The sequence below is a fragment of the Bubalus bubalis genome, chromosome 20 (genome assembly GCF_019923935.1).
Source record: "Bubalus bubalis isolate 160015118507 breed Murrah chromosome 20, NDDB_SH_1, whole genome shotgun sequence".
Lineage (NCBI taxonomy): Eukaryota > Metazoa > Chordata > Mammalia > Artiodactyla > Bovidae > Bubalus > Bubalus bubalis.
Window position 1 is genome coordinate 44,504,942 of NC_059176.1, and position 72,089 is coordinate 44,577,030.

A 72,089-nucleotide genomic window follows, 5' to 3' on the forward strand; every position below is an offset into this window, starting at 1 on the left:
GAGTCTCCTGCATTGGCAGACAGATTTCTTTACCACTGAGCCACTGGGGAAGCCCAATGATCGTACTACTAAATGATATAATATGATTTTATGGATCTATCAATATATATCAAAATCATGTAAAATCAAGGAAGATGAGCTGAAAGGATCTGCATCAAACAGAAACTCAGGATGGAGAGAGAATGAGGTTTGCTCAGAGGGGACGTCAGTTTTATCTGGAATGTTTTAATTTTTGCAAAGAAAAAATGTATTCCTATACTGCTTGTGTAATTATGGATTACAAATGTAATTAAGAATTTCATATATAATCACACATTAATTTAAAAATGTAGGCTGCAGTCTACCTTGCCAAGATCATTTATACATCAATTTTCTTTTCTGTTAATAAATCAGCTACCACTTCCTGGAGGACTGTCCCCTCTGTCATTCTGGCTTCTATTTTTACTCTGCCCTGGCACCTCTGGACCTTCTCTTTCAATCTGTAATATTGTGATTTGGAAATTAAATTCAAGTGAGGACAAAAGAAAAGTGCTTCTGAATTTAAGCAGCTCAGGTGTTTGCCTTTTCCTTATTCAAATGTGTGCACAGGAACCTCTTGTCTTAACCCTGTGAGGAAATGGATGAGAAACTTCATGGGTGTCACTGGGGGCAGTCTGCACAGTTGCACATTTCAGCAGCTCTGTTCTTTGGGTACACTGTGCAATAATGATATTTCTCTTCCCAAGTCTGTTGACTAGAAAGTGTGAGTCTCCCATGGGACCACCATCTCCCCAAGAATGGATGTGACACCCTGTATAATTCATGATGGACTTCAAATTTCCTGGAAAATTCTAACATAGACATATTCAATATTCTCATGGAATATAAAAATTTAGAAAGAACTTGATGATTATCAAGTTAAATCATCTTTTTTTTTAAAGTGCAGTTTAAGTGCTTAACATTGTGGTATTCCTTTCTGCTTACAACCAAGTGAATCAGCCATATGTGTACATACACCCCCTCGCTCTTGCTCCTCCCTCCTTCATCCCCTCCCAACCCATCCCTCTAGGTCATCACACAGCACCCAGCTGAGCTTCCTGTGCTATATAGCAGGTTTCCAGACATAGAGAACATACAGACACGTGGACACAGAGAGGGAAGGGGACGGGGGGACAAAGTGGGAGATCAAGTTAAGTCATCTTGAGGATCTTGTTGGTGCTTCTTTGTATGTTTGTTTGTTGTTTTTAATGGAGAAGCTGAGGCCCAGAGGAAGGAGGTGAAATCTCAAGGTCCCAAAACGTCTGGGCACAGTTGAGGGCAGGTCCTATCCCTGATCATCTCTTATAGCATGACCATGGCAAGTGTGTGGCCTTACGTACATGCTCTGTTTTGTAAATTAGATGAGTGAATGATGGAGGAGAGGAAGCTTCCTGTTTTCTTTGTTGTATCTGCCTCATGGGCCATATGCTGTGACATAGTCCAGTTACAGTAGGCATTTCTCCCATGGACATTGCCTGCTTAGGCGAACGGGGGCTGGGGGAGGGTCTAGATTGCCAGTATTGGTGACCTGCATCAGGAAGGGCTGAGGACAGGTGAACCCAGGAAAACCGCCAAGATAAGGCATTATCTTCATTGTCGATGATAAAAATACAAGTTGTATTTTTCTGGTCATCAATCATTTCTACAATTTTCCCCAGTCATTCAGAAACTTGCTCCTCCACCTCACCAAGGAGCCAGGGAGACTCAGAGTGAGGAACTGATGCTCTTCAGTTCTCGTGTACTTGAGCTTGGCTGCTGTACTCCTCATTCTGCAGGACAAAGTGTGCTGATGACCAAACTGTAGGAGCTGGTTCAAGTCTGATATGTTCCACCTTACCATAAAAAACAAAGAAGCCCTATAGCCAGATCCAAAAAGGTAAATATACATTCTCATGTGCTGTGCTTAGTTGCACAGCCATATCTGACTCTTTGCAACTCTGTGGACTGTAGCCTGCCAGGCTCCTCTGTCCATGGGGATTCCTAAGTCAAGAATACTGGAGTGGGTTGCCATGCCACACCATGCCCTCCTCCAGGAGATCTTCTCAACCCAGGGATCGAACTCAGGTCTCCCACATTGCTGGCAGATTCTTTACCATATGAGCCACCAGGAAAGCCCATACACTATCATATGATCATGCAATCCAACTCCTTGTAGGAGAAAAAACATGATCTGAAAAGATATATGCACCCCAGCATTCATTGCAGCACTGTTTACAACAGCCAAGATATGGAAGCAACCTAAGTGTCCATCAAGAGAAGAATGGATAAAGAAGATGTGATACATATAGACAATGGAATATTACTCAGCCATTAAAAAGAATGAAATAATGCCATTTGTAGCACCACGGATGGACCTAGAATGTCCTACTGAGTGAAGTAAGTCAGATAGAGAAAGAAATACCTTATGATATGGCTTATATGTGGAATCTGAAAAAAAAAATACAAATGAACTTATTTACAAAACAGAAACAGACTCATAGATTTAGAGAAAGAACTTACGGTGATCCAAGGGAAAGGATAACTAGGGAGTTTGGGATTTATATGTACACACTACTATATTTAAAATGGATAACACACAAGATCCTATTGTGTACTACAGGGAACTCTGCTCAATATCTTGTAAGAACCTAACTGGGAAAAGAATTTTAAAAAGAATCAGATCATATCAGATCAGTTGCTCAGTCGTCTCCAACTCCCCATGGCCCCATGAATCACAGCACGCCAGGCCTCCCTGTCCATCACCAACTCCCAGAGTTCACTCAGACTTACATCCATCGAGTCAGTGATGCCATCCAGCCATCTCATCCTCTGTCGTCCCCTTCTCCTTCTGCCCCCAATCCCTCCCAGCATCAGAGTCTTTTCCAATGAGTCAACTCTTCGCATGAGGTGGCCAAAGTACTGAAGTTTCAGCTTTAGCATCATTCCTTTCAAAGAACACCCAGGGCTGATCTCCTTCAGGCGCTATCGGGACATTTAACAGGTAAACAAATGATTGGATTCTGAAGGCACCCTCATGGTGTGGAAGTGCAGTGGAGTGTGTGCGAAAAGAGAGAGACCAATGTTCTGACATTTACTGACATAACCTGACATTTACTCACTGATCACCTTTGGTTTTCTCATCTATAGAATGTCAGTAATTACAAGGACATTGTCAATCCTTAGTAAGTTGAAGAAAAGCGATGAGGACAGGAAGAGGATCAAAAGCCACTATGCAGGTTCCTTTAGGAATCAAGTATGGTGACTTATTTAAAGGACCTACTGTTTCAGATTTTCATTAAATGGTTAAAGCAAGTTATGGTGAAGGGTCCTGTAGAAGCAAATAAGCTTGAAATCAAGTTCCATTTAAGTATTGGATATTTAGCTTTTCATCTGGGTCATTTACTTAGCTGTGTGACCTTCAGCAAATTCCTGCCCCTTTATGAGTTTCCTCATGGGAAAATGAGGATTAAAGACCAATTTTACATGACTGTGTGAGGTCCCATTGCAGCTGTGTTTAAAAGAGACACAGTTCAAAAGAAGAAAGGAAGTCATCTCCAACCCAAGTCCTAACCAAAGAAGTTATGGTGTGTATCTACAATGAAATATTACTCGGCTATGAAAAGGGAATGAAATTGGGTCATTTGTAGTGACATGGATGAACCTAGAGAGTGTCATACTACGTGAAGTCAGAAAGAGAAAAACAAGCATCATGTATTAATGCATATATGTAGAATTTAGAAAAATGGTACAGATGAACCTGTTTGCAGGGTGGGAATAGAAATGCAGACTTAGAAAATGGGCATGTGAACACAGCAGGGGAAAGGGAGGTTGGGAGGAATTGGGAGATTGGGATTGCATATACACTACCATGTGGAGTGTATACACTACCATATACTACCAGATAAAACAGATAGCTGGTGGGAAGCTGCTGTATAGCACAGGGAGCTCAGCTTGGTCTCTGTGATGAGCTAGAGGAGTGGGATGGAGGTGGGGGGACGAGGCTCAGGAGGGAGGGGAGATATGTATACATAAGGCTGATTCACTTTGCTGTACAACATAAATCAACACAACATTGGAAAGCAACTATATTCCAATAAAAAAGAAAATCTACTCTCTCTAATGTACTTTAATCATATTTCCTTAATGCTATTCATCCATTTATTTATCTGATTGATTTTGTTTGAATGTCTTCTAAGTGGTGAGCCCTATTCTGGGTTTGGAGGACAGATCTATTAATAGGAGGTAATCTTGCCTTGAAGGAGGTTTATATTCTAGCAGACAATACAGAAAAGTCAAGGTGATGATAAGACAGCCTACTGGAGTCACATGATCATCTCTTTCACTAGACAGAGGGATGAAGGGCAGGGACCATCTAAGTTTCTTCTCCGTATCTTCAGTCTCTAACCCAGAGTGAGAAAATAGTATCTAATGGTTGAATAGATAAGTTTAGGTAGTTCTGGATTTATGCCGATAATTGGGCCATGTCTTCCTATCTAACTGAATCACTGAGATCTTAAATGAACCCAGATTTTTTGGAACCTAAAGAACCTCAAAGATTAAGGAGTCCAGTCTCTTAGCTATAATCTAAGATATTCTTACAATTGATTTCATGAAGCCAAGTAAGAGTCCCTAGGCATGGGGGTATCATGAGAAAATAAGATGATGTTACTTCTGCTAAATATTAGATGTGGTATAGAGATGGAGATTTAAAAACCACAGGCTCCAAGGAAACCTGCAACCCGTCTCTGGCTGGCATCTATGGGTGCTGCTCTGTTCTTCATTAGTGTAGAGTATGTGACATGCAATTCAGACTCTGCTCTAAGCACTATGACAACCAGAATTTTCGCCTAATGAAACAATTGCTGAACATCGGGCCACAGCCCTCTAATTTCACACACCCATCATCAGTGCAAACTCACATAAAAAAAATTTGGACAGTTCATTGAAGTTCACTGTGATCCTATTTGTCTCGGAATTAAAACCACGTTAAGTGAGGTGTGACAATTCATTTGGGTTCCTTTGTTCTGGCTTCCTGTACAAATCAGGAGTGGACACAAGGGCAGTATTTAACCTTGTTGAACATGAATAAATACGCGAGAACAATGGCCAAGTCCTCTTCAAACCACTTTGGCAACTGTGTGATTGAGAACAAGTAATGAACATGCTCAACACAAATACTTCCATCAGTTCTTTCAAACACTGGCTGGTTTCATGGTGCAGCTACTCAATATCTCCCCCACAGCAGCAGCATCACAGTCGATGAATGTATGTCACACGGTAGAATTTTTTCAAGTCTTTACATTTTCTCACTATCTCCTACTTGGGGGAACACGTGAAGCTTTGCAGTATGAGGACTCAGGGGAGCTTGGGGCAGGCTCTGAGCCTATGGAACCTATGATTCTAATGCCTTGCATGATAAGATGAGTTGTTGGATTCCCATGCATATGGGCAAAGCCAGATGAGAAATTAGGATTGGGGGGATTCAGAGAACAGCAAAACAAACATGCTTATACCTTTGAGAATGAACTTGTGAACATCTGGTAAGGACATGGAATGCATCTTTAGTAGGCAAGGTTAACCTGTTAATTAGACATAAACTTAGGTTCATACTGCAGCTCTGATTCTCACAATCTGTGACCCTGAACCTACAGAACACACCTGATTGCTTCCCTATAAGACCACCTGTAAAAGGGAGGAATATCCAACCTCCCAGGATATGGGAGTTTTGCTGGGAGAAGATGGGGCAATGTGTCCACAGCAGTCAGCTTGGTGCCTGACATGAATGCCTAGTCCCCTCAAGGAACACTTGGGTTTACATGTGTGCATGTAAAGTCTTTGGGAACACTCCATTCAAGCATGCAGTCTGGGGGCCCTTTAAAAGAGAAGCATCCATAGGCGCAGTTATGGGAATGACTGATTAACTAGAACTGCTACAATTCATTATGAAGGCCAGGAGGGAAGATATCACTGTGACAAATGGCTTGGCTTTTTCCCCCTGTCTTTACATGAACACATCTGTCAGCACAAGAGGAGGAGAGGAAAATAAACAAAAGAAGTTCTAATGTCAAAGAGATCTCTTATGGATTCGGTTCTGCATGACTTTCTCGTTTAGAACAAGACAAGATAGACTCTCAGGAGACCCCTTCCCTAGGACAAAATAGCCAGGTGACCTCGGGAGGTGACTCCTGAGTTCGTCCCTCCAGCCCTCAGATTCTGTCCCCTCCTCCTTTTTTTTTAGCAGAGATGATGGAAAGAGAGAAGCAAAGATAAGCAAAAGTAGTATTATGTTTTATCCTTTGACAATGCTTCGAGTGTGTGATGGCTGAGAACTTTATCTTCAAAGTTGAAGAAATCTGGATTCGAATCCAAAATCAAGTTCAAGTTCAAAATTGATAACTGTGTGACTTTACATCTACTGACGAATAGCTCTGAGCCTTAGATTTATTTCTACATCAATAAAATGGGCACAACAGTATCTGCTTCTTTTAGAAAAAAAATATGTATTTATCTATTTGGCTGTGCTGGATATTAGTTGTGGCATATGGGATCTAGTTCCCCAACCAGGGATGGAATCCCAGGCCCCCAGTTTTGGAAGCATGGAGTCTTAGCCACTGGACCACCAGGGAAGTCCCAATACCTGCTTCTAAAGATGAGGTAAATATTAAGTGAGACAAATGTCATTAATTGCCATCCAATATTATATAATCTTTGGCCTCTTTTGTGTATCCCCGCTCAATTTTAATTAGAGTAGGGATATGGTATGTTTTGTTCACCCCTGTATTCTCAGTACCTAGGACTCTGTCCAGCACAGAGATCACACTTTATTAAAATTGATTGGATGAACAAAGCATTTAGCACAGTATCTATCATTATATAGTGAGATCCCAAGGTACAGTGGCCTTCAAAAATTCGGTGAATGAGTAAAGGAATATTTGTATTGAGATTTGAGAGGCCAATTTAGATTTGACTTTGAAAGGCAGCATAGTAGAGTCAATAAGAAAGTGAACCCTGATTCCAGAACACCTAAGTTGAAATTCCAAGTTCCCCATCATCCAACCTCGGGCAAGTTACTTGACCGCTCTGTGCCTCTGTCTCAAGTGAAAATTGGTCTGGCAATTACAGCAGTACCCACTTTAAAGAGTGGTGGTAAACCTGGATGTGATGCTTGGCTCAGTGTAGGAGTCCACTGTTCTTAGCTGCCTAGGGATGGAGTCAGCTGGCACAAGGAAGGGCTAATACACAACTGGAATCATCAAGTCCCAGGGGTCTTGCCAGATAGAGGTCTAAAGGTCACTGCCAACCTGAGTGACGAGATCTGAGACCTGGCCTGGGGGGTGTCAGGCCTGCATGTTACACCCTGGGACAGAGGCCCACTTCAGGTCCATTGCCGTGGTGGGCCTGGGGGAGGAAACTTCCCTGTGGACAAGGCCTCCTTGAAGGCACAAGGTGTCAGGCCAAAGTGAGCACCACGGTGGGCACAAAAAGAATTCTTGCTCCTAGGGAGTGCTTCTTTAAAAGCTTTTGTCACTGAGAACACCACGCCATCCCCAGGGCTAAGTCAGAGCCTTTTATTACCAGATTCTAGGACATGTTCTCCCACATGCTCATGCCACGGGGGTGGTGACTTGCTCCATGTGTGTCTCCGGACAGGTCAAGAGGCTCAGGCTGAGGTCTGACTCTTCCCTGCTCTAGGCCCAGCCATTGGCATCATCCTAGGTGCATCAGATAGCTTCAAGAAACAATCTGTAGAAGGAAGGGAGGGAGGAGGGAAGAGAGAAAGGAAGAAGGAGAGGGAGGAAAGAAAGAAGGAATGAAGTGCATCAGTTTCATAGGCAAACAAGGAAAATCTATGAACACGCAATATGTTTGGTTGAACATACAACATGGCTGTGCCACAAATGTGCTTCTTTGTCTTTCTCAGCCTCTGTCTCTAATTCAATCCTTGCCACTTGCATCTCAGCAATAAAAGCTGAAGGTGTAACCCATGCCCCTGGGGTTTCCCATGTAGACGCAGATCTGCAGGAGGTGGGTACACTTAGGCCAGGATGCCCGCTGAAGAGCCCAGCTGGGAACGGAAGCATCTAGAGACCCTACCCACGGTTGGGGCCCATCTGAAGGTGCCCCCCAGACCTGCACAGAACGTCCTGGTGCCCAGAGGTCACCCTGGGGGGAGATGGAGAGTCAGCTGTGAGCAGTCGGAGCCCGAGCTCAGGAAGCCTGGCACGTAGCGCGCAGCCAGCCCGAGTCACACAGCCAGGGCTGCAGACAGTGATTAATTTCAGAGGCTGTGTTTGCATTCCAGCCGCACAGCCAGGAAGATGGCTCCTCTCCACTGGCCAAGCACATGCGTGCACACCTCCACTCCCATGCGCTTACACCCACCCACACACACATATGTCCGCACACGGAAACCTACCCACAACTTGTGTACACTTTACACAACCACACATATACTCACAGTCACATGTGATTGTCCTGACTAAAGAGAGAGAAGAGAAAACACACAGCAGTGTCCTGATTTTCACCCCACCCTTGCACGTGGGGCCCCCAGGTCCTGCCTGGGGCCTTTTCGATTAGGCAGTCTCCAGTGTTGACCAGGTCAGTCCGGCTTTGGGCATCATGGCCAGGCCTCCCCAGTCTCTGCCAGCAGAAGTCCCCATGGCAGCCCCTTCTGACCTTCCTCCTCACCCCTTTCCTCTTCCCCAGCAGATGAGAGACTCCCAGTACCACCCGACCCTGGGTCTTCCACCTCTCTGGTCTTAGCAGAATATGGATAAGCAAAGCAGTACCTGAAGGAAGGAGGCATACACAGAGGCTTCAGAGTTGTCCACAGAGACAAGTCTGGCTTCCGCCTGCTCACTTACTGTCTGTACAGATTGGGGTGGGTCCCTTAGCCTGTCCTGATGCTGAAAGCACAAGATCCCTGGGATCTGGAATCAGTAAGTAACTGAGCAGGAGAGCCGGAGGGCAGGGAGTGGTACTCCAGCCCTGTCCACTGCTTCACTGTGCTTTCTCTTCCCCAGGTGAGCCTCCACCTGGCCTGGGTTTCTCTCCTACAAGGTACACCACGTATACAAATTTGAAGACATGTCATGCCACCAATCAGAGAAGGCAATGGCACCCCATTCCAGTACTCTTGCCTGGAAAATCCCATGGACGGAGGAGCCTGGTGGGCTGCAGTCCATGGGGTTGCTAAGAGTCAGACACGACTGAGAGACTTCACTTTCACTTTTCACTCTCATGCATTGGAGAAGGAAATGGCAACCCACTCCAGTGTTTTTGCCTGGAGAATCCCAGGGATAGGGGAACCTGGTGGGCTGCCGTCTATGGGGTTGCATAGAGTTGGACACGACTGAAGTGACCTAGCAGTAGCAGCATGCCACCAATGGGCTTCCCCAGTGGCTCAGCAGTAAAGAATCTGCCTGCAATGCAGGAGACCCGGTTCGATACTTGGGTTGGGAAGAGCCCCTGGAGAAGGGCATGGCAACCCACCTCAGTATTCTTGCCTGGAGAATTCCATGGACAGAGGAGCCTAGCGGGCTACAGAGCATAGGGTTGCAAAGAGTCGGACATGACTGAGCAAAGGAGCACACACACAGGTGCCACCAATAACTATGATAATTAAAAATATTTTGGAATACTATCAGTAAATAACTTTGAAAAATTGAAATTTTATGAACTCTGGCTAAGACTATAAAGTATATGTGGATATGGGCAGGAATTTTAAAATTTGGAAAAAATAAACTTCTGAGATGAAAAAAGCAGGAAAGGAAAAAAACCATGAACCCTTCGCTCTCCTTGGGATTCTGCCCCCTGGATCTGTCACCATGCAAGAGTCTCTTGTTTTCTAAAGAAATCCCTCTTGACGATACCCCTCCATCGCCCAGCCCTTCTCTTCATTTACATTATTAATACGATACTTACAATACTGCCCTTCATCTGCTTCTTCCTCTCCCATACATCACAGTGAACTTGCACCTACTCCACCTCCAGTCTCTTTGTTTTTTAATATTTATTTAGTCACACCAGTCTTAGTTACAGCATGTGGGATTTGGTCCCCCAGACCAGGGATGGAACCTGGGCCCCCTACATTGGGAGCACAGTCTTAGCCAATGGACCACCAGGCAAATCCTCCTGCCTCTTTAAATGACACTTGCTCATGGCTCTTGTGGGGTCTTTCATACCCAAGTCAGTTGCACCCGCTTCCAGCCTCCTGGTTCCGCTTCCAGTGTGCTCCCTTCAGTTGAGGGTGGGGTGGAGTGGGGGGTGGCCGGAGCAGAGGCCTGACTTCCAAGCCCAGCTCAGCCCCTCACCAGCCATTCTGCCTTGGGTCATGCACACTTACTTTCCAAACCTCAGTTTCACTATCTGTAAAATAGGGCCTCAAGGAACACCTGCTGTACTGGGCAGTGGCTGTGAGAGCTATACAAGGTGATATGTGCTAGATGTTTGCCAAGTAATAAGTTCTCAATCATCATTATCTCTTTTTATTTATTTGTGCCGTTTGATCCCTAGGTTGGGAATATCCCCTGGAGAAGGAAATGGCAACCCACTCCAGTATTCTCCCCTTACTCTTGAGCCTCCCTTCTCTCAGTCGTTCTTCTTATTCTGACCCTTCAAATCTTCACTCCAGAACCTTGAATCTCCAGCCTCTCCTAGTCCTTCACATCATGTCTTTTTTATTTTTTTTAATCATTTCAACTTTTAATTTGGGAATGTGCTAGCACTATGTCACTTCAGTCATGTCTGACTCTTTGCAACCCCATGGACTATAGCCTACCAGACTCCTCTGTCCATGGGATTCTCCAGGCAAGAATACTGGAGTGGGTTGCCATGCCCTCCTCCAGTATTCCTTATTTGGGAATAAACTCATCCTTAAGGAGAAACCTAGACTTCTAGACTGTATTCCTTTTAGGCCAATTACAAGAATGCTTCAAACCAAGAAAGCAGAATTATATTTCATAACCTAGTGAATTCCACGCTTTACTGCAATCTTCCACAGATAGTATGAGATAATTTCAAGGAAATTTTCCTTTGCTCATGAAACAGATTTTGCTTGGACTTTCTTTGAAGAAACAGACTTCCAGATCCATAAAAATAGTGTAAAAATGCAACTGCTGATTCAGTGAGCCTGGGTTTACATCTGAGGAAACCCAGCACAAGTGGCTGCCAAGATATGACAGTGCACCCAACAATTTCAGATTTAGGTGAAACTGGGGACAAAATAGTTTGCAGAAAGAACACCATTACAGAAATGAGAAGCCCACAGTTAAAGTTCCATCTCTCCTAGGTATGCAACTCTTTGTAAAATAAGAAACTGCAATATCTATTTCTCGTGGATCCTGAGGCTACAGGAAAACACTCAAAATTTAAAAAAAAAATTTTTTTTTGAATGAAGGCAAAAGAAGGGGATGGTAAAGAATGAGATGGTTAGATAGCATCACTGACTCAATGGACATAAATTTGAACAAACTCCAGGGATGGTGAAGGACAGGGAAGCCTGGTGTGCTGCAGTCCATGGGGTTGCAAAGACTCAGACATGACTTATCGACTGAACAAGAACAATATATTCACATGGTTAGAACTTCAAAAAGTACAAAGGATATGTAATGAAAACTCTTCCTTCCACTCTATTTCCCATCTCCAAATCCCATCCCTCTGCAAAGGGTAATCACTGTGATTAGTTACCCTCCTAAAGATGCCTTATGTATACATATAACAATACACTGACATATTCATTTTTGCACCTTTGTTTTTATATAAATAGTTGCATGCTAGACACTATTTTTGCACTCAGCTTTCTTCACTTAATATGAGTGTTAAAACTTGCAAGTGATGCACAAAGGCAAGGAGTTACGATGAGATGGTTAGCTGGCATCACCAACTTGAGGGACATGAGTCTGAGTAAGCTCAGGGAGGCCTGGTGTGCTGCAGTCCATGGGGTCGCAAAGAGTTGGACATGACTGAGCATCTGAACTGAACTGAAAGAGATGGTGCATTGCACCAAAAATCAAGACAGCATTCTATCTATTATTGTTCAGTTGCTAAGTCATGTCCAACTCTTTGCAACCCTATGGACTGCAGCATGCCAGGCTTCCCTGTCAGTCAACAACTCCCAGAGTTTTCTCAAACTCATGTCCATCAAGTTGGTGATGCCATCCAACCATCTCATCCTCTGTGGTCCTCTTCTCCTCCTGCCTTCAATCTTTCCCAGCATCAAGGTCTTTTCCAATGACTCAGCTCTTTGCCATCAGGTGTCCAAAGTATTGGAGCTTCCGCTGCAGCATCAGTCCTTCCAGTGAATATTCAGGCTTGATTTCCTTTAGGATTGACTGGTTCGATCTCCTTGCTGTCCAAGGGACTCTCATGAGTCTTCTCCAGCACCACAGTTCAAAAGCATCAATTCTTTGGGGCTCAGCCTTCTTTATGGTCCAACTCTCACATCCGTACATGACTACTGGAAAAACCATAGCTTTGACTATATGGACCTTTGTCAGCAAAGTGATGTCTCTGCTTCTTATTTCTTCCCCAATGATTTATTCTTTGCTCATCTACACCTCAGGAAATCCATTTCCTACACATACACACATTCATATCTCTTCCTTTGATTTTCTTGCTTTCTTTCTGTCTTTGAAAACTGTGCAATACCAGGAAAATCAATTCTTTTTTTTCTGTTTTAATTTCCGTTACAAACTGACCCCAAGTGTGGTTTAGGCCCTTGAGAGCCAAGCTAGTGTCACATTCAGGTCCCCTGAAAGGAAAGTCATCGGCTTTCAAATGGCATCATACAGAATGAGAAGTGAGTGGAACTTCGTGTCCTCTAAAGGGACCAAAGCCCTTGGCTGCCTCTCCAGCCGAGTGGTTTTCCAGATGACACGTGCACCGGCATTGTTTGAGCGGGCTTGTTATAATTTAGAGTTGGCCTGAGGTGGCATCTCAGGTTGTGTGTATCTCACAGATTCTCAGGTGAGGCTGAAACAGTCAGTGGTGGGTGCTGGGCTGTGTTGCCCTAGACCAGCAGGGAAACCGCAGCCCCCCCTCTGGGTGCTAGAGCATCAGTGTCTGAGGCTTCCAGGTGAGCTGCTCTCTTGGAGTCACTTTCAAGTGATGAAAGGCTTCTCTTCCAAAGACAAACTATTTCCCAAGAGGCATTCATGCCTGCTCAGTGAGAGCCCACGGACTGCAGCCCACCAGGCTCCTCTCTCCATGGGATTCTCCAGGCAAGAATACTGGAGTGGTTAGCCACACCCTCCTCCAGGGGATCTTCCCCACCCAGGGATTGAACCCATGTCTCCTGAGTCTCCTGCATTGGCAGGAGTATTCTTTACCACTGAGTCACCTGGGAAGCCTCCCCAAAGGCAAAATCTCTGAACTCCATCCAGCAGAGGCAGAGACCAGCCCCTTGCTTCAAGGTAGGACACCACCTTCAGAGTCTCCCTTGACTGGCCTCTGCTGCAGCTGACCCATGGTCCGCATCCTCCTCCTGATCAGTTCCCCCTCCTCCAGGCTGCTGACTCTACAGGCACTTCCCAGTCAACCCTGCAAACAAATCTCTGTCCCCTTGTCTGTTTCCTGTGAGCCTAACACAAGACACTTTCTTGAAACTAAAATCTCCGCCTTGAAATACAGAGAAAACTGTTAACAACAGAGTGAAACTGTTTGTAGATTTTGTCATGCTGTGTTTATGGAAAGGACCATTATAATTACTGCATGTATCATTTTAAAAAATCTTATCTTATGCTCATTTCTATTACAAATAGAGGATGTTCCAGCTAATTTACCGAAGTCTAGCCTCAGGATTTTGTAAGTTCACTGAGCATTCCAACCCCACATTAGTAACATCCTTTTCATAGTGGATTCCTTTCTTTTTAAAAAGGCAATTTGTATGATTTTTCATTTTTAATGCAAATGTGAAGAAATCATCCATTCATTCTTTCCAGAAATATTCACTGAATATTCTGGCTTATTCTGAATATTTCTGGGCTTAGCACTGACTGTTTTGGGTGCTTAAACTACAGTGTTTTGGAGATTTCATTCTAGTATTAATTAATTGTATGCATAATAGCAAGCTCTAGCTTTCCAGGTCACTTAGTGGTAAAGAATCCACCTGCCAATTAATGCAGAGACACAAGAGACATTCAATCACTGGGTCAAAAAGATCCCTGGAGGAGGAAATGACAACCCACTCCAGTATTCTTGCCTGGGAAATCCCATGGATAGAGGAGCCTGGTGGGCTACAGTCCATAGGGTCACACAGAGTCAGATGTGACTTAGTGACTAAACAACAACAATGACAAGTTCTACTAATGAACTGAGATAAGTGATGGGTGTAGACAGTGACTTCCAAGAATTTAGATCTTGAAGCCCTTGATCTTATATAAAACACAGTTCTCAAGGGAATTCCCTAGTGGACCAGAGGTTAAGACTTAGCCACCCAATGCAGGGACTGTCAGCTTGATCCCTGGTTGAGGAGCTAAGATCCCACATAACTCATGGCACAAAAACCAAAACATAAAGAAAGAAAGAAACAGAAGCACTATTGTAACAAATTCAATAAGGACTTTAACAATGGTCCACATTAAAAAATCTTCAAAAAAAGAAAGAAAATGGAGGAGGAGGTAAGCAGGTATCAAGCCATTGAATCTCAAGTGTCAAATTTCACCCTGTAGAGACTAGATGGAGAAAATCTCAAACGGAATATGCCGCACACAGAGCCTTAGGTACCATCCCCTACCCCCAAACTGTTCTTCCTAAAGTCTTCTCCAATCAATTCAACAGCACTATCACTTACCCTGCTCCAGGAGCCAAAAATTCAGCAGTTGTCCCGGATCCACTTGTGTCATTCTCTCACCCCCTTATCAGCAAGTCTGGTCGGCTGCATCTACAGACATAAGCTCAGTCCTTTCCACCTCCACTTCTTCACCCTAGAGCAACAGCATCTCCTGACCAGTGTCCTTGTTTCCAGCCTTGCTTCTCTGTGGTCCAGTCTTTATCTTGCAGCCAGAGTGAGCTCTTAAAAAAATATCAATCAGAATATACATTGTTGTTGTTGTTCAGTTGCTAAACCGTGTCTGACTCTTTGAGACCCCATGAACTGCAGCACACCAGGCCTCCCTGTCCTTCACTATCTCCTGGAGTTTGTTCAAACTCATGTCCACTGAGTCAGTGATGCCATCCAACTGTCTCTTCTTCTATTGCCTTCTTCTCTTTCTGCCTTCAACCTTTCCCATGTTCAGGGTCTTTTCCAATGTGTCAGCTGTTTGCATCAGGTGGCCGAAGTATCAGAGCTTCAGCATCAGTCCTTCCAGTGAATATTTGGGGTTGATTTCCTTTAGAATATACATTGCTATTTGTGAAACATATAGCCAATGGGAATTTGCTGTATGATGCAGGGAACCCGAAGCCAGTGCTCTGTGACAACCTAGAGGGGTGGATAGGGTGGGAGGTGGGAGGTAGGTTCAAGAAGGAGGGGACCTATGTATACCAATGGCTGATTCAGGCTGATATATGGCATAAACCATCACAATATTGTAAACTAATTATCCTCTAATTAAACAAAATAAAAGTATATCAGTCAGATTATGGATTAGGTCATCTCTCTGCTTGCAACCTTTCCACGCTCCCCATTATACCGACGATAAAAGCCAAAAGTCCTTACTGTGGCCAATAATCCCTCCACAATCTAGCCTCTGCCTATTTCACTGATCTCTACTTGGACAGAATTCCCTAGTCTATTTCACCAAGTTCAAGCCACCCTGGCTTTCCCCTGCACTGCATGTTCCCTTTATCAGAAATGTTCATCCTAAGTTCTCCACTCACCACATCCTCAGGTACCCTTCCCTGGCTACTCTAACTCAAGCAGCACCTCTGTTCCTCTCTGAGTTGAAAATTCTTTCTTCATTATGCCTATAGCTGTTGGAAATTATTTTATTTGCTCACTTGATTGCTATCTACATATTCATTAGAATGGAAGTTCCATGACATCAGATCTAAAACTTTCATGCACTCATGTGTTCACTCATTGACTCAACAATTACTTATTAAGCATGAAAATAATACATACAAAATACTGTTGCTTCTTGGAACCATGTGCTGTGCTATGTATGCTAAGCTGCTTCAGTTGTGTCCAACTCTTTTTGACCCCACAGACGGTAGCCTGCCAGGTTTCTCTGTCTGTGGGATTTCCCAGGCAAGAATACTAGAGTGGGTTGCCATGCCCTCCTCCAGGGGATCTTCCCAACCCAAGGATCAAACCTGTGTCTCCTACATCTCCTGAATTGCAGGCAGATTCTCTACTGCTGAGCCACCAGGAAAGCCCATGTTTCAGCCATAAGCCACTACCTTGAACATGCAAGTTTCTTAATAGATATCAGTTGACTAAAGAAATAAAAGAATAAACCAAAGGGTAGAAAAAAAATTGAATAAGAAAGAGGTATATAGGTCACATATACATTGCTAATGAGAAAACTGAACTTTAATAATAAAGCAACAAAATGCTAATTTAGACTGGCTGAGACATCCCAGATCAAACAGCATTGGTCCCAGAGAAAGTGAACTGGGAAAGGCTACCTCTTTGGGATTTCTGAAATTATACAAAAATCATTAAAATGTAGAACATGACTGTGAGTAACCAGCATGAAAATACCATCCACAGTTCTTCTATTAGCAGGATAACCACTCAGTAACTTATTAGGAATAATTTATTAAGTGCTTTCCCTGACAAATGAAAGGAAACTGTATTGTAATTAACCACACTTGCACTGCTGATTTCTAACAATAATTTTGTGTCCAGGATTTAATGAATCTTTCAGGAATTTCAGACTGCAACAAGCTGAAGTCAATTTTGAGACAGCAAAGCAACTGTGTTTGCATGGGTTGAAACATAGTGGCTGGTTCCAGCCAGAAACTCCAATGTTTTCCTGCTTTCAGATACTGGTAATTTTTCACATAACATACTATCACTTCTTTTCTTAATTTTATTTTGGCTGCACTGGATCTTCGTGGGGGTGTGCAGGCTCAGTAGTTGAGGCAGGCAGGATTAGTTGCCCTGTGGCATGTGGTATCTTTGTTCCCAGGCCAGGGATTGAACCCATGTCCCCTTGCAATGGAATGTAGATCTTTAACCACTGGACCACCAGGGAAGTCTCCCTTTATTATCACTTCTATGTGAAGTCATATGTACCTTCTCTCCCTTCTTTTCATTACAAAAACTAGTGAGGACATAAAACTAATCCCAGATAGAGCAAGATCTCAGTAATTCAGGCTCATGATGGAGAAAGCCAGTGGGACCCTGTTGCAAAACCTGAGTTCTAAGACTTTCAGATACTGGTGACTTGGCGACTGAACAACAACAGCAGTCACCAAAAGTAGTGTCTGCTTTTTACAGGGCACTCAAAGCCGGTGCTCTGGGACAACCCAAAGGGATGGAGTAGAGAGGGAGGTACGAGGGGGGTTCAGGATGGGGGCACACATGTGCACCCGTGGCTGATTCATGTTGATGTATGGCAAAAGCCACCATAATATTTTAATTAGCCTCCAATTAAAATAAATTAATTAATTTAAAACATTTTAAAAAGACAAAAAAAGAACAGTGCCTGCTTTTTAAAAAGATACATTTGATAGTGTAAAGTAAGTTAACTAAGTATTGACTTCTGCTAGTACTTGCTGGGGAAGACTCTAAATGAATGTCAGATTAAAGACTTACAACAGCGTATTACAATTGATTTGTCCTCTTAGGGAGGGTAAACATTTCCCCCTACAAGATTACTTCTATTATTTTCTTAATTCACTTTTTTAGAACACTTAGCAAAATTCAATCCAGGTCCAGTCTGTCTATATGCAAACTTTGGATTTGTGGATCTTAATTCATATTTTATTGTAAAACTAAAAAAGCACTTATACCCAGCATGGTATAATTACTCTAATATTCTCCAAGATTTCATCAGAGACCTCTTTTGGTGTTTAGGTGTCAAGATATTAATTGCTTCTTCCAATGTGCTGTGACCCAGGTTTAATCAGTTTTCTTTAATGACTCAAGCAGGGAACTCAGTGACATCTGTGAGTGGCTGAAGGAGATGAAAGAAGCTAGGTGAATTATCTCTTCACCATTCTCAATGATATTATATGATTTGGCAAGCTCAGACTTCTGCCAAAGTAAGCTATTATTCATTTACTTCATGGCCAGGAATGCCTAATGTCTCCAGGATGAAAAAAATGATGTTGATGTTGTTACACAAGAACAGATGACTAGATGAATGAAGCAGAATAGAAGGTCCAGAAAACCATATGTGCTTTCAATGGACTAATGTCAAAGGGGAAAGACAATCTTTCTAATAAGTGGCATCAATCAATAGATATACAAATGGGGAGGAAAAAACTTAACTCTTGACCTCATATCAGGTATGAATATCAATTCCAAAGGGAATACATTATTAATAATACCATTTGCAGCACTATGGATGGACCTAGAGATTGTCATACTGACTGAATTAAGTGAGACAGAGAAAGAGAAATATTGTATGATATTGCAATGAACTTATTTTACAAAACAGAAACAGACTCATAGGCTTAGAGAACAAACTCATTGTTATCACAAGGAAGGGATAGTTAGGGAGTTTGGGATGAACATGTACACACTGCTATATTAAATGACCAACAAACACCTATTGCATAGCACAGGGAATTCTGCTCAATATTCTGTAACAACCTAAATGGGAAAAGAATTTGAAAAACAATAGATAGATGTATATGTATAACTGAATCACTTTGCTCTACACCTGAAACTATCAAATTATTGTTAAAACAACTATAATCCAATATAAAATAAAAAATTTTTAAAAAGGAGTACAGATATGACCATGAAATATGAAACAATAAAATTTCTTAAAGAAAGCATACATCATATTCATGACATTGGAGTCTGTAAAGATTTCTCAAACAGAACTCAAATTGCCAATCATAACAGAAGAAAATGATACATTTCTATATTAAAATAAAGAACTTCTATTGATCAAAAAGACACCATTAAGAGAGTAGAAAATGCAGCTCACAGAATGGAAAATCATATTTGTGATGTATATATGACAAATGACTCATTTCCAGAATTTGCAGAGAATGTCTACAAATTGGTAAAAAAAAAAGACAAAAGTAGAGCAAAAACTGGCAAAAATATGGACAGGCACTCCAAAATATGAGATCCAAATGGTCAATAAACACACAAAAAGATAGCAAGTCTTATTAGTGACCATGAAAACACAAACTAAATACACAATGTGATACCACTACACACAGAACAGAATGGCTCAAATGAGAGACAGAAAATATCCATTTTCAGTAGGATGTAAAGTAACTGGAACTCCTATACATATACTGCTGATGGGGCTGTAGGTTGGTAGAACTGTGTTGGAAAACTTTTTGGCAGTGTCTGGCAGTGTTTGGCAGAGCACAAGAACATCTCATGATTCAGCAATTTTACTCCTTGGTATACCAGACCACCTGACCTGCCTCTTGAGAAATCTGTATGCAGATCAGGAAGCAACAGTTAGAAATTGACATGGAACAACAGACTGGTTCCAAATCGGGAAAGGAGTACCTCAAGGCTGTATATTGTCACTCTGCTTATTTAACTTATATGCAGAGTACATCATGAGAAATGCTGGGCTGGATGAAGCACAAGTTGGAATCAAGATTGCAGGAGAAATATCAATAACCTCAGATATGCAGATGACACCACCCTTATGGCAGAAAGTGAAGAACTAAAGAGCCTCTTGATGAAAGTGAAAGAGGAGAGTGAAAAAGTTGGCTTAAAGCTTAACATTCAGAAAACTAAGATCATGGCAACCAGTCCCATCACTTCATGGGAAATAGATGGGGAAACAGTGGAAACAGTGGCTGACTTTATTTTATTGGGCTCCAAAATCACTGAAGATGGTGATGGCCTCTATGAAATTAAAAGACGCTTACTCCTTGGAAGAAAAGTTATGACCAACTTAGATGGCATATTAAAAAGCAGAGACATTACTTTGTCAACAAAGGTCTGTCTAGTCAAGGCTATAGTTTTTCCAGTAGTCATGTTTGGATGTGCAAGTTGGACTACAAAGAAAACTGAGTGCCGAAGAATTGATGCTTTTGAACTGTGGTGTTGGAGAAGATTCTTGAGAGTCCTTTGGACTGCAAGAAGATCCAACCAGTCCATCCTAAAGGAAATCAGTCCTGAATATTCATTGGAAGGACTGATGCTGAAGCTGAAACTCCAATACTTTGGCCACCTGATGTGAAGAACTGGTTCATTTGAAAAGACCCTGATGCTGGGAAAGATTGAAGGCAGGAGGAGAAGGGGGTGACAGAGGATGAGTTGGTTGGATGGCATCACCGACTCAATGGACATGTGTGAGTAAACTCTGGGAGTTGGTGATGGACAGGGAAGCCTGGCGTGCTGCAGTCCATGGGGTCTTGAAGAGTTGGACATGACTTGGCGACTGAACAAGAGCACTCACCAAAAGACACATACAAGCATATTCATAGCCACAAACTGGAAGCTACCCAAATGTCCATCAACAGTAGCATGAATAAATGAACATTATGAGAACTAAGTCGCTTCAGTTGTGTCCAAATCTTTGTGACTCAATGGACTATAGCCTGCAAAGCTTCTCCATCTATGGGATTCTCCAGGCAAGAATACTGCAGTGGGTTTCCATGCCCACCTCTAGTGGATCTTCTCGACCACAGGGACTGAACCTGCATCTCTTACGTGTTCTGCATTGACAAGTGTGTTATTACTAGTGCCACCTGGGAAGTCCAGAATGAATAAATAAGTTGTGCTATGTTTGCAATCAGTTAGTGCAATGAGAAGGAGAAAACTACAAACACACACCATAGCGTGGATGTTTTTTTACAATATTATGTTGAGTGACACAAGAGTACATACTGCATGAATGCATTCACACAAAGCTTGAAAACAAGACAAACTAATATATGCCCTGGAAAAAGTGTGTGTGTGTGTGTGTGTGTATTTGTAAATGAGTGCTCAGTCATATCCAACTCTTTGCAACCCCATGGACTGTAGCCTACCTGGTTTCTCTGTCCAATGGATTTCCCAGGCAAGAATACTGGAGTGGATGGCCATTTCCACTTCCGAGGATCTCCCCACTCAGGGATTGAACCCATATCTCTTGCACTGGCAGGCATACTCTTTACCACTAAGCTACCTGGTAAATAGTATAGATGACCTTATTTGCAAAGCAGAAATAGAGACACAGACATAGAGAACAAATATATGAGTATTAAGGGGAACAGGGGTAGTGGGAGGAATTAGGAGACTGGGATTGACACACATACAATACCGACGTTATGTATAAAATAGATAACCAATGAGAATCTACTGTTTAGCACAGGGAACTCTACTCAATGCTCTGTGATGACCTAAATGGGAAGGAAATGCAAATAAGAGGGGTACATGCATACATATGGGCTTCCCAGGTGGCACTAGTGGTAAAGAACCACCTGCCAATGCAGGATATATAAGAGACACGGGTTCAATCCCTGGGTTGTGAAGATGCCCTGGGAGGAGGGCATGCAACCCACTGTATTCTTCATGTCACAAGGAGTCTGACACGACTGACTCGGCTTGGCCTGCATGCACACATGGATAGCTGAGTCACTGCTGTACAGTAGAACTAACACAACATTGTAAAGCAACTATATTGCCAATAAAAAGTAATTTTAAACAGTCAGGATAGTCATTCTTCTTTGTGAGATTTTTACTGGAAGGGGGCTTGAGGGAGGTTTCTGGGGTGCTGGTATGCCCTGTTTTTTTTTAATCAGGATGCTAATTACATGAATGTGTTCCATTTGTGAAAAAGCATCCAGCCAGTCACGTATGATTTGTGCATGAAATTAACTGCTTATAATTCATGCATATAACAAAACCCCACAGCATGCTACTTCATCATTTCCAGTTTATTCTCGATTATATTTGGAGAGGCAGATTTTACATGATAGCTTCAAACCAACCATTATACGTTAACCAAATTTTACACAAGCCATTTGAAAAAAGATCTAAAAATGTGCTTAGTTATTGGTATTATATAACATTGATCAAGCACCAAGAGTGCGCTGAGAGCTTTACAGAACAAACATAGAAAAGACAGTCCCTGCCTTCGAGGATCCCCACTCCTTTAGACTCTAAAGTTCAGAGTCGTGCACATAAAACTTCACCTAATATTTCATACCCCTTTATTCATAAGGCATAAATAAGGAAGTTTGTTGCATTTCTCCTTATTAATAAATATTGAATACCCCTTTCCCCTGTTATACCAACTATTATTAGCATTGTTGCCTTTAAATACAAATTTCCAAGGTACAATATACAGTATACTCTGATTTGGTATTCACACAATTGAGCACAATCTTCTTGCAGGCTGGTTATAATATGAAACAGGTTGGATTTCAATGTTCACACATTTTTATACCACTTAACAGAATTGTGTATTCTCGGCAGAGCTTTTTTTGTTAAGAAAAAGGAGGTGCCGTGCTCTTAAACTGATAAACTATAAACAAAGACAGCACTGCCTTGATTACAATAAGGGTATCAGAGCTTATGCAGGTTCCACACAGTGACTTTCAGCACATCTATTAAGCCAGCCTTGCAGATACAAACCACATAGCTGCATGCCCTAAAATACTAACAATTTATGATCAGCTAGTAATGGGTGATACAAGTATGATTTACTTTACTGTATTTTCCATTTAAAGAAGGTACTGGCGTAAAATATCTGAAAACTGTGAGCTGGGAAATACTCTTTGCTTCTCTGCAAGGCTGTGTTCAGAGCAAATTCAGACTGAAAATGAGGATGTGATGATTATGACTTTATTTGGATAAAGAGATCTAATTTTAAAATAATCCCTTGATAATGTCCGACGGTTCATTTTTTTAAAATGCAAGAGAACCGAAGTGAATTTTGATAATATAATGATCTTCAGTTTAGGCACAAGAAATGGTACTTCATCAGAATATGCCAGATATGGTGGTAGAGGCTGTTGCCTACTACAGAAGTCAGGCCTGACCCTAGGTCGCCCACAGGGAGCTCATAGCAGCAGGAGATGAGAGGCAAATTTTAGAGGAATGGGTAGATGCTTCATTCCCATCCAGACTCTGGTCTTGACCCTTTCTGCAAACAGAGGGATGGAGGAGCTAGAGTGAGTCTAGAGGTCCAGAGAAAGAAAGTGTAACAAGCTTGGGATCAATGGAGAGAAAGAAGCCAACTATGAACTTCACATTCTCTAGACTCCAAGACTCCAAGCATCCATCAGGCTTCACGCCATGGCAAAAGTGCATAACTTGACACCAGACTCAGAGCTACCAAGCTAAGGATGATCGCTTTCTAGAGGAAACCCCCTTGCCTGGGGGTCATCGTTGTGTGGTCTCCCAGGGGGGTGACCAGGTCTGGATGTTTCCATGATGCAGCAATGAGTGGAGCTGAATTTTAAAGCTATGCTGGACTTAGAGCAAGACTAAATTTCTTTGACTACCTCCCCAGATATGAAAAGTGTAGGAGAAAATTCTTCACTTCTATGCGTTGGGAGGGTGCTTATACTCATGCCCTCCCCAGGGAGCTAGGCACGTGGCCCAAAGAGGGCCCTTTAAGAAGAAACTCACCCAAGGGCAGTGGCCATAGTGGTTTGGTCAATCCAGCATGATCCTACCTGGCAAATGGAGGAGTCCGAATGGGATTTGACAAATTTTTCTTAGCCTGGGTGACTGCATCTCCACTTCTCTGCAAATCACAGGGCAAGAGGTTGGCAACCTACCTACCTCTGCTGTTCTCATGGCTTAACCTGTGATAAAGGGGAGAGCGTCAGGGCTAGGGTGTTTTCTAGAGTGGTATAGATTGGGAGGAGACTTGGGAACCCACAACTCCAGAGGGTATTAATCTAGAATCCCCTTTGGGCTGAAAGAAACAACCTTATTTAATGTGCCCAACCCAAAACAGAGCACCAAAAGACTAAATTCTGACAATAGACAGTAATATATATTAATATATTTTTCATTTTCAATTATAAATCCTCAGGTTTCCATACTAAGGCTTAAATTTCAGTCACCTAGCTGAAAATCTATACATAAACATGAGACTATAAATAGAGAACATGAAGACCTCTAAAAACGAAGGTTTACTACAGATGAGAGCATCCATCCTATACTTATTAACAACACAAAATGTTCTGACTCCCCTCTGGGGGAACAAGGGAATTAGACACAGCAAGCTAAGCAGTATTTGGAAGATTTTAGGATGGATGCTGAATTTCTATTGCTTTAAAATCTGAGATGCTTCCCAAAACTCCCTTTTAGGAATTTATTCTATCATCGGGCTTCCCTGGAGGCTCAGACAGTAAAGAATCTGCCTGCAATGCGGGAGACCTGGGTTCAGTCCCTGGGTCAGGAAGATCCCCTGGAGAAGGAATGGCCACCCACTCCAGTATTCTTGCCTGGAGAATTCCATGGACAGAGGAGCCTGGCAGGCTAGAGTCTATGGGATCCCAGAGTTGGATGTAGCTGAGTGACAAACAATTTCACTTTTCTTTCACTGGAGTGACAGGATTCTTACTACCAACATTTATTTATATTCCACTTTGTTTTCGGAAGAATTAAGGTAGCTAGTTTTTGTCCATTGTTTTTCTTTAACCTATAACAAGACATTAGGATCTGACGCTGAAAAGGATTCTTTCTGTCCATTTATGTCAAAGCACCATTCAACAGGTGGAAACTGAGATCAAATTCTCATGAATGACAACGGCTTCCTTACACGGGAGAAATCTTGCTCTCAAGTTAATTAACAGAGAAGACAATAAACCAAAATCAGGTATTTAGATAGACATATAGATAGATAGATAAACGGTTAAATAGATCATTATTTTTTTGCACTGCTGACAAATATTTGAAACTATGGAGTAGATGCTGGAGTAGTTGAGAACACCTCAGAGCCTTTATCATATTATCAACAAGCTTTCAAAATCTTTTTAAAGCCATTGGAAATGGCTGGTATTATTGGTGCACAGCAACCACGGTTTATAGTTGGAAGGTCAAAGTTCTGCCATTGTCTCTACTCTTCAAGGCACAAGGACAAGTTCCAAAATCAACTCATGGTAAAAGGTGGAGTATCCGTACTACCAGGAGATAGAAGATGGAGGAGATGACCCACACCCCAAGGCAAGGATGGGAGGTCCTTTGGGATACCTTGACTTTCAGGGCAAGGATGGGAGGTCCTTTGGGATACCTTGACTTTCAGGGCAAGGATGGGAGGTCCTTTGGGATACCTTGACTTTCAGATGTTGAGCATACATCACTAGTGAGCAGCCCTCCCATGGCTTGGGGTGGCCACTGGAAGGTCTCCTAGCCTGAAGACCTTGGCCTATTAAGCAGAGAGGTCACTTCATGCCATGGCTGACTTGGCAGTCCAGTACCTTCCTACCCTGGGCACCAGGAAGAAGGTCCGGAATGTTTCCATGAAGATCTGCAACAAAGAGCATCATGATGACAGAAGGGCAAGTATGAAAAGTCAGTAGCCCTTGATTACAGTCAGCAGAGAAGTAAACAGTAACCCCCTATGGAAACATACCCTGTTACTTCACCTGCAATGGTCTAGGAACATTAAAGAAGAGAGAACCCAGGCTTTTCTTTCTCATCTTGCTCTCTCATAGCTTTCCTTTAAAGAAGTATGTATTAACCATCTCCTCTATAGTATATTCTCCACCATGAAATGGAAAGAATCCAACCAATTAATCTTCCTCTTCTTTTTTTTTTTTTTTTTTTGCCTGGAATTCAGTTTGTATCTACTGGTCGTCCATTACATTCTTTCGGTAGGAAAAGATATTGCACTTCTTAAAATTCATCTGTGTCATTAAGTCAAAGCTAATAGGTAGATAGACATCTTTCTAGAATGAATATTTTCTGAAGACCATCATCAGCATTTGCAGAAAAGCCTCCATGATTCCTGTTTCCACAAGTGGTGCCTGACCTGCCACGTGATTTTAGACTACAGGGAAAGATGTCAGAGGTCACAAGCCATTGGCAACATCACCTCCAGCAGCTCATGATTTCATCGTGCAGATGGGCACGACGATCACCAGAATGACTGTGCATGCAGCCGCAGCAATCAGAGCCGCTATCTTGCAGACCTTGGCTCGTCTGAATTCGGCTTCTTTCCGTTTTAGCAATGAGTCGTAGCCCGGAGTATAAATGTCTTCCATCCAGTACTCTAAGTTGTTTGGATTTAAAGATTCTTGAGTCTAAAAGTGAAGAGAAGATGTTAGAAAGATGGTGAATATTTGTAAACAGGTTCATCACCCTTGAAGCATCTCAACTGGTGCTTGAAGCACCTTGAAGCTGTCTGCAGTTGGCAGTGGTGTCCAAGCTGCCCACCAGCTCCTCCTGAGATGGACCACCAAGGACTCAGTGTCCTGCACACCCCAGATTGCACCTGCCCCCTCTTACTACAAAGGTCATGATGGTCTCGACACAGGAAAACCCAGAGGTTTTCTGGGGACAAGCAAAACAGGGCCAAGACAAGCGAGAGTCTACACTTCAAGGGCGCACAGCCAAGAACAGGCTGGCCTCACTGTCGGGGAAGCAGGGAGGGTCACTGACAGATATTCTCCACTTACAGTCCCTAAGAACAGAGCTGTGTGAAGCAAGGCTGTTCTATTACTCTGATTCACTTCCCAGTTCTTCAGAAAAAGCCTCTACTGAAAAATCAAAGGCACCTCCCACAGAAGCAGCTCAAACAAAACATAAAATATTTCCATCTCAAACATCTGTATGAGCAGGTCAGGCCACTGCTCAAAGGCCAGGTCTACAGACTGGCGGCAGACCACCCCCAGGCCAGGTGCGGCATCCCCAGTGGGAGGCCCCTCCCTGACATTTTGTCTCCTGGCCTCCTGAGATTAACGATTGTCTGTGAGAGAAATATTGTATTTAACCTGTGTTGCCCATGAATCCTGTTCTCCGTGGATGGCTATAATCTATTTCCATAAAGAAAAGCAGTGTTCTCATTTTACAGCAAGCATTTAATAATGTGAGTGGCACATAAAAGCGGCAACACATTGCGATTCCAAGTTGAGGTCTCCTAAATCTCTGAAGCACAAGCAAAATATCCATTTTGAAGATGTTCTCAGATTGGTCAATGCTGATAAAGATGGGTGTGTTACAAATTATGTACACACACACACAGAGGATTACAAAACAAATGCTTCCAAAACTTAAAAAAAAAAAAGAAAACCTCAGTGGTTCCAGGTTATTGGAATATTGATGATTTTCTCATCCATGTTAGTCATTCTCCACCTGTCCTTCCAGAGCAGTTCTCTGTTCTTCTCCACCTTGCTCTGGTCCCCCCAGGTCTTGGTCCATATGGACGCATCCCTGGTGGGTCCCCGGTGGCTCAGATGGTAAAGAATCTGCCTGCAATGCAGGAGATGTGGGTTTGATCCCTAGGCCAGGAAGATCCCCAGAGAAGGAAATGGCTACCCACTCCAGTATTCTTGCCTGGAGAATCCCATGGACACAGGAGCCTGGCAGGCTACAGTCCATGGGGCCACAAAGAGTCCAACATGACTGAGTGACTAACACACACACTGGTGAGTTCGGTTGGTGGAGCACCAGTCCTCAGGCTCCATCTCTGATGGACTACATTTCTATCTGGCACCTGCTTTCACAGCTGTGGGTCCTGGTGGGTTTCATAAATAGCTCCCATCTTTGGGCCTTCAGATCCAAGGGCAGCATCAGCCTCTCACTCATGCTGGTCCCTGGGTGCTTGCTGGGCTTTAAACCCCACCTACACTGATGCCAACAGCCCCCTCCTCCCATTCCCATCCTTCCATGAGTCCGCCAGCTGCTTCCTGATGGATGCTGACAGTCCATATGCCGTGGACCCCTCTGGCATCTCTATTGCTCTCCTGCTGCTAATGGCCTTCTAGTACTGGAGCCAGCAGACACCAGCCCAGGAGCTAAATTCAGCCCAACACCTGCCTCTGTACAGCGTACAAGTTAAGAATGGTCCTCACATTTTTTAATCACTGAAAAAAAAAAAAAAGAAAAGAAAAACAACAGTCAGGGATATGTGAAAATCATAGGAAATTCAAATCTCAGCGTCAAAAGAGAATGTTTTATCAAAACACAACCATGTCCAGTCATTTATTTAACACAAATTGTCCATGGCTGCTCAAGACTATATGGGCAGAGCTGAGCAGTTGAAGCCTAGGGTGCTGCAGTCCATGGGGTCGCAAAGAGTCGGACACGACTAAGAGACTGAACTGAACTGAGTAGTTGTGATGATGGAGATTGTAAGGACTTCTGGGTCTTAAGGTAGTTACTCTCTGGCCCTTTAGAGGAGAGTTTGCCAACCTTTGTTCTAGTCTATTCATGTCCCATTCTTTTGTGACCCCATGGACTGTAGCCTGCCAGGCTCCTCTATCCATGGGATTTCCCAGGCAAGAATACTGGAGTAGGTTGCCATTTCCTCTTTCACAGGATTTTCCCAACCCAGGGATAGAACCCATGTCTCCTGCATTGGCAGGCAGATTCTTTATCATTGAGCCAACCGGGAAGCCCCTTCCTGGATAGATATGCTTTATGCACTGCGATTCAGTCAGTGAAATAAACTATCTGTAATCAGTTTTTTCAATAACTGCAAGCTCTCATGACACCCAGTAGCAGAGAGGTGATGCCAAGCTTTCACGGGACCTAGGGAGCATTTTTGATTGACAATTACAGCTGCTGAACACTGGAAATGGAAATGGTATCTTTGATGTATCCTCAAGGTGCCATTGCTGGTGAATTTATATCTCGAAGCCAAGCGACAGCAAGAAGATGGTCCAGATGCTGAGGCTGCCCTAAGACAGTACCTGGGTCTCTGCAAAGTGATGGAAACAAGGAGGGTGGTGCCTTTCTGCTTTTACCAAGTTCCCGATACCTATTCTACTTTGCTGCAAACACCCTCGAAAGGCTATGAACCTCCTTGCTGTCTTATATTTTGTGAGATTAGATACATTATCCTCTGCTTTTTTAAGTGATGTCACCTGAAGCTCTCTAAAGATCTTCAACTTTTTATAATTTCACCGTTAGTGCTTATAAATATTGGCACTTCAAAATCACATATATCTGTAAGAGCAATTCTCTCAGACTCAGCCTTCCAGACGTTAAAAAGATGTTTCTCAATCTATGATTCATTCAGTTAATCTGACCATGTCAAGGTCATCCCATAATACTAGTGAGACACTGATTATTCCTCCAGGTGAGCCATTCATACCTCCAAGTCTTCCCTGATTCGTGGCATCCTAATACTCACAGAGCACAGTGTGGTACCCACAGCAAAGTGTTAGGACCACCTCCAGGAGAAAAGAATCCTATATAGCCTGCTTGCCAGCAGGATTGTGACAGGAGAGGACGTGGCCTGAAGGGTCAAATGATAAGCAGCAGGCATGTGGACATAAGGTGCAGGAGGGGACAGGGCCCACGATATCTCCAGGGTCATCCTGATAGCACCACCCACCTGACTCTCAGGATTTGGCCAGAGATGCTCCTCCCCATAACTGCTGTCAGTTAGGGACCAACATAAACCAATGTCATTGTGGTCACTTTAGTGACACGAAGCCCCACTATACTCTCATCACCAGAAAAATGAAATGGTGACGAGGCAACATAAGATGAAAGAACAGAAGTCTTACTGCTGGAGAGTCCGACAGGAATTCAGACTTGTCGGACCTGCAGCAAGTTCTCGAGTTTCTTGGGCCTGGATTTCCTCATTTACCTGCTTGAGATGAACATCATCACTCCTGCCTGCAGGCCACTGAGAGACTGTGGTAAAAAAGCACCACACAGGGGCTTCCCTGGTGTCTCAGTGGCAAGGAATTCCACCTGCTAATGCAGGAGAAGTGGGTTCAATCCCTGGTTCGGGAAGATCCCATATGTGCAGAGCAACTGAGCCTGTGTGCCACAACTATTGAGCCTGTGCTCTAAAGCCCACGCATCTCAACTACCGAAACCCGCAAACCCTAGACTTGAGGTTCTACAACAAGAAAAGCCACCACAATGAGAAGCCTGTACACCACAACTAGAGAGTAAACCCCGCTCACCACAACTGAAGAAAAGCCTGTGCAGCAACAAGGACCCAGCACAGCCAAAAATATATTTATAAATAATTATATATATTATAAATAATTAAAAAAAAAACACCATATGGAGTTGATTGATTTCAGCATCCTTTCATCAGCCTAAATACCTTTTCAGTCCCTGATTAATGCCAGGTATTTGAAATACATTCTTCTCATGTCTCACAACACCACCACAAATAAGAGATTATCATGGAGAGTTAACAGGTGAGGGGACCACAGCTCAAACAGGTGAATGTTCCAGGCTGCACAGCAAAGTGGATGAGAACCTCCACTGTGGGAAAACACATTCCTTTTCTCACCACCGTACTGCCCCTCCTGCAGACTCTTGGCTTCAGAGAAAGGCAATGTCAAGGGATACCTTGCCATACCAGCCTCCACCAGCATCTCCCCAGCTGCCCTTTAAGTGGTGGGGACATTCAGGGACCTGGACATACGTGACTGGCAGCAATAAGACAGTGAACCTCGCTGCCCACAGATCTAACCAGCAGGTGAAGGCAAGGTGCTTCCCTGCTCCCAAGATGATGCAGACACACAGATAGACGCAGCGTGGATGGAACCACCAAGATGCAAGCATGACCGAAACCCAGCCCTGCCTGTGGTGGAACAGCAAACACACCCTCTAGCCACAACTGCATTCACAGAGTTTCCATGGGTGGCGCTTACCTGGGGCTGCTCAATACGGAAACATAATCCATAGCTTGGCTCCCACAAACATGCTTATCCCACGGGCTACATGTGGAAGGAGAAATCAGGCTTGTGTTCCATTAACCAGTTGGGATCAGGTCTTAGGAGCAAGCATGAGAATCTGCACTTGGTATGGAGTCTTAAATGCAATGTTAGCAAATTGATGGCCAAGGTCAATCCACCAGTGAAGCATTCCTGTTGCTAAATGTTTACAAGCCAATAAGCAACATAGCAATCCCCTGGTTACACATCTCTGCCTTATGATGTATTCATGTTCAGTGTTCCATGGTGGGGACCAAGGGGGCTGAAGGGGAGGGAGTGAGTGGCTAGGGCATCCTTCATCCATTTCTGCATCCACCGGGGTGTGGCCAGGTTTCCCCTACCTCACCCCACCCTGGGCAGAGAGGCTCACCTGCAGGTCCAGGGCTGTCAGCTTGCCCTTGTCACCCGAATTGCGTGCATACTCCTCGATGGTCCAGGAAGGCTGGCCCCGCTTCACCTCTGCCAGCTCTGTGAGCCGCATGTCCGTGTACAGAGGGTTGCTCTTCATGTGGGCCTTGAGAGAGGCGGGGTAGGGGTGAGGGCTGAACACCTGCTCCACCAGGAAGCCGTCCTTGGGCTGCTTGGGCAGGCGGTGCTGCGGGGGGATGTCGTACTGCCTGTCTGCCTGCAGAGGGGCACAGAGAAGTCCGGGAGGCCACACAGATGTGGTCAGATGTCACACTGGGCAGACCCCAGCTTTTCATCACTAAGTGCTGCTCAGGTAGCAACATGCAGTTATTCATGAGCAAATAGGATTGCCTGTACTGGGGGACATTTACTTAGGAAAAGCTTATGACATTAATACTACTCATACGACCCAACATTTCTGTGCCAGAGGAGATGATTTTATCTAATCTTCATGCCATGACTACTACTATTAACACACATTATTCTTGTAAGGAAAAGGAGACCAGAAAGACTCAGTAATTTACCCCAGGGAACACAGCTGCTAATGGCAGGGAGCTGGAATTTAAATTTAGCATCTGGCTTCAGAAAAGCCTTGCTTAACCACTGCACAGTGCCACCCCCTCTTTCTTCCCTTCTTTTTTTCTTATTTCTGCCACACTATGTGGTATGACAAAATCTTAGCTCCCCAACCAGGGATCGAACCCATGCCACTTGCATTGGAAGTGCAGTCTTAACCAGTGGACCACCAGGGAAGTCCCTGCCCCCTCTTTCTATTACCAATTTCTACCTGGTCCTAAGGAGTAAAAGATATGGGTATTTTCCCCAAGGAACGGGCCAAAACCACAGATGACACACTGCTTCTTTGGATGGAGGAAGCCAAGTCGGGAAGGACATGGTGAGAGCCTCCACTGGTTTTCAGGAATATCTGCTCAGCCTTCAGGACAGGGAACGGTCTGGATCGCAGTGTGGAGGCAGGAACCTGCCTGATACCACTGGCATCACTGATGCTCTCAGTCCCTAGTTATGAACCCAGGGCTCTGCTCTCCATGAACCCTGTTATAACCCAGGTCTTCTGATACCTTCTAACTTCAGGCCCTCAGATCTCTGCACACATGTCACTTCCTCCAGGAAGCACTCCCTGACCCACCAAGACCAGGTCAGTGCCCACCTATGAGACCCCTTCAGGCTGTGTATGGAGCTCACAGCCAGCACTGTCCCACTGAACTATAATGGCCTGTCTGTCTGTCTGACTGTCTCCTCCACTGGACTGTGAGTTCCTCAAGGGCAGAGGACTATCCTGATCACTAAGTCACACCACTAAGGAGAAGGTGCTCCAAGCTTTATGAAAGGGATGGATTCAAACACTATGGGGTTTCCTAGGTGGTGCCAGTGGCAAAGAACCTGCCTGCCAATGCAGGAGATGTAAGAAATATGGGTTCAATCCCTGGGTTGGGAAGATTCCCTGGAGAAGGGAATAGGTACCCAGTCCAATATTCTTGCCTGGAGAATCCCATGACAGAGGAGCCTGGTGGGCTACAGTCCAGAGGGTTGCAAAGAGTTGGACACAACTGAGCACATAATGCAAGCAAGCTTTCTGACCTGGAAAGTTACCCACTGCCCACACTTGCCCCCACTGCTCCTACCAAGGAGCTGCTTGTGTTCTAATCTGGCAGTTCATATGTATACCTAAGATAGTTTAAAAATAAAAGCTGGTATCTACTCTGCACAAAGATGACTAAAGGAGGGAAATCAGAGACCAGCAAGAAGCCCCTGGGAAGCTTTCAGAGGCTTTTGAATTAAGAGGCCTTAATTCTGGGGGCTAGCCAACCATCTCATCCTCTGCCACCCCATTATCTTTTTGTCTTCAATCTTTTCCAGTGTCGGGGCTTCCCTGGTGGCATAGAGGTAAAGAATCTACCTGCAATGCCGGAGACCCAGGTTCAATCCCTGGGCCGGGAAGATTCCCTGGAGAAACGAATGGCAACCCACTCCAGTATTCTTGTCTGGAGAATCCTATAGACAGAAGAGCCTGGCAGGCTACAGTCCATGGAGCCAAATAGAATCAGACATGACTGAGCAACTAAACACTGACGAAAACAACAAAGCTGGCACCCAGTTACGTGACCTTAAGTGGGCATTACCTCTTTAGACTTCCGATGCCAGTCTTTACTGTCTCCAGGACCTCGCTCTTTGATCTCCTCCTCACTGATGCCCATGCGGTTGGAGTAAGTGATGGTGCGCCAGTCCCTGGGTGAGTTGGAGATGCTGGCAATCTTGGATTCTGTGGCACTGTTCTCCTCTGTCAGGGACCTGGAAGACGGCCTGGTGAAGAGGCTTTTTTTTAAGGCCTGGACACGAAGGCTTTCGCTGTTGCTCCCACTGGCATCTGAACAGCACCAGTCAGCCGTGTTCTCCAGCTTGGGCCCATGGGCACCCTTGTGGGCACGGAACATCCGGGGCGAGGTGCTCTCATCAGATGGAGCCTCACTGGTCAGAGAATTGAGGTCGATCTGCACGCTCACCTTCTCGGGCTGCTGCATCTTCTGGTCTAGTTTATTGAGCTTGCCCAGGACCTGGGAGATCTCCTCACGCACACCCGACAGTGACTCGAGCTTCCGTTCAATCTCCCCGATCCTGAGCACCAGCTTGCACACGCTGGTCTTCAGCTCCTCTTCTGAGTGGTGGCTGTTTTCTGGCCGGCTGCCCTTCTCCCCTTGGCTGCTGGGGAGCCCATTGGCGATTCTGGTGAGGTGGTGCTCTGGCGAACTGTCACAGTCTGACTTGTGAAGCTGAGATAGGGACCCTGTGCTGTTGTAGCAGGATGACTGCATGACCCCCGTTGAGCCACTGATGCTCATGTCGTCAAGAAACCGGAAGATGTCGCTGATGTCGTCACTGACCACCTCCGAGTCATCATCGGAATGCTTCACTGCATGCCGGTCACTGTACTTGCCCTGCCCAGGAGTGCACAGGTCCTTGCCTTTTTTGGGCTCCAGAACGTGCAGGTCAGTCTGGGTGCCCACGCTGCTGGTGTCTGAGCTCAGCTGCCCACTGGTGCAGCTGATGCTCTTGTCTTTAAACTTTTTGACTGGTTCATGCTTCTCCAGGTCCACAGGGGATGGGATCTCTTTAGATTTGAGCCCATTGGGCTTTGCTGAGTAGCCGACTGGGAGGATGGGCTGTTGATCCTGTGGTGTCAGGTAAGCGGGGCATCTGTCCGGGGTTGGGAAGTTGGGTGTCTGACTGTTGGAATTTGGATAACGGAGCTTCTCCTCGGAGGGGTTTCTGTTGAAAAAGGACCGTTCAAAGTCAGGAACTTCTTCGGTGTTGAGGCTCCAGCTTTTGGCCGGCCAGGGGGTCTGCTTGCCTGTTTTGCCAGGACAGCGCCGGGCCTCCTGGGGCCCCATCACTGGAGTGGGTCCAAAATACGTGGAGGCTTGAAGGTCATCTAAGCTCTCGTGCTTTGCCCGCCTCTTGTCAGGAACCGGGGAGTACTCGGGGTTCAGGTACTGGCTGCTGTAGGGCATCTCAAAGCTGTGATGGGGGAAGGGCGTCTTGTGGGACTCCTTGCGGCCCTGGGATTTCCTGTGCTCACCCTCAGCCTTGTTGGCCGGGCTGGCCAACCCAGGGGACACAGCCATCAGATTGTGAAAGTCCTCTTTGAAGATGTTCCTTTTCTGGACACAGGACTGGACCATGAAGGGCTCGTCGTTGGAGATGAAGGTCTGCTTGATGCCCTGGGGGAGAGGCAGGGAGTCCTGATCAGACATGGACTCACTTTCGAGGTTCATGGGGAAGTAGGTTCTCTGCATCTCGCAGGGCTGAGGGCTGGGCACGGAGTATGGGGCCAGAGCCTGCAGCCTGTCCAGGGAAGCTGCCCGGTTTTTCACATCTTTGCTGACCCCCAGCAGGAAGTCGGGTTCAGAGGCAGGAATGAACTGCGGACAGTCCTTGCAGTCCACCTTTCTGCACTTGGATGACTGGCGGGTGGGGTAGCCCCGGCTGAAAGGCCGGTCACTCAGCTCACAGTTGAGGGGCTCGCACTCGGCCGCACTGCAGATCTCTGTGTCGGAGCGGCACGAGTCAAAAGAGGCATCTTTCTTGCGCATCTTCTGCCGGCCTCCAGGCAGCTTCTCCTTGGCGGCGCCCCCATTCATCTGGATCAGGTTGAATATGGTCACGATGTCCGCGGCCACCATGATTTTCTTGGACTGCTGGTTGTTTACAGCGCATTTCATCTTGTCTTTGAATAACGTGGCTGGGAAGTTGGGGTCAAGACAGGCCGTATAGAAGAGCACGCTTCTCAGTTTGGCGAGCTGGGACAGATCAAAGCGGGCGCACAGGGATTTGCAGAGGTCCTGGTAGGAGACGGTATTTTGCTTGCTGTCTAATTCCTCCAAGATCTTCACCAAGAAGAGGGACGTTTCCTGGTTGGTCTCCATGGCTTAGAATTTTACAGGCTAGCTGGCGACACTGAAAACTTTGAGTCAGTTCTGCAGGACTGATAATATGGAAAAATAGTAGGGAGGGGAAAAGAGGATTAGAAACATCAGTGGAGTTTTAAGTCAAGCTGGTCCTGAACCACATAAAGAAATGCAAGGAAAGACTTTTTAATACTTAGAAATGTTGTAAATGCTTTAAAAATATTTATAAAATACCACATCATAATTCCCTTCCAAGGAACATTGGACCTGGAAACTGGGAAATCTAGATTTTCATCTTAACCTATTGATTAGCACTTAGATGCTGGGCAAAGGCTTTCAACTTTCTGGGGAACTACCTAAATAAATTATGAATGACTAAAGGAATCTACCTAAAGAAATTAAGAATGACTTTGATTTTGCATAAAAATGTTCACTGTGTATATGTGCAACTGATTCACTTTGCTGTACACCTGAAACACAACATTGCAAATCAACTATGCCCTAATAAAATATTCTTTTAAATAGTTACAATCATAAAAAGATGCTCATTATAATGGTAATAATAGTGAAAAATAAAACATCTTAAATATCTGAATATTAGGGTAATGCATAAATAAAGCAGGTTATGATATACAGTGATTTCTTACAAACATTAAAATTACATTAATGTAGGACTTCCCTGGTGGTATAGTGGATAAGAATCCTCCTATCAATGCAGGGGATATGGGTTAGATCCCTGGTACAGGAAGATTCCACATGCTGTGGAGCAACTAAGCCCACACACCACAACTAGTGAGCCCCCATGCCCTAGAGACTGTGCTCAGCAACAAGAGACATTACTGCCATGAGAAGCCAGCGCACCACAATGCAGAATAGACTCTGCTCACTGCAACTAGAGAAAGCCTGTGCACAGCAACAATGACCCAGGGCAGCTCCAAAGTAAATAAATTACATTCATGTATATCCTTACAATGGAATACTGCTGCTGCTACTGCTGCTAAGTCGCTTCAGTCGTGTCCGACTCTGTGCGACCCCATAGACATCAGCCCACCAGGCTCCCCTGTCCCTGGGATTCTCCAGGCAAGAACACTGGAGTGGGTTGCCATGTCCTTCTCCAATGCATGAAAGTGAAAAGTGAACGTGAACTCATCAATAAAAAGGTACAAATTACCAATACATGTAGTAAATGACATGAATGAATCTGAAATGTATAGTGCTTGAATGAAAGAAGCCAGACTCAAAAGGCTACCCAGCATATGGTGATTTTGTCGCTAAGTCATGTTCAACTCTTGTGATTCCATGGTCTGTAGCCTGCCAGGCTCCTCTGTCCATGGGATTTCCCAGGCAAGGATACTGGAGTGGGTTGCCATCTCCTCCTCCAGGGGATCTTCCTGACTCAGGGATTGAACCCGAACCTCCTTCACTACAGGCAGATTCTTTACTGATTGAGCCACCAGGGAAGCCCCTCTTATTATACGGTTCCATTTTTATTATATTCTGAAAAACAGATCCGTGGTTGCCAGACACTGGATGTGAAGCAACGTGTAAGCAAAATGGCAAGGTGTAGACAAAACTCCATTCTGGATGATGGAGCTCTTTCACATCTCAATTGGAGTGGTGGTTACATGTCTCTCTGCATTTGTCAAAACTCACAGAACTGTGTGCTAAAACGTGTGAATTTTACTTATGTAAATTATATCTTAATTATAAAATTACACATTGGAGACTTTTGATGACAAAAGAAAACTGAGGAATGACATTCTGAGTGAAAATGTAAAAATGAATCTGTATCTATAGTAAGGTCTTAATTATATAAAATTATATCTTCTTGGAAATGAAACTGAAAGAAAATAATATACACTAAAATGTTAATGGCTGTTACCTTTGGATTGCAAATATAGATTTTCATTCTGAATTAGTCATCTTTGTTTCTCAATATTTTATTATGCAAATTTTCAAACATACAGGGAAGTTGAAAGAATTTTACAAGTGAACACTCATATAACCACCATCTGGATTCCACCATTAACATTTTACTATATTTGCTTTATCATGTATCTATCCATCTACCCTTCATGAAGCCATCTTATTTTTTTAAATGCACTTCAAAACAAATTGCAAACATTTGTGCACCTCCTCCTAAAGATTTCACTGTGCCTATAATTAACCTAAGTCCAATAATTGTTTACAGTTTCTCTTTTATTAATAAGATTTACATACAATGAAGTGTACAAAATTTGTGTGTATTTGCTGAAGTTGTAACAAATGTGTGTGCCCGTGTTAAAAGCAAAACCTCTGTAAGATCTAGAATGTTCTCATTGCCCCCGAAGTCCCTCATATCCCTTCCCATTCAGTGACAGTTCTTATTTTTTATAGGTAACATTAATATTTTCTTCATAATTTTCCTTCTGTTCCAAAATTCCTACCATGACCACACATTATCTTTTGCCATCACCAAATCAACACAGGAGACGTTAAGAGACGCGGGTTCGATCCCTGGGTCAGGAAGATTCCCTATACGAGGGCATGGCAACCCACCCCAGTATTCTTGCCTGGAAAATCCCATGGACAGAGGAGCCTGGAGAGCTACAGTCCATAGGGTTGCAAAGAGTCAGACATGGCTGAAGCAATTTAGGACACACACATACAAACAATAATTAATCTTATTTTGAAGTGGAAAGAAAAATCTCCATTAATGAACTTGGATGGAAAAATGAAAAACATCAAGCCAAAAGCTTAACAAAGCATTACAAGAGAAACTGAACTTCTCATGGATAAATATGGACCCAATTTCTGAGATTTATAAGGAAATATCAAATTACACATGGGAACCTTGCCAGTCACTACTTAGCAAAGGCATTTTGATGACTGACTTATAGATTGTCAGGTTGACTTGGCCCATACACAGCCACAGAGCTTCCCAAGTGGCGCTAGTGATAAAGAACCCACCTGCCAGTGCAGGAGGGGCAAGAGACGTGGATTCAATCCCTGGGTCAGGAAGATTCCCTGGAGAAGGAAATGGCAACCCACTCCAGTATTCTTGCCTGGGAAATCCCATGGACAGAGGAGCCTGATGGGTTACAGTCCACGGGGCCACAAAGAGTGGGACACAACTGAGAGCACACACACAGAGCCTGTTTTCTAGGGGAACAGTGGTTTTTTTAGGGGTTAACTTTCAGCTGCTCTGGACCACGGGTTCTCTCTCCATCCTGAAGGCAGTGCTCCCAATGAGAATCTATACCCTCTCTCCATGAACGTCTGCAGGGACATGCAGAGATGAGTGGCCTGGATTTTCTTGTATGGAAAAGGCAGTTGAGCCCTGAGAGGCTCTGCTCCTGCCCAGAACAAGTCACAGGGAAACCCCCATCTTCCCACACAGCTCTTCTTCCCTGCCCCATCTGCCCACTTCGTCTGATGAGAGTGCTGCGTGTCAGGATGTTCTGGTTTGTTCCAGGTGGGAACAACCTGCCAAGCTCAATCTTAAAGAAAACAGGCACAGAAACCTGAGCAGAGGACAAATGAATATAAATACTGAGGGAAGAGCAATTACAACTCAGGCACATCAGATTTTATATACAGGGGACACAAAGCACTTTCAGAAATTCTAGAATTATTTCAAAGATTTCTAGAATTCTTGTAACAATCTTAGGAGGCTTCTTTCACTATCAGTTTCTGACAGCCCAGCAAACAAGTTCAGAGCCCTACAAGTAGCAAGCGGGAGCAAGGATCCTCAGAGCTGGACTTGCAGTCCAACCCCATGGGCCTCCCCCAAACTCAAGACCCCACTTTCCTGCGAGACTGTCTCAACTTTCTATTCTACTTTCTGTGGTGAAAATTCTACTAATCCCAGGTCAAATAAGAACTTGGAAAATCAAGCCCCAGCATCTCCTGAAGTGAATAAAGGCAACACAAGTGGGATCTGTCTAAACCTGAGTTGTTTTCTATTAAGACTGAAATTTAGGGGATTATGAACGGCTGGCAGGGTAGGCAGGTGCCCCTGTGCCAATGGACACATGCCTGCTGTGTGCTTAAGACGATTAATCACCACAGAGAAACCCATGTAGATTTTCTACAATGTGCCAATGAATGCCAGAGAGGAATAAGGAGCAGAAGAGAGGCCAATGGAAAAACAATTTCTAGGCTCTGTGACGGTGCAATAGGATCTGGCCTGCAGCACACAGTCCCTGGCAGCTACCTCCTCAGGTCACAAAACAGCTCTGCGGTGTGGAAAGAGTGCTCCCATTTAGCAGATGAGGAAACTCAAGAGAGGGGAGGGAATGTGAGCTGCCTGGGGCCCAAATGGACCACAGCCTGGGCTGAGGATGCTGTGGGCAGAGTAGCAAGCTCTGTCTTGTGCCAGGAGGATGGAAAGCATCACTGCCAAGGGACAGAAGTGAATTGGTGGTGGTGGGGTGCTGAGCAGGACGGGTACTGCAGCCAGACCACCTACTATGTGCCGGGGCTTCACACAGAATGTCCACAGCAGCCTGGAGAGCGCAGCACCACCACTCGGACACCTGTGCGGGAGGATGAGGGAAATGAGGCCAGAGGGAGAAGGAAATGCCAGGTCTGAAGCCAAATTTGCTGAATGCTGGATCTTGGATGCTTCTCTTAGCGATGACAGAGCAAGGAGGAAATATCAGCCCGAGATCTCTGGGGGCTAAGCGAATCTGCCGTGGAAGGTGCACAGGTGCACATGTGTGTGCACACGGAGACATACACACAGTTACACATAGAGACACACACAGACACACTCATACACCCACACACACACTCATACATGTTCACACACAGAGATACACAGACACATTCATACACTCACACACATTCATACAGACACTCTCATACATGTTCACACACAGAGACATATGCTCATAGACACACATTCACACAGACACACCCATATACTCACACACATTCACACAGAGACACACACTCAAGACACTCAACACATATTCATACAGATACATTCATACAATCATACATGTTCACACACAGAGACACACTCATACACTCACATTCACATAGAGACATATACTCACAGACACACTCACATACTCACACATGTTCACACCCAGAGACACACACAGAGACACACTCATACATTCACACACATTCATACATACAAGTCATCTGAGTAATAGTATGTACACTGAGCAAGGGACCACCGTGAGCCCCAGGCCAAGCCCCTCCCCCTTACAGACTGGAAAATAGGGCTGAGCACCATCATTTTTCTGGAGAAGGCAATGGCACCCCACTCCAGTACTCTTGCCTGGAGAATCCCAGGGACGGGGGAGCCTGGTGGGCTGCCGTCTATGGGGTCGCACAGAGTCGGACACGACTGAAGCGACTTAGCAAAACCATTTTTCAAAACTACATGGAGAGCTAGTGGCATAATCAGCCCCAGGTCACAGGGCTCCTGATACCTTGCCATTTTCACAAGTGTCTGTGTAGAAACCGTCAGGCCTCAGAGAAGCAGAAACCAGAGGCTGGGGACCTCGGGAGAGTGAGATGAGTCCCAGCCACTGGGAAAGGCGTTTTGCCAAGGAGGCACCATCGGCAATGGCCTTGAAGACTGGAGAGGGGAGGGTGTGTGATGGTCTGGAGGAAGGAGACAGAGGGAAGATTCCAAGGCAGAGGGCAGAGGCATGAAGGGGTGACGTGGTAGAGCCTGTCTATGTGGTCAGGATAAGCAGGGGAGCATCCAGAGAAGGCAGGGTGCTCAATCTGGGCTAGGTGTCTGGACTTGATTTTGCGGGCAGTGGAAGCTGGGAGCAGCAACAGTGCCAGGAGGGCCGGACCTGCAGCTCAGATGAGCATTTGCCCACGGGATGTACAGACTGGGGCCCACATTCTCTTGTCTGCAACTCCTCCTATATACACACAGCCAGGAGAAGAACTCCAGGCTTTTCCACCTCCAGACACATGGCTATTTCCACTGCACATCTACAGCTTCGGGAAGGGCTGAAACCAGATTCTGGACTTTTCCCCACTCCCTCATGATGCCATGTGTGATTCTCATGTTGTGCTCCAGCTTGACTAATGCAGCTGTCCAGTCTACCAGGCTCAAATGAATGTCCACCTTTTCATAACCTTATGCATTTGTAACTGCTCAAAGTGTTGACATCAGATGTTGATCAAAACGGAGAAGAAGAAAAGGACATGATTTAGGACTATAACTTGCAGAACAGCCGCATGAATCTTTGGACAGAAGACAAGCTCTCTGAATTTCATCTCCACCAACTCCCTTAAAGCTTTCATCTTCCCTTTTGCCAACCACTCCAAAAATCTGATGAGGACAAATGATACAAACCTTGAGCTGGATGAGTGGAACTTGGTTATAAGGTGTTCTTATTTATGTTTTCCCAGATGCAATGATATATTGATCTTTCTAACACTGAAATAGTGTGCCAAGATGCAGTGTGGGCACAGTGTCCTCACTTTACGCTCATGAAAAGCACGACAAAGAGAATTTCTCTGCAGCATCTGGGTATTGGCCTGGCTTGTTGTTTTGGATTTTGGTGTTTTTTTTCCCCAGGATGATGGATGCTACTGTGATTCAGTGAAACTCTGGATTTAATGAAACTATTAAAAGAAGGCATTCATCTAGGAATCTAAAATTTATGGATGGGAATTTCTACCTCCCTTGTGTCACCTGCAATAAATTTCTAACTGAAAGGAGGCCCCTTTCTCCCTTCATGGCAGTTTTCCTCCACAAAACTGCTAAAGAGGGCAAGTAAAAATTACAAATAAGATGACAGAAATGTTTCCAAATACATCATACAGAATAAATGTAAACATGCTAAATTTACTGGTTTTGTTGTTGTTGTTCAGTTGCTAAGTCACTAGGTTGCTTTGTGACCCTAGGGACTGCAAAATGCCAATATTCCCTGTCCTTCACCATCTCCCAGAATTTGCTCAAACTCATTTTCACTAAGTCAGTAATGCCACCTAACCATCTCATCCTCTGTTTTCCCCTTCTCCTCCTGCCCTCAATCTTTCCCAGTGAAACGTGGTCCTTTTCCTGACAAAAAAGTGGTCCACTGGATAAGGGGATGGCAAACCACTTCAGTATTCTTGCCTTGAGAACCCTGTGAACAGTATGAACAGTATGAAAATTTACTGGTCAAAAGACTGTGACTCTCAAAGTGGATTTTTAAAAATTAAAAAAAAAAAAAAACTGCAGTCAAATGCTACCTATAAGGTATACCTACAGGCATACCTAAATGCTGTCACAGGAAGGATGGAAGTATGCCAATGGGATAAGAAAATATCGGTCAAAACCAAATCAGGATATAGTTGGTAGCTTTTACGGGCAGATTGGCATAATAGTTAAATGTCATAGGCTCTGGAGCTCAATTGCTCAAGTTCAAATTAAAGCTCTTCCACTTCTGTGTGACTTGAACAAATTCTCTTTGTCTCAGTTTCCTCGGCTATAAAAGGGGAATGATAATAGTATCTGATCTGAATAGTATCTACCTCTTGTTATATGTATTCAGTTCAATTCAGTTCAGTTCAGTTGCTCAGTCGTGTCCGACTCTTTGCGAGCCCATGAATCGCAGCACGCCAGGCCTCCCTGTCCATCACCAACTCCCGGAGTTCACTCAGACTCACGTCCATCGAGTCAGTGATGCCATCCAGCCATCTCATCCTCTGTCGTCCCCTTCTCCTCCTGCCCCCAATCCCTCCCAGCATCAGAGTCTTTTCCAATGAGTCAACTCTTCGCATGAGGTGGCCAAAGTACTGGAGTTTCAGCTTTAGCATCATTCCTTCCAAAGAAATCCCAGGGCTGATCTCCTTCAGAATGGACTGGTTGGATCTCCTTGCAGTCCAAGGGACTCTCAAGAGTCTTCTCCAACACCACAGTTCAAAAGCATCAATTCTTTGGCCCTCAGCTTTCTTCACAGTCCAACTCTCACATCCATACATGACCACAGGAAAAACTATAGCCTTGACTAGATGGACTTTTTTTGGCAAAGTAACGTCTCTGCTTTTCAATATGCTATCTAGGTTGGTCATAACTTTCCTTCCAAGGAGTAAGCATGTTTTAATTTCACGGCTGCAGTCACCATCTGCAGTGATTTTGGAGCCCCCAAAAATAAAGTCTGACACTGTTTCCACCGTTTCCCCATCTATTTCCCATGAAGTGATGGGACCAGATGCCATGATCTTTGTTTTCTGAATGTTGAGCTTTAAGCCAAATTTTTCACTCTCCTCTTTCACTTTCATCAAGAGGTTATATGTATTAGTGTCTGATGAACATTAAGCAATTTGGCAATAGTGGTAAGGTTCAAGTTAAACAAGGGATTCCCTAGTGGCTCAGACGGTAAAGAATCTGCCTGCAATGCAGGAGACCTGGGTTTAATTCCTGGTCCAGGAAGATCCCATGGAGGAAGGAATGGCAACCCACTCCAGTATTCTTGCCTGGAGAATCCCATGGACAGAGGAGCCTGGTGGGCTACAGTCAATGGGGTCCCTAAAGAGAAGGACATGAAGAGCAACTAACATTTTATATAAAAAGGAAGGTACACAAACGTATATGGAAATGATTCATACCATGTTTAGCAGAGGGTTTCCTTTGGAGAGAAAGAAGGGGAAGGAAAAATGCAGTTTAAGGTCTAAAATTAAATCTCAATGTTAAGAGCTGTCCTGACATCTGGTGATGCCTGGAGGGTCTGTAAGGATCTAGTCACAAGTTCTTCTCCCCACTCTGCTCCCAGATAGGATCCTGGAGCGAGACAACTCTCCTCGTCAAGGGGATTTAGCAGTTTCTACTTTTCCCCAAGCAGCAAGTGTTGGTACCCTGCAAGCCCAGGGATATTCAAATAAGCCAATCACAGCCTCCCATGGAAACCAGGGGTCCCCTCACCCCTTTGTTACTATGAAGCCTGCCCTCAACAGACCATGCGAGTTCACTCTGCTCCTGAGTCAATCCCTGTGTGGCCCAGAATGATGTGCTGCATCCTCCCCCTAGACTATGAACTATGTGGTTAATGAGCTGCTGTTGGTAGAGAACAGACTTATGGACGTGGGTTGGGTAAGGAAGGAAAGGGTGGGATGAATGGAGAGAGTAGAATGGAAATATATACACTGCCATACGTAAAGGGCTTCCCTGGTGGCTCAGATGGTAAAGAATCTGCCTACAATGCAGGAGACCCAGGTTTGATCCCTGGATCAGGAAGATCCCCTGGAGAAGGGAATGGCTACCCACTCCAGTATTCTTGCCTAGAGAATCCCATGGACAGATGAGCCGGTGGGCTACAGTCCACAGGGTCACAAAGAGTTGGACACAACTGAGTAACTAAGCACAGAGGGGTGGGAAGGGGTGGGAGGTAGGAGGGAGGTTCAAGAGGGAGGGGACATATGTGTACCTATGGGTGACTCAGAAACCAAACAATATTGTAAAGCAATTATCCTTCAATTAAAAATAAATTTAAAGAAAAAAATTAAGCTGCTGTCAGAACTTTCATGGGATCATGAAAGCACAGGATTAAGACTCTGTGCTTCTAATGCAAAAGGCATGGATTCAATCCCTCCTAGGGGAACTAAGATCCCACATGTGTGAAGTGTGGCCAAAAATAAATAAATACAAAAAATAAAAAAATAAGCTGCTGTCAATCTTCTCTGTCCAGAGTCAGATGTCAGGTGACCATATCCATAACCCTAGGGAGGGAATCCGCCTTCTCCAGTGGGGTGAATAGCTGGCGATTAAACAAAAGGATGAACAAGTAGATCTTGAACTACCACATATTCTTTAAAAAAAACTAGCACACAAGCAAAGATGACAAAATGTTAATGCCTATTTAATCTCAATGGTACATGGATGTCTCTTGGGTTACTGTCTGTACGTTTCTGCATTTTTAAAAACAGGTACTAATTTAAAAAGAAAGTCAATTTTAAAAACTGGAAAAATAAGTTCCCACTTAGACCTCCTGTCAAAATGGAGCAGAAAATTTCATAAATAAGGCTGTAAAAGGTAACTACTAATTAACCAGTTTTTGTTACTATGTTTTGCTGTTTTTGCATTTTTACAGTGAGAAGTCTGTGTCTTAAAAGGAACACTGCATAGTTACTTGCTTTATTTTAATTAATTAAGAATTCTGGATCTATTTGGATAGACAAATTCTAAAGTTTCCTATAAAGCTCCTATAACCAGATTTGACAGATAAATCAATGGAGCAAGATAAAAAGACAAGAAAGAAACAAAGGGAAGTTGCTCAGTCGTGTCCAACTCTTTGCAACCCCATGGACTGTAGCCCACCAGGCTCCTTGGTCCATGGGATTCTCCAGGCAAGAGTACTGGAATGGGTTGCCATTTCCTTCTCCAGGGGATCTTCCCGACAAGAGGCATACACAAATGTAGCTAAGGATTCATTCCATGATGAAGGTGGCATTTTAAGTCAGTGAGAAAATAATGGTTTATTCAGTAAAACGTGTCAATAGTTAAGTATTACTAAAAACATTGGTTAACCAACTGTAAAAAGTTAAGTTAGCATTCATTCCTTGCCATATACAAAAATAAATAACAGATTAAATGAAAAGAATAAAATCTGAGTCAGGACTCAGGTGAGGTTTGGAAAAGATATTTTCACACAACATTCCAAAACCATGTTAAAAAAGATTGATCAATGTGGATAAATGAAAATGACTTACCATGTCAATAAACATCACAGAAATTAAAAAAAAAATAGAGTGTAAAAATTTTTTGCATATCATAGAAAACTCTAAATATCAGTAAGAAAGAATGAACTGTCCCAGAGACAATATTCAAAGAGAGAAAGGCAAAGGAAAAAATGGGCAACATTATAAGAAACAATTATATAATTTATTACATAATTTATATATATAATTTATGTAAATATAAATTATATATAATTTATATATTATATAAATATATAAAGAATTATAATAAACAAATTCTTTGTGGCTCAGCTGGTAAAGAATCCTCCTGCAATGTGGGAGACCTGAGTTCTATCCCTGGGTTGGGAAGATCCTCCCTGAAGAAGGGAAAGGCTAGCCTCTCCAGTATTCTGGCCTAGAGAATTCCAGGGACTCTATAGTCTACAGGGTCACAAAGAGTTGGACACACCAAGCGACTTTCACTTCATGATAATCAAAGAAAGCAAACTAAAACCACATGGGTTTTCTTTCTAAGGTGGAGAAGCACCAAAACACTATGGCTTTTTTTGTTTTGTTTTGCCTGCTGAACTGGTATGGGTTAAGAAGACTCATACCACTGTTGGGGAGAATGTGGAAAAGTGAGCACTCCTAGGCATTATGAAAGAAAGAGAGATAGGAAATTTGTGTGATCATTACAGGAAGTAATCTGCATAAAACCTGAAGCACACATATCCTTTAAATAAATCAAATCCACACTTCTAAGTACTTATCTCAAGGCAACAGTCAAATACGTGTAAAAAAGAAAGTGCTACAAATACATTCTCTTTAATGTTGCTTATAATAAGAGAAATATCAGCAATAACCTTTGTAGCTAACGATTGGTTATATAAAACTGTAGTGCTTCAACATGATGAAATATCATGCAGCCACTATAAGCCATGTTGAAAAAATAAACATATTGATATGTTTAATTTTTAATGATGTATTCTTAAGCTAAAAAGTGTGCCAGTAAATGGCATACTGTAATATGATATAAAATTGTCTATATGCACACCTTATATACCAAAATGTTATTAAAAATTATCCCTTGGTGCTTTTTTCTTCCCTTTGTTTTAGGTGTGTATTACTTAAATGCTTTGAATATGTGATTTTCTAATAAAAAAATAATGAAACAAGGATTTGCAGGAAATCCCAGCAAGGGGAACCTGGGGAAGTAAATTATTACCTCCAATCTTTGGTGTTCTCACCTAGAAAAGGAACATATCAATTCCTCTTCCTGGGATTTCTAACACGGTCAAAGGAGACATTCATGATTTCATTCAAAAATCTTGTAAGTGGCATGTGTCAGGCATGGTTTTATTTCTATAACTACTGGAAATATAGCAGGCTATTCAAGCAGATTAAAAAAAAAAAATCAAACTACCCTCATGAGCTTATATGCTAGTGAGGAGACATATAATAAGCAAAATAGACAAATAAAATGAATAGTATATTAGATGGTGGAAAATGCTATGGAGGAAAATAGAGGAGGGTTTAGAAAGTAGGGGCTTCCCTGGTGGCTCAGAGGTTTAAAGCGTCTGCCTCCAATGCCGGAGATCCGGGTTCGATCCCTGGGTTGGGAAGATCTCTGGAGAAGGAAATGGTAACCCACTCCAGTATTCTTGCCTGGAGAATCCCATGGACGGAGAAGCCTGGTAGGCTACAGTCCATGGGGTCACAAAGAGTCAGACACAACTGAGCAACTTCACTTCACTTTAGAAAGTAGGGGAGCAGGGGTAGGGACTGCAATTGTTAAAAAGATGTTCAGAGAGGTCCTCAGGGGAAAGATTACATCTAAATGGAGTCCCCAAATAGGTAACAGAGCCAACCACATGCCTAGCTGCCTTTCATGAAGAGGAAGTCAAGCGTCCCAGGCAGAGCAAATAGTGAGTGCAAAGGTCCTGAGGTTGAAGCATGACTGGTGTGTTTGGTTGGCCAGGAAGGCATTTTATACATTATGATGTGCAAATAAACACTATTTACTACTTTACTGTCAATGATACAATATCTATCTCTAAGGTGACTATGATCTTTATCAAAATGTCCCCCCAAAATAGCGCAGACACCTCTCACATTCCATTTTAGAGTGAAATAATAATGAGACCTGGGAGCTCCCTCAATTTCTCCTCTCTCCACCTAAAATCATCCCTCTGTCAGCCTCCCTCCTAACCTTTGACTTCCTAGGAAGAGATGAGGCCCTAGACCAGATGATGACTGTTGGGATGGAGAGGGACAGACAAATATCACTGAGGGGAAATAAAAATGTTTCCTGACAGGAAACAGGATAAGAACCCTCTGGTTTGGGCTTCCCTGTGGTCCAGTGGTGAAGCATCTGCCTGCCAATGCAGGGTACATGGGTTCAATCCCTGGTTTGGGAAGATTCCACATGCCTCAGGGTGACTAAAGGCATGCTGCTGCTGCTGCTGCTGCTAAGTCACTTCAGTCGTGTCCGACTCTGTGCGACCCCATAGACGGCAGCCCACCAGGCTCCCCCGTCCCTGGGATTCTCCAGGCAAGAATACTGGAGTGGGTTGCCATTTCCTTCTCCAATGCATGAAAGTAAAAGTGAAAGTGAAGTCACTCAGTCGTATCCGACTCCTAGCGACCCCATGGACTGCAGCCTACCAGGCTCCTCTGTCCATGGGATTTTCCAGGCAAGAGTACTGGAGTGGGGTGCCATTGCCTTCTCCGGACTAAAGGCATGCACAACTACTAAAGCCCTCATGCTCTAAAGCCCGTAAGCTACCAGAGTGAGAAGCCCAAACACCACAACTAGAGAGTAAACCCTACTCGGTGCAATTAGAGAAAGCCAGAGCACAGCAATGAAGACCCAGTATAGCCAAAAATTAAAAACAAACAAACAAACAACTCTTCTGGTTCACTTCTCATTTAGGAAACTTTCTCCAAACCTCTTTGCATGTATTTTCCTATATATAACATTTGCGGTGGGGTGGGGGGTGGGGAGGGGAATGGTATGTCATTTTTCTGCTTTGTTTTAATTTAACTGTTTGTTTTCATTTCAGTGATAAATGTAAATGCATATTCTAGATCCTGCATGTGGTCACCTCATAACTGGGTATAGCTATGTGGTCTCAGGGACTATACGCACTGTGGGGACAATGTTGAAATTTTATCACTGTGTTTCCAAAACTGCAGTCTTAGAGGAAACTTTGGATTTCATGGATTCATTTTAGAGAGGATAGAGGTTTTTTTTTTTAAATATTTATTTGTTTATTTGGCTGTACCAGGTCTTAGTTGGAACACATGGGATCTAGGTCCCTGACCAGGGATTGAACCCAGGCCTCTTGCTTTGGGAGCACAGAGTCTTAGCCACTGGACCACCAGGGAAATCCCAAGAGGGAAGAGTTTTAGGATTCAAGAAACACTGACCAAGGTGTAGGTCTGATCAGATTGCCCAGAAAGTCCACTGCCACCGGAAGAAGTCAAAGTTATGCCTCTGGGTCTGCAAAATTCTGTTGCCTCTCGACACTTAGGTGGCAAATACTCATCATCTCAGAGGTTGTGCTGTATTATTAATAGTTTCTTATTGCTGTCCTATGTGCTAAATCGCTTCAGTCATATCTGACTCTCTGTGACCCTATGGACTTTAGCCCATCAGGCTCCTCTGTCCATGGATTCTCCAGGCAAGAAGACTAGAGCAGGGAGCCATTGTCTTCTCCAGTGGATCTTCCCAACCCAGGGATCAAACCCATGTCTTTTACATCTCCTGCAATCGATTGCAGGTGGATTCTTTACCACTAGCACCACCTGGGAAGTCCCGTATATGGGATCTTCTTATCGCTGCTATAACAAATACCATAAATATAGTGGCTTAAAACCACACAGATGTACAGTCTTAAAGTCCAAATGGACTTTTTAATCCAGGTATTAGCAAGGGCTGAATTCCTTCCAGAGGCTCCTCTAGGGGACAATCTGTTTCCTTGCATTTTTCAGCTCCGGGAAGCTGCCCACAGTCCCTGACTCATGGCCCCTGCATCCATCTTCAAAGCCAGCAATTACATCATTTTGAGCCCTACTCCAGTGGCCACGCCTCCTTCACTAACTCTTCTGAATCCTCTTCCCCATCTGTAGGCTCTTGTGTTTGCTCTGAACCCCTCGATCATCCAGCATAATCTCCCCATCTCAAGATCTGAACTTAATCACATCTGCAAAGGACAGGTCATATATTCACAGGTTCCTGGGTATTAGGACATGGCCATCCAGGGGGTGGGGTGAAGGCTAAGCTCTTCAGCAAAGGGCCTGAACCCCTGACAACCAGTGCACATGCAGTAAGAAGGATGGTCTGTCCTCTTCACTTTCTCATATTTAGAGTAGACACAGCTGGCAGTCCTTCTTGGAAGACAAATGCTTTGCTCTAGTTGATAAAACAAGATCTGGTTTGCCCAGTCTATCAGGTAGAACCCTCTGTTGACCAGCAGCTGAGGATAAAGATAACTGCTGATGTTGATAAGGACTCTCTTGTACTGTAATCCCAGAATTTATCCTAAAATCCTGGACACGTGGAAGGCCACACTGTCATGTCCCTACCCCGCATTTTTTGAGCTCACAGCAACCCTGACCCATGCCTACCTGGGCACCCGAGACAAGGAACTGGTCCAGCCCAGGTCCTTCAGCCATCCGAGACCTGGCTGCGACTCCCGGAATTCTTCCTGTGGATGGGGATGTGGTCTCTGACTCGGATCTTCCCCTTCCTCTAGCTACTCCAAACAGCACTTGTAAATGTGGAGAATAAACTGGAGCCCAGGCCTCAAGCCCAGACATTCTGATTGGGCAGAGTGGGGCAAAACCTGAAATTTACTTGTATAAAGATCCCCAAGAGCCTCTGGTACCCTCGAGGCACTGACAGTGGCTTGGGAATGCTGGACTAGATGTATCCTAGCAGTGATGACCCTGATACTTTTAATAATCTTCAATCTGCTCATGAGCTCCTCCAGCTAAGCCTCCTTCCACTGAAGTACAGAAAACAGCGGAAGTCCCCTCCTCCTTCCCCATGCCGTCCTTAAGCTGAGCCTCTTTCTGGTGGCCACACCGTAGTGTTGACTCACATGAAGGTGATGGGACACTGAATCATTCCACTCTTCCCTCACGCAGCAGCTCTGGAGCCAGGCTTTCCCAGCCCCACAGAGAGCCTTCTGAATCATCCGAAGTGACACCCAGTCCCTGCTTCACACAACAGCGCTGCTGCACTGCCCAGCTCCATGCCAGCTCCTTGCCGGCCATGGCCAAGACGGGAACAAGATACTGTCCCGCTCCTTCTGGGCTCAGGGATCAGAGGGAAGCGCAGACTAGCACTGGTCTATCACAGCACAGCGCAGAGAGTGTGCCCACGGCTGTCGGACAGAGTGGGAGAGAGCCCACCACCCAGGGTGCTCACTGTCCGTCCCCACTCACTACCCACCCCCATGCACTCCTGCTCACTCACTACCCACCCCACCCCCACCCACTCACTACCCTCCCCATTCACTCCCACCCACTCAATACCTGCTCTCCATCCTGCACCCACAATGATAAACGACTCTGCATTCTCTTCAACCCCAGCTCCAGAAACAGGCCGCATTGCTGAGTCTCAGCTGGCCTCTCACGGCTGCTGTCAACTCTCCAGGCTTCCAGGAGGGTCCAGAGCCCTTCACATTCCCATGAATCCCTACTGACTTTTGGTTTGTTTTCTCAGCTGTTTACTTGAAGTCTCCTTAAGTAACCATAAAACAGGCATGTTTAGCATCCTGCTTAAAATTTTTCTTTCTCAAAATCCCAGTGACGTTGCAGAGGCCACAACGTGGTCATCACAGCACATCAGCCTCTGGGAGTCAGAACTGCTCTCCAGGACCCGAGGGGAGAGGCAGGAAGAAAGATCACAGCAGACAGAGGAACACCAAGGAAGACATGCATAGCAGAGGGGAGGCGGAGGGCTGCAGGCTGGGAGCGTCCGTAGTGCTCTGTTCTCACAGGCCAAGCCAGTCAAAAAGGCTGCCAGGAAAGTTCCCACTTGAGAACACGGGCAACAGAGCCCCAGAAAAATCACACAGTATTCATGCTGGACAAGTCACGTGCTAAGAATGATATTAAATGGTGGGGGGGGGGTGCGGGGGGGAGGGTATCTGTATGTCTTTGTGTATGGAGTGCATTCAGCAAGTAGTTCTCAAACTTGGATAAAGAAGGAAACATCAGGGCTTCCCTGGTGGCTCAGTGGTGAAGAATCCGCCTGCCAATGCAGGAGACATGGTTTCAATCCCTCGTCTGGGAGGATCCCTGCATGTCCCAGCCATAGGACACCAGCCATTCCACCGACTCCCCTACATTTCACTCCAAGCTCACAGAATAGCTTCTAATGGGCATTTCTCCCTGATCAGTGAGCACATTTATCAGATTCACTTTATTCGCACTAAACTATTAAGCCAGCACTTTGTGTGTTATGAATTAGGCCTCTGGTTATCATGCTTTTGCATGTGTGCTCAGTTGTGTCCAGCTCTCTGGGACCCCACTAACTGAGCATGCCAGAATACTGGAGTGGATTTCCATTTCCTCCTGCAGGGATCTTTCTGACCCAGGGATCGAACTCAGGTCTCCTGCATTGGCAGGTGGGTTCTTTACCACTGAGCCACCCGGGAAACCTTGGTTAACCATGGGTCCTTCTCTGAAAGACTGGCCTGGGTATATCAGCAAAGGAACACTCCAACTAGCAAAAATGGCAGCTACACACCTCAATGTGGGAACCACACCAAGGTTCAAATCTTCATGAAGCTCTGTCTCAGCAACCTCTGGCCTTTGAGGATAACACTCGATCCCAATGTGCTCTGATCACACACCAGTGTTGTCTTAAGCTCTTTTATGTGCTGCATCCATCAGGACAGACTAGGTTATGCTGTAGCAAGACTGTCCCTGGATTCCAAGAGCTTAAAACCCCAATGGTTTATCTCTTATCCATGGATGTGACCAGTGTGAGTCAGCCAGGGGTTCTGCTCCTCGCCACCTTCAGCCTAGGACCCAGGCTGAGGGGCAGGCCCTGAAATGTTTGCAGGATCCTAGTTCCTTGACCAGGGGTAGAATCCAGGGCCACAGCAGTGAGAACTCCAAGTCCTAACCACTGGACTTCCAGGGAACTCCCAAGGAGCTTTGTCACTGGAGCAGAAGAAAAGGAAGAACAAAAAGTGAGGCACCTGCCGAAACTCTGAAAGCTCCCAGCCAAACAAGGCATAAGACCTTGGTGACAGGGGAGGAGGAAATGGTAACCCACTCCAATATTCTCACCTGGAGAATTCCATGGACAGAGGAGTCTAGGAGGCTACAGTCCAGGGGTCACAAAGAGTCAGACATGACTGAGCACACACACGCACGGAATCTGAATGGGAACGAAGTCCAAAAGGGACTTCCTTATATATATGTGTATGTATAGCTGATTCATTTTGCTGTACAGCAGAAACTAACATGACATTGTAAAGCAACTACACCCCAATAAAAAATTAATTTAAAAAATAAAATAAATAATAATTTCAGGGAACTGCAATCCACCACTTTCCCAGAAGGAGGGAGAGTGAGAATCTTTATTAGCAGAAGAATAACCATCACACACATGGTTGCTGATGACCTCTTGGAGCAATCATTTCCCAACTTTAACTAATTTAAAGGTTTTTCTTGCAATGAGCCAAAATCTGCCTGTGCCAGGCCATGTTCTAGGCACTGATATACAACCACATTTCCCTGGAGAAGGAAATGGCAACCCACTCTAGTACTCTTGCCTGGAAAATCCCATGGACAGTGGAGCCTGGTAGGCTACCAACCGTGGAGTCACAAAAGAGTTGGACAGGATTTAGTGATTAAACAACAACAACAAATAAACCAAAGTCCCTGTCCTACAACTTACACTGTAGTGGTTCCATCCATTAGCTCCTGTTGAGTCAAAATAACTTTACTCCTTTGTTGTCTCATCCACTCAGTAAGCATTTACTGAGTACCTAATTCCTTGCCAGGTACAGAGCTAGATTTCAGGAGCTTTCAGGCTGAAGAGGACATGGTCTTTCGGGAGTCCATATTGTAGGGGGTTAACTAGACATCAAGGAGGATCAGCTACCAGGATCAGGAAAGGTGGGTGACATGTCAATGACATGGAATTAGGAGGCCAGAAGCTGGGCTTAGAAAAGGCAGAGGAACCAGAGATCAAATTGCCAACATTCACTGGATCATGGAGAAAGCAAAGGAATTCCAGAAAAACATCTACTTCTGCTTCATTGACTACAAGAAAGCCTTTGACTGTGTGGATCACAACAAACTGCGGAAAATTCTCAAAAAGACGGGAATACCACACCACCTTACCTGCTTCCTGAGAAACCTGTATGTAGGTCAAGAAGCAACAGGTAGAACTGGTCATGGAACTATGGACTGGTTCCAAATTGGGAAAGGAGTACATCAAGGATGTATATTGTCTCCCTGCTTACTTCTATGCAACTACCTCATATGAAATACTAGGCTGGATGAGTCACAAGCTGGAATCAAGATTGATGGGAGGAATATGAACCTCAGATATGGAGATGATACCACTCTCATGGCAAAAAGCAAAGAGCAACTAAAGAGACTCTAGATGAGGATAAAAGAGGAAAGTGAAAAATCTAGCTTAAAATTCAACACTGAAAAAACTAAAATGACAACCAGTCCCATCACTACATGGCAAATAGATGGGGAAAAAGTGGAAAAGGTGACAGATTTTATTTTCTTGTCTCCAAAATCACTGTGGACAGTGACTGCAGCTGTGAAATTAAAAGATGCTTGCTCCTTGGAAGGAAAACTATGACAAACCTAGAGAGCATATTAAAAAGCAAAGACATCACTTTACTGACAAAGGTCTGTATGGTCAAAGCTCCAGTTTTCCAGTAGTCATGTACAGATGTGAGAGTTGGACTATAAAGAAGGCTGAGACCAAAGAACTGATGCTTTCAAATTGGGGTGCTGTAGAAGATTCTTGAGGATCCCTTGGACAGCAAGGAAATCAAACCAGTCAATCCTAAAGGAAATCAACCTTGAATATTCATTGAAAGGACTGATGGTAAAGCTTCAGATCAGATCAGATCAGATCAGTCGCTCAGTCATGTCTGACTCTTTGTGACCCCATGAATCGCAGCACACCAGGCCTCCCTGTCCATCACCAACTCCCGGAGTTCACTCAGACTCACGTCCATCGAGTCAGTGATGCCATCCAGCCATCTCATCCTCTGTCGTCCCCTTCTTCTCCTGCCCCCAATCCCTCCCAGCATCAGAGTCTTTTCCAATGAGTCAACTCTTTGCATGAGGTGGCCAAAGTACTGGAGTTTCAGCTTTAGCATCATTCCTTCCAAAGAAATCCCAGGGCTGATCTCCTTCAGAATGGACTGGTTGGATCTCCTTGCAGTCCAAGGGACTCTCAAGAGTCTTCTCCAACACCACAGTTCAAAAGCATCTTAAGCTCCAATATTTGGTCACCTGATGCAAAGAGCCAACTCACTGGAAAAGACCCTGATGCTGGGAAAGATTGAAAACAAAAGGAGAATGGGGCAACAGAGGATGAGATGGTTAGATAGCATCACTGACTCAGTGGACATGAACTTGAGCAAACTCCGATGGTGAAGGACAAGGAAACCTGGTGTGCTGCAGTTCATAGGGTCACAAAAAGTTGGACATGACTGAGCGACTGAACGACAACAACAACAGGGAACCACAGTATTTCATTTCCGACACTCAGAGGGGGGATATGCACATTCTAGAAAGAAGCCTTCTAGGGGTTCTCAAACTGTATTCTTGGAGCTGTTAGGGGTTCCAAGAGAGTGCTTTAGAAATTACCTTGGGAAGTGAACAGGCTGTCATGTCAGTCTTTCATCTATAATCTGTTTCATGTACTTAACTTTCATATAAGATTCAACTTAAAGAGTTCTACTCTTAGAAGAGGGGAAAAAAACTAATGGTCTATGGGACCATTAGCCACTGGTGGTCCAGTGGTTAAGAACCTGCCTTCTGGGGCTTCCCTGGTGGCTCAGTGGTAAAGAATCCACCTGCTAATGCAGGAGAAGCGAGCTTGATCCCTGATCTGGGAAGATCACATATGCTGCAGAGCAACTAAGGCCATGTGTCACAACTACTGAGCCTGTGCTCCAGAGCCCAGGAGCCGCAACTACTGAGATCATGTGCAGCACATATTGAAGCCCACTCACCCTAGAGCCCTTGCTCCACAATAAGAGAAGCCACTGCAATGAGGAGCCTGTGTACTGCACCGAAGAGCAGTCCTTGCTCACCACAACTAAAGAAAGCCAGCGCAGCAGTGAAGACCCAGCACAGTCCAAAAGAAAAATAGATGGTCCAGTCTGATACTCTCTCATTTTATAGAAACACGCAGAAAACTTAAGTAACTTACTGAGGTCATATCATGAGTTAGATGCATGCCAGAGGCTGCCTGCCAACTGCCTCTGCCTGTCTCTAAACTCCATACCCACCCCCACCCCCTTATTTTTCAATTTATACCAAGTCTGCAGCTAAGTTCCCCATGTCAATGGGGAAAGCTAATCAGTGGGCTTTAGTGGCACAGACACAGGGGAACCTGGAATCTTTCCCGGCTACTTTGAGAACACACATCACCACTTGGCAGAAGCAGATAGTAGGGCCTTCCCCTTTCTTCTCCTGGTCATCAAGTCCCAGCTCAGCAGGCACCAAGCCATAGCTGCAACACTGCTGTCTGCTTCACATTTTTCAGGATCTAAGAAAGGACTTATCTGGGGGCTCCTGAATGAGAACCGCTGGCCTGAGACCCGTTCTGTGTGCAGTGGACAGAGAGGACAGACATCTTAACCTCGCAGGAGCGACTGAATGTTCCAGAGAGAGTATCAGAGAGTTAATAAGTGGCAAAGGCTTTTGGAAGCTGGAAAACCACATCAATTTTGCCTCTAGCATTGGCTGGAGTGGCGGGTGGGGGGTGGTGTAGAATATTATATTTGTAAAATTCAAAAAGAACACATCACTGACAAAGAAACCTCTGTCTGTCTTCCAAGTATTAAGTGCTATACAACACTTCCTCACCAAACTCATCAGAAATGCAAATACACTGTTTGATCTATTATTTGCCTGGCAATTTATTTGCACATAGTCTCAGAATTATACAAGCCTCTCAGACAAGTACAGTAAAAATCAGACTCTTTTTACTAGACAGTCAAGGTTTTCCTTCCAGTTAAGAAAATCTCTCAATCTGTTCATTCTGCAAGGTCCCTCCTTCTCTCTCTTGCACCTCCTTCCTCTGATGCCCCTAAAAGGGGAGTGTCCAACTCTCCCTACAGCATCAGAGCATCAGGCACCCCACTCTCTTTAACGTCCTTCTCTTATCTCAACTGTCCTCAAAATACTGCTGTGAGGGTGCCATTCCTACAAATATACTGTGGTCACAGCAGCCTGCCAGTTTCTACCTGCAGAGCATCCCGATCAGGGATGCTGGTGGTCACAGGACTGGGAAAAAAGGGCCATTAACCAAACATCTCCATCTGGGCGAGGCGGTGGTGACAGCTTGAGGTCTTATGCATGGCATCAAGAGTTGCCAGTTGTCTGAGAGCAGCTTATGGACCCGCCCGTCCCCATCACAGCCATGAGGGCAGAAGCATGGACTCTGCTCTCTCTCTGGAAACCACCACTTCCTCAAGAGAAATGGGTTGGAAGCCTCTGAGATAAATCTTTATTGTTTATCGCAGAGACTCTTGATCCCCCAGCTCAGGTCTTCCCCACAGGATCCTTAATTTCCCCTGAAAAGCTCGCCTGAACCAACCATCTTCCTAGCGTGCACACAACAGTCGAACATTGCTACAGTCTTCCAGCACAACGGTGCTGGAGTGGGCACTGTTAACAGTGAAGCTGCTCAAACACAGGGAGCTCCCGACACCCTCAGGAGAGTGGACTAACGATCACTCTGGCTGGATGTGTCAGCCCGGAGGAACGCTCGCGTTCAGAGGACCAACAGGCAAGGAATGCTGCAGACATACGAGTTAGACGGCGGCGGCCGCGTGTGAGAGCGCGCTCCCAGCCCGCGAGGCCTGGCTTCTGTGTCGTCTGGCAGGTGAAGTTGAACAATCTTATCTCCTCGGGAAAACCAACGATCCCATCCCACGTCGACGTGACCGGAAATCTCAATTTAAGAATTGGATCCACTGGTCGGTCCGGCTCGGGTGGGTACCTGGAGCCTCTGCTGTGTCGGGCTTTTTGTACATTAGTGCTGGCCTATTTAACCCTCAAGATACCAGATTCAATTTTCAGCCATGAAAACTTGACCCAAACCGCATGGTCCTCTCGCGTCGACTCTCTTCCTGAACCCCTGATCTCTCCACCAGGTCTGGTCAAGCCCAACACCACAGATGCACCTTTCCCATCACAGCCCCCAGCGCGGCACCCCGCAGGCAGCCGAGGGGAGGCGGGGAGGGGTGCCCGCGGCCCGGGACTTCACATCCCGCGCGCGTGTGCGGCGAGCCACGAGCACACGGCGCACATACCTCGCACCGGTACACACGAGCACGCGTGCGCTCCCGCCCCCCGCCCGTCGCCGGCTCTCCGAAGTTACCTCCGAGGCTCCACCGGCGCCGGGCCCACGCGGCCCTGCAGGCTCCCACTTCTTTCCCGCCGTGGTCCGCCAGATCTCAATCGCCGCGCCCGGGGAAGGCTCCGGAGCCCGCCGGTCCCCGCCTCCTTTCGGGCACCCCGGGGTCCGCACTCGCGGCGGCACCCCGGGGTCTGGGGCGGCCGTGGCCTCGGCGCCCCGGGTCGGGCTCTGCCCTCACCTGCGCTGCGCCCACAGGGCTGCAGCCGGGGCCGGCGCACCGCGGGGGAGGCGGCCGCTCGGGCTTTTCCCGGGCAGCCGGCGGCCGGCACCGGCTCTCATGGCGCTCGGGCTGGCTGCGGCTCCGGGACGCGGCCTCGCCCCCCGGGCGGCCCCAGCCGCGGTCTTTGTGTCTCGGCCGGCGGCGCCGCGTCACGGGCTGGCGGGCGGTGAGCTGCGCTGGCCGTGAAGCCCTAGGCGGCAAAGAGCTGGGCTCGGCTTCCCCATCATCGCCCGCCCGGGGCGCGCTGGCAGGCAGGGCGCACTGGCGGCGACTGCGCGCACCCGGGGGACGGAGGGGGCGGGCCCGCGAGGGGCGCGGCGGACGCGCCTAGGGGCTGCCTGGCTGGAAGCTGCGACCGCGGAGGGCAGGATGGGGGCCCCAGCAGAGCTCGGAGAAGGCGACGTCCGCTCAGTCCCGGGTCGCGGCTGCAGCGCTGGGGAAGAGCGAGCAGAGGCTGCGCGCTGGAGGGAGCCCGGCGGCCGGAGGCACCGCCGGGATTCGCGTCTCCCCGCTCCCCTATGCTGAAGGTGACTGCGGCCCCCAGCGGCCGAGCCGGGGCGGCGAACGGCGTCCTCGCCTCGCCTCTTCCCCGGGTGCACTCGGCTCGCCCTTCCCCGGCCTCCGGTTCCGCAATCCTTTGCAAGACCAGGGCAGAGTGGTCACTTCGCTCATTGATTTTCCCTCTTGGCTGGTCTGGGCTTAATTGGTACCCAGATTGGAGCGACTGGCGATCACGTGACCACCCCTTCCCCAAACACACACACACACAAACGCCAAGCCCAGTGAGACCAGCCAGGGTGGGTTTCCAAAAGTCAAATTGGATACAGCCTTCAGAACTGGAGGCCTGTCGCGAGTTCCCCCCGCGCGCTGCGGTGGGGCTGAAGCGCTGCAGCTGGCTCTGGTGCCACCATCTCTACAGATCCTGGCCCTGCGGTGGGGAAGCGCCCACGAACACACTTTCGGTACGCTCGGCCAGAATAGCGCAGAGAGAGTGTAGTTTCAGAATCAACGGATCCCATTGCAGAAGGAAAGCCAAGCTCCCTACCGAGTCGCGGAACAGAACTGCTGCGGAGCGCGCCTCGGTAGGGACAGAGCCCCCTCCTAGGGCTGCAGTCGGCGGGCGGCTTTTCCCGGAGCGCAGCCAGGGTACCACCTCAGGCGTCTGCTACCTGTGGTCTGAGCGCCGGCCCCGGGGGCAACGAGGAGCCGACTCAGCCTTCCTTCACGCGCTGCCTGGATGCAATTGGTGACAGAGCTCTAAAAGTGAACCTGCTAATAAATGGATACTTTAAATAATGCCTGATCGGGATGGTAACTGTTGACTGCTTGGTGTTCTCAGAGCTCCTACCTGCCCGAGTTTTATCATCCACTTGTTCCTTAGTGTAAAGGGTGTCGACTAAGAAGTTCAGTGATAGCTTAAGTGACCCTGAGCCTCCCAGAATCCTCAGTGACCCTAGAGTTCAAAGGATAATTATTTGAGACTTAAGCAAAAATATGTACATATATATAGATAACCAATGAGAACCTACTGTATAGCACACCTCTCTGTGGTGACCTGAATGGGAAGAAAGTCCAAAAAAGAGGGGATAAATGTATACATATGGCTGATTCACTTTGTTGTACAGCAGAAACTAACACAACATTGTTGTATATATATGATTTAGTTGCTAAGTTGTATCTGACTACTGTCACCCCATGGACTTGTAGCCTGCCTGGCTCCTCTGTCCGTGGGATTTCCCAGAAAAAATATTGGAGTGGGCTTCCGTTTCTTTAGAATTAGAATTCTTTAGAATCAGCCTGCCAGTGCAGGAGACACAGGTTCAGTTCCTGGGTGGGCAAGATCCCCTGGAGGAGGATATGGCAACCCAGTCCAGTATTCTTACCTGGAGAATCGCTTGGACAGAGGAGCCTGGTGGGCTACAGTCCATGGGGTCACAAAGAGTCAGACACAACTGACCAACTAACACTTTCACTTGCATAGTTGCTTTATAATGTTGTGTTAGTTTCTGCTGTACAATAAAGTGGATCAGCCATATATATACATATATCCCCTCTTTTTTGGACTTTCTTCCCACTCAGGTCACCACAGAGCATTGAGTAGAGTTCCCTGTGCTGTACAGTAGGTTCTCATTAGTTATACACAGGTTCTCATTATTATACACAGAATCAATAGCATATATATGTCAATCCCAATCTCCCAATACATCCCACTTCCCTTCTTCCTCACCTTAGTATCCATACATTTGTTCTCTGCATCTGTGTCTCTCTTTCTCTCATCTAGGTACTAACTAGGCCCGACCCTGCTTAGCATTCGAGATCAGATGAGATTGAGAGTGTTCAGGTGTGGCCATAGACTGTGTCTCAATTTCTACCCTGAAAATAGGTTCATTTGTACCATTTTTCTAGATTCCACATATATAAGTTAATATATGACATTTGTTTTTCTCTTTCTGACAATATCTCTTCCCAGTGAACTTCCAGCAGTGGCAGGGGTTTCAGGTACAGTCATAGGTTTATAATACAAATTGGAGGTGGGAGTGGGGTACAGAGCAACTCCGAACCCCAATTCCTTTCCTGTGAGTTACATGGGTAGAAACTGGGGTCAGCAGCTTGCCAGTCATGAAATGAGGCCTGGAAGGAGATGTGAATCAGAAACACATCTGAAACGGGGACTGAGGTCTTATGAATTCTCCCCGGATCCTCACAGTGGCTGCTGCTGCTGCTGCTAAGTCGCTTCATTCGTGTCCGACTTTGCGACCCCATAGACGGCAGCCCACCAGGCTCCCCCGTCCCTGGGTTGCTACTCAAATATCCTGCAGACCAGGGGCCTGTTTAGACCAAGGTGAGTCTATCAGCACCAAGGTCATCTTCTGATGGCTGGGCCCTTGGCTGGACACACCCCAATCAGATATGAACCCTCGGGTTCCACTCTTTAGCTTTGCATTTGGCCTTTTCCAAGCAGAAGCTGTTGCAGTGGGATGTTTGCCAGGCACAAAGTGTGTGTATTATTCCTTCATTCATGCCTGATTCTTTGCAACCGCATGGACTGTAGCCTGCCACACTCCACTGTCCATGGGAATCTCCAGGCAAGAATACTAGAGTGGGTTACCGTTTCCTCCTCCAGGGGCCCTTCCCCACTGTCTGAGCCATCAGGGAAGCCCACAAGGCACAAAGGACATTTGTTTGTTTTCTTGTCTGCTCAGATCCTGAATTCTCTTCCTATCTTGGAGGAAATCAATACTTCGTGAAACTTCAATACCCTCTTTCCTTGCGGACCCCCTGCAGATAGGGTCAAAGCTTGGCCAGCCCAGCGCTCTTGCCTGAAGCTGTGAAACTGAAGCCAGCAATGGTGAAAAGAAGCTGGTGACAGTCTTTAAATAGTGCCACCCTTCGGGGTTGTGACATCTAGGGTGCAATGGCCTGAGTCCAGTACTGGGAATAGCAGGGCCCCTGATGGACTCCAAATTCACCCCACCCCTGATTTCCCTCAGGGCATTTTCCAAGCCTGGTTGGAAATTAGTCAGTGTTCTCTAGAGAAATAGACCAATAGGATGTATACAGTATTGGTCGTGGTATGTGCTCAGTCGTGCCTGACTCTTTGTGACCCCATGGACTGTCACCCACCAGGCTCCTCTATCCATAGAATTTTCCAGGCAAGAATACTGGCGTGGGTTACCATTTCCTTCTCCAGGGGATCTTCCTGACCCAGGGATCAAACCTGCATCTCCTGAGTCTCCTTCATTGGCAGGTGGATTCTTTACCACTGAACCATAATGAGATTTAGTATAAGGAATTGATTCATGTGATTATAGATGTGCAAGCCCCGAGATGGATGAGATGAGTCATGAAGCTGGATACACAAATGATATAGTTTTAACACAAAGGCACTTGCAGTCTCTGAGCCTTGGTTTCCTCAGCTGGTCCATGAGACGCTTGCAAAGATGCTGGGGTGCACTGAGGGGAGTCCCTGAGCACCATCCTAGCTACTAGCAGCAACCTCCTGATGAGTGAGGCTTCCAGGACCAAGGGAGGAAGGTGGTGTGAAGGGAAAAGGAGATTTGCTCTTTTCTTTTTTTTTTTTTTCAGTTCATGTGTGATATGGGAGAGGGGAGAGACAAGGTACCCTGGTACAAAGGTGAATGGGAAAATCAATAACTTTTGGGCATGGAAGTCTAGGGGACACAGAGCCTCCTAATTGCCTATTGATTTGCAGGAACAAGATACATAATAGCCACATGCATTGTTACAGGAAAAGCATGACTCTTTTCTGAGATTGCAATTACACAATAAAATTTAGACAATCCATAGATGTTATTGCTTAAGTTAGAAGATGAGAATTGAAACACGAATCCTCCCAGAGAGAAAGAACTAGGCCTTTTTTCTATTTCAACAGCACCCAAGTATTCAACAGCATCCAAGTGTCTTGGAAAGCAGAAGAATGCATTTTTGTGGATTCTGATCACGGATGTATCCCAAGCACTAAAACAGTGCCTGAAATATAGTTTTGTTGTTGTTGTTGCTTAGTTACTCAGCTGTGTCCTACTTTTTGGGACCCTATGGACTGTAGCCTGCCAGGTTCCTCTGTCCTTGGGATTCTCAAGACAAGAATACTGGCATGGGTTGCCATTTCCTTTTCCAGGGGATCTTCCTGAACCAGGGATCGAACCCATGTCTTCTGAATCTCCTGCATTGCCAGATGGGTTCTTTACCACTGAGCCCCCTGAGAAGTCTGATACATAGCTTGGGGCTCAGTAAATATTTGTCAAATGATTTAGGTGTTCTTGAAAAACTTATTTAACATGAATCTCCTTCATTTTTAAACCCCTAGATCCAAGCCCAAGTAGGTGCTCAGCCTATTTGTAAAATCAGCTCTGTATTTCCACCATGTTTTATCCAGGCAGCTCCCAGCCCGAGCTTGACGTTAACCTCCCAATATTCTCATGATTTCAGGGAGCATGGGTTTGGTTTATATGTTTATTGTCTTATCATGACTCAACAGACAGGAGAATAAAGCCACAGCACTATGAATGAATGAAATGACTTCACCGAGGTCATCCGGAGAGGAGGAATTCTCTAATGCTGACCTAACATTTTCTCCACTAGACTGAACTTCAAAAAGAAATTGGATTTCAATTCAGCAAACCCAAATAATATTTCCTGACAAAGAGGAGTTCAATGAAGGGAAACTCGATGGAGAAGAGTACTTAAGAAAAATCCATTTATGCTAGACTTGGGTTGCTGGTGTTTCAGATGCTATTTTGTAAGCAGATAAAGCCTGGCCTCTCTAACTGAAAGTCTGGTAACTAAGCCTCATTCTGAGATTCCATTATTTTCCTGGAGTTATCTGGATCCCTGAGATAAACAAAAATATTTTTAGGGTTGGCACAAATGGGCATGCATCCAAGTTCTACTGAAATAACCATCTCCTTTATCATGTCAGGGATGTCAGATTGCTGGACAAGTTGAATCATCCAGAATTATCTACCGGCTAAGCGAAAAGAAAGACAGCTTTGTTAGCACTGGGTCATGGTAGGGTGGCGAGTGGATATGCATCTATTTAGTACTTGAAAATGCTGAGTGCTACCATGTGCCAGGACCTCTGTTAGTGGCACCTGAATGCAGAGATGTCACCAAGACCTGTCAGTCAGTTAGAGCTTGTTACATGCCAAGGATCAGTTCTGAGACTTACCTTACATAATCCTTACCAGAATCCTATAAGATGGCTAATACTATTATTTGCATTTTAAAGATGGAAAATTGAGGCACATAGAGGTTCAGTTCCTTCCCTAAGGTCACAGAGTTGGACCAGGAATGTGAGCCCAGGCAGTCTAACTCTAGAACCTATGTTTTGATTATTTATACTGAGATGAGTAATATATGGGCTTCCCAAATGGTTCAGTGGGTAAAGAATCTGCCTGCCAATGCAAGAGATGAAGAAGACGAGGTTCAATCCCTGGGTCAGGAAGACCTCCTGGAGGAGGAAATGGTAACCCACTCCAGTATTCTTGCCTGGACAATCCCATGGACAGAGGAACGTGGAGGGCTACAGTCCATGCGGTCACAAAGAGTCAGACACTACTGAGTGACTGAGCACACACGAGTGACATCTGGCCCTCAGAAGTCTCACTGTCCACTGGGAGAGGCAGATGCCAAGAAGTCCTTACAGCTCAGAGTGATCAGTGAGTGCAAAATGGCATGGGAACACCAAGGTGGCAAGGCAATCAAGCAGTCATGGGAGTGGTACTTCGTTTATTGGTAAATAAATTGCTTAATTATTGTTTTAAATAAGTAATACACACAACAGGGAAAAATTATGCAATATTCAAAATATACAGTATACCAACCGGTTACCTGTCTGGAGATTGCTGTCTCACTAGTTTCTTACTTGTCCCTTCAAAGATAGACTATGAAAATAAAAGTAGTGCCCTCTTTTGTTTTTTTACACAATAGTAACATTCTATACATGTTACTTTATATGTTAATTCTTTTCATCATCAACAAGATATTTGGGGGATCAGTCTATATCAGTATCTATGGTGATGGAATTCCAGTTGAGCTATTTCAAATCCTAAAAGATAGTGCTGTGAAAGTGCTGCACTCAATATGCCAGCAAATTTGGAAAGCTCAGCAGTGGTCACAGGACTGGAAAAGGTCAGTTTTCATTTCAATCCCAAAGAAGGGCAATGCCAAAGAATGTTCAAACTACCACACAATTGCACTCATCTCACAAGCTAGCAAAGTAATGCTCAAAATTCTCCAAGCCGGCTTCAATAGTACATGAACCATGAACTTCCAGATGTTCAAGCTGGTTTTAGAAAAGCCAGAGGAACCAGAAATCAAATTGCCAACATCCATTGAATCATAGAAAAAGCAAGAGAATTCCAGAAAAACATCTACTTCTGCTTTATTGACTATGCCAAAGCCTTTGACTGTATAGATCACAACAAACTGGAAAATTCTTCAATAGATGGAAATACCAGACCACCTTACCTGCCTCCTGAGAAATCTGTATGCAGGTCAAGAAGCAATAGTTAGAACTGGACATGGAACAACAGACTGGTTCCAAATTGGAAAAGGAGTTCGTCAAGGCTGTATATTGTCACCTTGCTTGTTTAACTTATATGCAGAGTACATCATGCGAAATGCCAGGCTGGATGAAGCACAAGCTGGAATCAAGATTGCCAGGAGAAATATCAATAACCTTAGATATGCAGATGACACCACCCTTATAGCAGAAAGTGAAGAGGAACTGAAGAGTCTCTTGATGGAAGTGAAAGAGGATAGTGAAAATGCTGGCTCAAAGCTCAAAATTCAAAAAACGAAAATCATGGCAACCAGTCCCATGACTTCATGGCAAATAGATGGGAAACAATGGAAACAGTGACAGACTATTTTCTTGGGCTCCAAAATCACTACAGATGGTGACTGAGGCCATGAAATTAAAAGACGCTTGCTCCTTAGAAGAAAAACTATGACCAACCTAGACAGCATATTAAAAAGTAGAGACATTACTTTGACAACAAAGGTCTGTCTAGTCAAAGCTATGGTTTTTCCAGTAGTCATGTATGGATGTGAGAGTTGGACTATAAAGAAAGCTGAGCACCGAAGAATTGATGCTTTTGAACTGCAGTGTTTGAGAACACTCTTGAGAGTCCCTTGGACTGCAAGGAGATTAAACCAGCCAATCCTAAAGGAAATCCTGAATATTCATTGGAAGAACTGATGTTGAAGCTGAAACTCCAATACTTTGGCCACCTGATGCAAAGAACTGACACACTGGAAAAGACCCTGATGCTGGGAAAGAATGAAGGCATAGGTGGCATCATCAACTCGATGGACATGACTTTGAGCAAGCTCTGGGAGTTGGTGATGGACAGGGAAGCCTGGCATGCTGCAGCCCATGGGGTTGCAAAGAGTCAGACACGACTGAGTGACTGAACTGAACTGAATATTCTATACATGTTACTTTACACATTAATTTTTTTCATCATGAAAAAGATATTTGGGGGATCAGTCTATATCACCATCTATAAACCTGCCTTCTTTCTTAAAAGCAAACCTTTTATTTTGAGATACATGTTGATTTGCATACAGTCCTCTTATTCTATTTTATGGTTGCATAATATTCCACTGTGCAGATTTCAGTTCAGTTCAGGTTAGTCGCTCAGTCGTGTCCGACTCTTCGCGACCACATGAATCGCAGCATGCCAGGCCTTCCTGTCCATCACCAATTCCCGGAGCTTGCTCAAACTCATGTCCATTGAGTAGGTGATGCCACCCAACCATCTCATCCTCTGTCGACCCCTTCTCCTCCTGCCCTCAATCTTTCCAAGCATCAGGGTCTTTTCAAATGAGTCAGCTCTTCACATCAGGTGGCCAAAATATTGGAGTTTCAGCTTCAATATCAGTCCTTCTAAAGAACACTCAGGACTGATCTCCTTTAGGATGGACTGGTTGGTTGGATCTCCTTGCAGTCCAAGGGACTCTCAAGAGTCTTCTCCAACACCACAGTTCAAAAGCATCCATTCTTCGGCGCTCAGCTTTCTTTATAGTCCTACTCTCACATTCATACACGACTACTGGAAAAACCATAGCCTTGATTAGACAGACCTTTTTTGGCCAAGTAATGTCTCTGCTTTTTAATATGCTATCTAGGTTGGTCATAACTTCTGTTCCAAAGAGTAAGTGTCTTTTAATTTCATGGCTGCAATCACCATCTGCAGTGATTTTGGAGCCCCCCAAAATAAAGTCTGACACTGTTTCCATTGTTTCCCCATCTATTTGCCATGAAGTGATGGGACTGAATGCCATGATCTTCGTTTTCTGAATGTTGAATTTTAAGCCAACTTTTTCACTCTCCTCTTTCACTTTCATCAAGAAGCTCTTTAGTCCTTCTCTTTCTGCTATAAGGGTGGTGTCATCTGCATATCTGAGGTTATTGATATTTTTCCCAGCAATCTTGATTTCAGCTTATGCTTCATTCAGCCCAGCGTTTCTCATAATGTACTCTGCATATAAGTTAAATAAGCAGGGTGACAATATACAGCTTTGATGCACTCCTTTTCCTATTTGGAACCAGTGTGTTGTTCCATGTCCAATTCTAACTGTTACTTCCTGACCTGCATACAGGTTTCTCAAGAGGCAGGTCAGGTGGTCTGGTGTTCTCATCTCTTTCAGAATTTTCCACAGTTTATTGTGATCCACACAGTAACAGATTACCATAACTTATTTAATGAGCCTCTATGAATGAATATGTAGGTAATTTCCATATTTCTATTAAAAGATTGATGCAATTAGTATACTTGGTCACATCATTTCACACCTTTAAGAGTAAACACCTGGGGCATAAATCCTTAAAAGTAGAACCAGTAAGTCAAAGAGTAGATGTAATTTAACTTACAATATTAAAAATTTACCCTTCATTAAGGTTATAGCAATACACAGTCCCAACAGAATAGAAAAACTTATCTGCATGATTTCAATTTGGGGGGAAATTTGACATTTTCTTCACAGCCAGATTAATGGTCAAATTTTGTGAATTTCTGTTTGTTGAACATAGACTTCAACCTATATTGATTTATACCTTCAGATGTGTATTGAGATTTTCTGTAATGGTTCATTTTTTGCTCCCTTGCTCTGTTGTTGACTGAAGAAAGCTTTTTTAGTAATAATATGTTTTTGTCTATTTTCCTGTTCAGTTTCTGTAGTTTTTGCTCTATGAGTGTCTCTTTCACATTATTTAGTGTGGAGATATTCCACCTTGTTTGAAATTAAGATGGCAACCTTTGCTCTTTTTGTTGGTTTGTGTCTATTTTCTCAGCATGTGTTTGTGCAGCCTTTAATTTTCAACTTTTGGAGTCACCTTGTTTTAGGAGTTTTCAAGTGTCGCTTCTCCCCAAATAAGAAAATACATCATACAGTGAAAGAAACTCTAATAATAGGAAGCATGACATAAAATATGACAACTGAATCAAAACTAAAACTTATGTCATCTTCATCTTTGTGAGTATCTTAAACTCACTTATTAAAGGTTGGGTTATCTCGATCAGGAAGATCCCCTGGAGGGGGGCATGGCAACCCACTCCAGTATTCTTGCCTGGAGAATCCCATGGACAGAGGAGGCTGGTGGGTTATGGTCCATGGGGTCACACAGAGTCAGACACAACTAGAGTGACTTAGCACACACGCAAGCACCATGCAAAATTCGACCATCGATTTTCCCAGGAGACACCTGGAAACTCCTAAAACAAAGTGACTTCTAACCCATCCTGCATCAGAGGCTGATTAGGAAGGTCAAATGCGAAAATTAAAACATTGAAAACATAAAACACAATACAAGGTAGGGTGTTGTTTTAATATTATTGTCTTCACTATTTTGTTTGGCTCATGAATCTATAGTTTCATATCAGAAGTGCCTGGTGAATCGAGGAGCTTCCGTGACTGCCAATTCAGTGATGGGATTCTCAAACCTCAAAAGCAAATTCCTTTAAAAAAAAAAAAATTGGCAGCACCCCACTCCCCTGCTAGCATATGGGATCTTAGTTCCAAGACCAGGGATTGATCCTGCATCCCCTACATCAAAAGGCAGAGTCCTAACCACTGGACTACGAGGGAAGTCCCCACAAGTTCCCTTTTCTAAGGCTGTTCAACCCTGACCCTGTAAGGCAATTGGCCCACAGAAGGTCAGTTGCAGGCTGCTCACACACTTGTCCTAAGCTCTGAAGGGCCAAACACACAGAATATTGGTAGGGGAAGATAACAGAGCAACAAAATATATCCATGCATACTAATGAGTGTAGATACATGTATCTATAAATATTTCTCTATCTAAGCATTTGTATCTATAGTAAGATAAACATGAGCTCATACTGGTACTTCCAACTCTCATCCACTAGCCATAGATCATTTCAGCATTCCCCTTGTTTGCCTGTACCCCCCTCATTTCAACATTGAGAATTGAGTTTCCCGCTACCCACCATCCATGGCCTTAGTTGTTCTATTCCAGCATGTCTATGCAGTGGTTTCAGAACCATTAACCTATACCCCTAGGAAACACCTCATCAAGTAGAGAACAGTGTTTATATTCAGTTCCCTGGGCCCTCAGTCTTACCTTCTCATTCAATTCCAAAGTTATTTAGGTTAATGCTTTTTTCTCCTACCTCCTTGCAATGAGATTATTTTATGTGTTTGTTACCAAGTTAGATTCTTTGGTCCCATTCAGCATTCCATCCTAGCATTCCCCAAAGTCCTAAATGATTTTCTAGATTTTCATACATTGAGGTTCACTCTCTGTGATGTAAAGTTTTGAGTTTTATTGTTTGCTTATCTTGGCCATGGTGGGTCTTCTGAGGCATGTGGGCTTTCTCTTGTTGTTCTGCACAGGCTTCTCTAGTTGTTCTGTGGGATCTAGTTTCCAACCAGCGATCTAACCCACATCCCCTACACTGGAAGGCAGACTCCTAACCACTGAACCACCAGGCAAGTCCCAAGTTATCGGTGTTGACAAATGCATAGTTTACCTGCTAATACAACCAGATTTGACAATATCTGTCATGGAAAATGAATAAAACACATTTTAGTTGGGATAGAGACTCTTTCTTTACTTAAACTTGTAGAGCAAAAAAATTCAACTGAATATTTTTACCAAAACTCCTTTCAAGTATCAGAACTGACCTTTGATAGTGAAATGACCTCCCTGCATCAAGGACTTTCTGTTTTGAAAGCGCTTTTCTGTCTACTCTCTGCTTTGATCTACATAGCCAAACCCACGGAGTAGGCCAGGTTGTTTGGAGACCACTCTGACTTGAACTTCACCTCTTCTCTCTTTGTTCAGTTACTCCAGATGCTAAGAAGCAATGACTTACCCACAGGATAGATGGATGGGGTAAGGGAGTAGCTAGTCCATTGGAGAGCAGCTCTAACATTGTTTAGTTCCATTCCATGCTTACGTGTTCAAAAACACTCTTTAAAAACTTTCATCACCTTGATCTCCTTATGGAAATGGTTCCTGGACTTCTGTCTGAATGGCAAAATAAGCTTAGGTGGAAAGACCCACCTCTTGCTCCAAAGACATACAAATATTTCATAAAATATAACAATAAAATTTTCTTGAAATATAAAGCCAAGTTCAAGATCAAAAAGGAAAAGCAACACCAGCAACTGGAAATGAAAAAGAACCTGAGAGCTGAAAATGATGTGCTGGAGTAAGGCAAATTGTCTGCCAAGGAGTCTGGCTTAAATATATATGCCTTAGAGCAGAGGATGGCAAACCATGGCCCAGGGGGGCAAATTCAACCCACTGCCTGCCCCTATACAGTTTGGGAGGTAGGAAATTTTACATTTTTTACATTTATTTATTTTTAATTGGAGAATAATTGTTTTACAATACTGTGCTGGATTCTGCAATATATCAGCATGAGTCAGCCATAGTTATACGTATGTCCCCTCCCTCTTGAATCTCCCTATCTTCCACCTCATCCCATCCCTCTAGGTTGTCACAGAGCACAGGTTTTAGCTTCCTGTGTCAAACAGGAAATTCCCATTTGCTATTTATTTTACGTATGGTAATGTATATATTTTCATGCTACTCTCTCAACTTGTCCCACCCTCTCCTTCCCCCACTGTGTCCACAGTTCTGTTCTCCACATGTCTGCATCTCCATTGCTGCCCTGCAAATAGGTTCATCAGTACCATCATTCTAGATTCCATATGTATGCATTAATATATGATATTTGTCTTTCTCTGTCTGATTTACTTCACTCTGTATAACAGACTCCAGGTTCATCCACCTCATTAGAACAGTGTCAAATGCATTTTTTTTTTTATGATAACTCATTGGTAAAGGCCCTGATGTTGGGAAAGATTGCGGGCAGGAGAAGAA

At 44.8% G+C, this 72,089-nt stretch overlaps 1 protein-coding gene and 1 long non-coding RNA gene across 2 annotated transcripts; both read right to left on the reverse strand.

Annotated features, from left to right (window-relative positions):
* Positions 1–7,554: 7,554 nt before the first annotated feature.
* LOC123330867 lies at positions 7,555–8,807 on the reverse strand. Its single transcript, XR_006547112.1, has 2 exons — positions 8,747–8,807; positions 7,555–7,740 (listed from the first exon to the last, which is right to left on the reverse strand). It is a non-coding gene; the product is annotated as an uncharacterized LOC123330867 (long non-coding RNA).
* Positions 8,808–21,936: 13,129 nt separating this feature from the next.
* Positions 21,937–35,778, reverse strand: MINAR1 (membrane integral NOTCH2 associated receptor 1). The gene is made up of 3 exons (XM_025271308.3): positions 33,435–35,778; positions 31,256–31,510; positions 21,937–26,280 (listed from the first exon to the last, which is right to left on the reverse strand). The coding sequence occupies exons 1-3, from the start codon at positions 35,733–35,735 to the stop codon at positions 26,083–26,085; spliced, it is 2,754 nt and encodes a 917-aa protein (XP_025127093.2). The 5' UTR covers positions 35,736–35,778; the 3' UTR covers positions 21,937–26,082.
* Between the last annotated feature and the right edge of the window lie 36,311 nt (positions 35,779–72,089).

Bases quoted from the DNA above. Each gene is read 5' to 3' on its own strand.
- MINAR1 (XM_025271308.3), bottom strand. From the start codon at position 35,735: ATGGAGACCAACCAGGAAACGTCCCTCTTCTTGGTGAAGATCTTGGAG. The intron at 31,511-33,434 runs GTAATGCCCACT...GCCCCTCTGCAG, and splicing joins GGCATCGGAAGTCTAAAGAG to GCAGACAGGCAGTACGACAT. The intron at 26,281-31,255 runs GTGAGCCTCTCT...CTTCACTTTTAG, and splicing joins TGACAGCCCTGGACCTGCAG to ACTCAAGAATCTTTAAATCC.